The sequence below is a fragment of the Rattus norvegicus genome, chromosome 3, assembly GCF_036323735.1.
Source record: "Rattus norvegicus strain BN/NHsdMcwi chromosome 3, GRCr8, whole genome shotgun sequence".
NCBI classification, from domain to species: Eukaryota; Metazoa; Chordata; class Mammalia; order Rodentia; family Muridae; genus Rattus; species Rattus norvegicus.
In genome coordinates this window covers 107,203,840-107,273,975 of record NC_086021.1, presented here as the reverse complement: position 1 = coordinate 107,273,975, position 70,136 = coordinate 107,203,840, and the positions used below count along the sequence as shown (strand labels likewise).

The 70,136-nt window shown below is 37.3% G+C and overlaps 2 pseudogenes; one reads left to right on the top strand and one right to left on the bottom strand.

The window, feature by feature from the left end:
- Positions 1–14,159: 14,159 nt before the first annotated feature.
- On the bottom strand, positions 14,160–48,261 carry Aldoa-ps9 (aldolase, fructose-bisphosphate A, pseudogene 9; annotated as a pseudogene).
- Positions 48,262–50,829: 2,568 nt separating this feature from the next.
- Eno1-ps31 (enolase 1, pseudogene 31) lies at positions 50,830–51,423 on the top strand (annotated as a pseudogene).
- The last annotated feature ends 18,713 nt before the right edge of the window (positions 51,424–70,136 follow it).

The following is a 70,136-nucleotide window of genomic DNA, read 5'->3' as shown; positions in this document are numbered from 1 at the left end:
AAAGCAAAAAGCACACATTGTACCTCACACAATAATAGTAGAAGATTTCAACACCCCACTCTCATCAATGGACAGATATTGGAAACAGAAATTAAACAGAGACATAGACAGACTAAGAGAAGTCATGAACCAAATGGACTTAACAGATATTTATAGAACATTCTATCTTAAAGCAAAAGGATACATCTTCTTCTCACCACCTCATGGTACTTTCTCCAAAATTGACCTTATAATTGTTCATAACACAGGCTTCAACAGATACAGAAAGATAGAAATGATCCCATGCATCCTATCAGACGGCCACAGGCTATAGCTGGTCTTCAATAACAATAAGGGAAGAACACCCACATATACATGGAAGTTAAACAATGCTCTATTCAATGATAACCTGGTCAAGGATGAAATAAAGAAAGAAATTAAAGATTTCTTAGAATTTAATGAAAATGAAGGTACAACATACCCAAACTTATGGGACACAATGAAAGCTGTGCTAAGAGGAAAACTCATAGTTCTGAGTGCCTGCAGAAAGAAACAGGAGAGAGCATCAGCAGCTTGACAGCACACCTAAAAGCTCTAGAATAAAAAGAAGCAAATACACTAGGAGGAGTAGAAGGCAGGAAATAATCAAACTCAGAGCTGAAATCAACCAAGTAGAAACAAAAAGGACCATACAAAGAATCAACAAAACCAAAAGTTGATTCTTTGAGAAAATCAACAAGATAGATTAAACCCTTAGCCAGACTAACGAGAGGACATGGAGAGTGTGTCCAAATTAACAAAATCAGAAATGAAAAGGGAGACATAACTACAGAATCAGAGGAAATTAAAAAAATCATCAGATCTTATTATAAAAGCCTATATTCAACAAATCTTGAAAATCTGCATGAAAAGGACAATTTCCTAAACAGATACCAGGTACCAAAGTTAAATCAGGAACAGATAAACCATTTAAATAACCCCATAAATCCTAAACAAATAAAAGCAGTCATTAAATGTCTCCCAACCAAAAGGAGCCCAAGTTGAGATGGGTTCAGTAGAGAATTCTATCAGACCTTCATAGAAGACTTCATACCAATACTATCCAAAGTATTCCACATAATTGAAACAGGCAGAGTGTTAACGAATTCCTTCTATGATGCCCTCTTAGACCTAAACAACACAAAGACCCAACAAAGAAAGAGAACTTCAGACCAATTTCCCTTATCAATATCAACACAAAAATACTCAATAAAATTCTGGCAAACCGAATCCAAGAGCACATCAAAACAATCATCCACCATGATCAAGTAGGCTTTATCCCAGGCATGCAGGGATGGTTTAATATACAGAAAACCATCAGCATAATCCATTATATCAACAAACTGAAAGAACAAAACCACATGATCATTTCATTAGATGCTGAGAAAGCATTTGACAAAATTCAACACCCCTTCATGATAAAAGTCCTGGACAGAATAGGAATTCAAGGCCCATACCTAAACATAGTAAAAACTATATACAGCAAACAAGTACCTAACATTAAACTAAATGGAGAGAAACTTGAAGCAATCCCTGTAAAATCAGGGACTAGACAAGGCTGTCCACTCTCTCCCTACTTATTCAATATAGTTCTTAAAGTTCTTGCCAGAGCCATCAGACAACAAAAGGAGATCAAGGGGATACAGTTTGGAAAAGAAGAAGTCAGAATATCACTATTTGCAGATGATATGATAGTACATTTAAGTGACCCCAAAAGTTCCACTAGAGAACTACTAAACCTGATAAACACCTTCAGCAAAGTGACTGGGTATAAAATTAACTCAAATAAATAAGTAGCCTTCCTCTACACAAAAGAGAAACAAGCCGAGAAAGAAATTAGGGAAACGATACCCTTCATAATATAAAGGGTCCATCAAAACACACAACACAATTCTTTATAAACCTTACAATAACAATATTCAACTTGATAAGAAAAAAAAGTGAACCAAAACAAACATAAAAAACCCAGAATAGCTAAAATAATCTTATATAGGAAAACAACTGGAGGTATTCCTGAATTCAAGCGGTTCTAAAGAGCTTTAGCAATAAAAATACATAGTGCTTTCATGAAAATGAATTCATTGGCCATGGAATCAAATGGAAGGTTCAGATATAAATTGATACACCTATGGACACATGACTTTTGATAAGGTAGAAAAATACAATATATACTTATTTGCTATCTTGCAGAACACTCATGTCCAGGTGGATCAAAAACCTCAACAAAGAACAAGACACTGACTGAACCTGATGGAAGAGAGTAGGAAATAGCCCGATGCATGGGCATAGGAGACAACTTCCTGAACAAATACCAATAATTCAGGTAGTATGATCAAAAATTAATACAAGGGATCTCATAATACAACATTAGTAGGACAAAACATCACCACGGAGTGAAAAAAAGGATTTTTACCAACTCTATATTTTATCACCATATCTTTAAAATTCAACAAATATAAATAACTAAAAAAGAAACTAGTATTAAAAAACCAAATAATCTCTTTTAAAATGGGGTAGGAGCTAAACAAAATTATCAAAAAAGAAATCTCAAATGACCAGGAATTACAAAATTTTGAAATTCCATTTCTTTTTGTATAATGCATAAGAGTGAAATTCTGTTTAGTTTTATACCCCATTTTTTGATTACATTGTTTGGTTTCTTGGAGTTTAGCTGCTTCAGTTCTTTATGTATTTCAGATATTAGCCCTCTATCTAATGTGGGGTTGGTGAGGTTTTTCCCAATATGTAGGAAGCTGATTTGTTCTATTGATTGTCCTTGCATTACAGAAGCTTTTGAGGTTCAGGAAGTCCCATTTATCAATTCTTAATCTTAGAACATGAGCCATTGAGATTCTGTTTAGGAAATTTCCACCTATGCCAGTGAGTGGCTTTTTTTCCACATTCTTAGATTCAGTGTATCTGGTTTTATGTTGAGGTCCTTGTTCTCCTTTAACTTGAGCTTTGTGCATGTAACAATTATGGGTCCATTTTCATTTTTCTACATACTGACTGCCAGTTAGACCAGCACCATTTATTGTCCATTGCATATTTTTGGCTTCTTTGTCAAAGATCAAATGTATGTAAGTGTGTGGTTTTATTTCTAGGTCTTCAATTCTATTCCATTGCTCAATCTGCCTGTCTCTGTACCAATACAGTGCAATGTTTTTATTTACATTTCAAATGTTATCTCCTTTTCCAGTTCCCCCCTCTTCCATTACTCGCCCCCTGCTTGTATGAAGACTATCTCCCACCAACCTATCCACTCCCACCCCAACACCCTAGCATTCCCCTATACTTGGGAAAGGAGATTTCACAGGACCAAGGGCTTCCTTGGATAGGAGTATTGATGCCCACAATGCCATCCTCTGCTACATATGCAGATGGAGCCATGGGTCCTTCCATGTGTAATCTTTGGTCAGTGTTTTCATCCCTGGGAGCTCTGTGGGTGTCTGCTTGGTTTACATTCTACTTCTGCCTGTGGGGTTGCAAACCCCTTTAGCTCCTTCAGTTCTTTCACTAACTCCTCCATTGGGTTCCCTGTGCTCAGTCTAATGGTCAGTTGCAAGCATTCTCATCTGTATCTGTACAGAGCCTATAGGAGACACCCATATCAGGTTCTTGTCAGCAAGCACTTCTTATCACTATTTCTCTATATTATAGCTTGAGGTGATGGATGGTGATTCCCCCAGAAGTTATTTTCTTGTCAAGAATTGTTTCACAATTCTGTTTTTTTCCCATATGAAATTGAAAAGTGCTCTTTCCATGTCTTTGAAAAGTTGTGGTAGAATTTTGATGGAGATTGCTTCTAGACTGCTTTTGGTAAGATGGCCATTTTTACTATGTTAATCCTACTAATCCATTAGCATGGGACATCTTTCCATTTTTGGAGGTCTTCAATTTCTTTCTTGATAGACTTGAAGTTCTTGTCATACAGATTTTTTATGTGTTTGGTTAGAGTTTCTATGAAATATTTTATATTATTACTTGTTACTATTGTGGCTAACATGATGGCCATGGCCTCTAAAACCATCTGAATCAGTAAGTCCCAATAAACTTTCTGTAATTTGTGTTGGTGATGGAGTGTTATCATAGCAATAAAATATAACAAAGACAGAAGTAACTATAACAGCGTATATATGTGAATAAGCAAAAAGTGTGCTATATTACCTTCATGTTTAAAATATATATGAATATTGGAATAACTATAACATTAAGCAAAATTCACTTGATGGGTGTTTGCCGCACCCAACCTCGACCAGCAAGGAAGACACGACCACAGGAGATCTTCAAGCAGTTTTACTCAGGAACCTTGATACAACCTTCTGACCTCTCTCTCTTCTGACTCTCTCTTTTTCTCTTTTTCCCTCTCTCTCTCTCTTTCTCCTTCTCTCTTCTTACTGACTCACTCTCTCTCTCTCTTCTGACTCTCTCCCCGGGGAACGCCTTGCACCATACTTAAATAGCTAGCACTGGCCAGTCCTAGCAAGCCACGTGGGTCATGTAGATAGGCTGTCACTATTAGGAAGCAAGTGGGCCAGGCAGACATAGCCAAATAAGGACTTGTTTACTGCAAGGACCGCTCACTGTTGGGAGGGTGGAAGGCGGAAACCAGCGCCATCTTTGAGGCGCGGCACCTCGCAACTCTCTACAGGTGTTAGAATTATTTTAGAGGCTTATGCTACTGAGGCACTGCAACATCTTTTCTGTGAGCCTCACATTCTTCCTGTTGCTATTACATAGCTCAATTTCATAAATAATATACTAATACATTATGTAAACACACATTTAGTTACTTATATTTATCACAATTTTGAAAGCTAATTAATCTTTTGATAGTCATCATTGCACATATTCTATGTGAAATCAACACATAGAGAGATTCAAAATATATCAGTATTTATTCAGTTTGGTTATAATTATTTTGAGATTTTATTCATTATATCTCCCACAGTCTCTAGTTTGAGAAAATCTGCTATGAATATTTCAGAATTTACAAGGTATTCTTCATTTTTTCATTTATGAACATTAATTAAGTACCTTCAACATAACGGAAGTCTTTTACAATGTAGAAGACACATCCCTGAAGGATTTTTCTAATGCCTTGGAGTGCTCAGACGAGCACTGAATTTAGTAACTAGTGAAAACAGAAAGATTTGCTGTTCTGCCTTTTATCATTAGTACAGGTGGGGGCTGAATTTTAGGATGACCTGGACTTTGGCAGCTTTTTCAAAAGAAATTATGCAACCACATATTTCCTTTTGATTGTGTTAGCATGGATAATTATCACTTACTTTCAGCATTTCTGGAATTATAGTGTGTCACATTTTAAAACTTTTCTACTAGAATTTTGATTTTGTCACAATATATTCATTACAGATACTAGACATTTTTAATATATCCATTTTTTTCTTAGAAAGATAGACCTGAGAGCACAAAGCCAATTCTTGACAATCGTAATTAAATAGTAGAATTACCCACCTATTCTAAAGTCTAAATTCCCTGCATCAGAAATAGTAAAACTACTTACTTAGATATATTTAGAAATGATTACTCAGGTTATTTGTTTTACAGTAAGTTTTCATAGTGTGTTTACCCTGAAATACCCATGTTTAGTCTGTTTGCTCTCATGCTGCAGTTGATTTATGATGCTGTAGAGAATGAATGTGTTATTATCTTTATCGTCTCAGTATGTGACCACTTCATCTCCAGTTGATGACTTTAGGAAGGTTGTAGATGTTTAAGTGGTGCACATTCCCTGGACAATATTGATCACTCTAGGATAGCACTGAACATATAGCTCAACCTCACTTACTGGTCTCTCTCTGCCTGCTGACAATAGATGTTCTTTGACCAGTTGCCTCATGTACCAGATACAATGGCTTCCACGCCATATTAGGTTATATCCTTTTGAATAATAAGCCTAACTAACCATTCTTCTCCTAAGTTATTTATCAAGTGCTTCTTAACAGTATTGAGAAAAATAACTAATACACTGTATTCTTATATATTAATATGCATTGCTTATGTATTGAAGCAGTTAGTAATATTGTTATTTTAATATTTCTCTCTTTTATCCTTGGTCAGGCTAGCTAATGGTTGGTCATTCATTTATGTTTTAGAATATATTTTTTTAATATTCTATCAAGACATTTGTTGTTACCTTTTAATTTGGTGTTTTATTAGCATCTTTTTTTTCTAGATTTCTTTTCCATTACTTTGCCACTTTGTTCTTATAAAAGATTAGTCAAAGCAGTAATTTGTCCTCAGGATGCTTCTTTAGTCTCCTCTAAGAAGTATGCTACATTTTCATTTTATTGTAAAATAATGTTCAACTTTGATCACTTCTCAGACTTTTTGCTATAATTTAAGTTTGAAGCTTAGTTTTGTCATTGAGATGGTTATGCTTTATTAATTATATATGAATTATTCAATTTCCAAATAATAGTTTAATTCAAATAACCTGTAGATATTTTAGCCTGAATTTTACTATGTCATGCTTTATATGAATGAAAACCCTTTACATTCATCAAGGTTTCATTTTATAGATCTAAATATTGTATGATGGCCAACATACATGTACAGTTGAGCAAAAAATTAGTGTTCTACTGTACCTGGGTAGACAATAAATATCTGTCATTTAAGTTGGGTGACACAGTTGCTAAGCACATTTATAATCTTACCCGTTTTCTACCTACTCTTAATGTTACTATCAAAATACTTTGAAATTTGTTGATATCTTCATTGTATATTTGTGGTTCTCCTTATAGATCTGTAAGATATAATTAAATGAAATTTAAGCTACTGTTACTAAATACAAAATAGTTTACATGTTTAAGGTCCTCCTGGTGAATTATGTCATCCTTATGAAAAGGGGGTGTTTTGTTTCCTTTAAGAAGTCATTCTAGCATAAATTTACTCTAATATTAATATTGCTACTTTAGCTCCTAAGGGTAATGTCATAATACTATATTTTCCTATCATTTTACTATTAGACTTTTGATATTTTTCAAACATGTTTCTTCAGAAAATAGTAATATTTTCTGTATCTGAGAATTGTAATCTGTCTTTTTTTATTTGGGCTATTTAGACCAATTTCATTAAATTTTTTACTCAAACCATTAGGTTTGAATATAATACATATCTATCAATTTAGTATTTTCCCATCTCCTCAGCATTTCCTTTTCACAGGTTTTCTCCTTTTAACACTGTTTTTATTCAAATTCATACTCTGTGTTATCTTGCTAGTTGTCTTACTTACTAGTTTTTCTATAATAAACCAGTAGCCATTGACAAGAGTTTTAATTAATTTATTATTTCTCTAGGTCTTCTATGACAGTCTGGATAATAAAAATAGCAGAAATCTACTTTTTCAGAATTATGTTGTGAAGTCCAAGGATAAAGTGAATGGCAGGTTTGATTTCATACCAAACATTTTTCTGTAACTCGCAAGTAGCCATTTTGTATTGTCTTTTCCTGTTATCTCTAAGCTAGTTACTGGAAAATCTTCAGATTCTTGTAAGGTAATGCACCGCTTATTAAAACACCACCTTTACAATCTATTTTTAAAAAATTCATCTCCTTTAGGTATCCTACATCCTCACTAGTTACAATAAACTTACCCAGGTACATTTAAAATAAGAGTTGAGACTAAACTGGAATTTTGGTAGACTCAATTAAGCCCATAAGATCCCATAAGATTTTCTAGAGTATGCTAGTTTATAATTTTATCTTCTACTCTACCTTTTAAGGTTTTATAATATATAAATTTAAATTTCTGGCAGGGACATTATGCATGTACTGCTTGTAATCACTTGTGTGAATATGGTCACACATTGACTTCTATATTTACCATTATCTTAAAATATCTTCTTAATATCTTTATTTACATTAGCCACATTTTAGAGATATTTACATAATAATATCACTTATGGTCATTTATGTGATACAGTTCTATTTGCTATATTTGTTAAGGACATTAACTTGTTTTCTGTATGCTTGCTTTGGTATTTATAATTCTTTTAGAGGCCTATAGTGTTATCTACTGTACTTTCCCTCTAATGGGAGGCCTTTGCTGAATATCTGTAGATGAGCTATTTCTGGATTTGCAATTAATATATCTTATATTCATTTGATTTAAATATTTTTCTTAAAAATTCTAGGTTTACTGAACATAGAATTTACTGATTCCATTACAATGGCTGATTAGCAAGCCGTGGGATCATTTGCTTTCCACCTCCTCTGCACTAAAATTATGGTTAATTGATACCATTCCAGGATTTTATGGATCAGTATTGGGGATCAAAACACAGTAATCCAAAGTTGTATCATAGGCATTCTTGACGTATTCATCTTCCTGGCCTTTAGGTTTACATTTTATTAAATATACAGTTTTTGAGTTTCATAGATCTCTGATTTTATCCAAAACATCTTCCATGGCTTACAGGAGGGTATGTACATGTCTTTTTGTGTTTCTCTGAGCTCGTTCCTTGACCCTCTTCACATTCCTGTAAGGTAATGCAAAGCTTATTAGAACCTCATCCTTATCTAAATTTAGATTGCATTTTATACATTGACTTCCTGTTTACAAGTCTTTCCTTTGACACATTCGTTTAATCTTTGGCTAAGGTTTCTGAAAACCTTAATTATTGTATAGTATAGTAACTGTTGAATATTTACCTAATAATTCAACATTTACCATCATTTCTGCTCAAAGCCTAAGGTTTCTTCCTTATCACTACTGCTGTTGTCATCAATTTCAAGTAAACAACTCCTTGTTGAGTTCTAGACATCTTTTTGTTTATTCTTTTCTATAGTTCTTGTTTTCATGATGAAAGTTAAAGAGAATGGAAGGGGTATTTTTTTAATTCATTTGTTTCTCAAAGATTTATTTATTATATCTCTGTGTATGAATATCTATGCACACTTTTATGTGCTTATGCTCACACATCAAGACAAAAACTCTGTGCTGTGTGCACACTTTTCTATAATTCTTTGTACAGTTGTTTTGAGATAGGGTTGCTCCTGAGCCTAGACTTGAGCTTAATTCAGAAAGCTCAAGAGATCTTCCTATCTCTTTATCTCTGAAACCTTGGATCACAGTTTCTTGTGGAAAAGCCTAACTTGGTACCTAAGTGCTGAAATCCTAATGCAGCCACCTCTCCAGTTAGTGCTTTTACATTTCTTAGACACACATCAAAATAACTTTTATTTCAGTTCTTTTACTTTTGAAATTAACACACACACACACACACACACACACACACACACACACAGAGCACACAGTCCTTTCTAAAGGTCTATCCAATCAGTTCATATTTTGGCAAAATGAATTATTTTCTTTTATATTAAGTATCACAAAAACCAGTATTACACACACACACACACACACACACACACACACACACACACACACACTTCCTGTTTTGACTTAAAGGAAAGGGGCTCAGAAAAAGCCTGGTCTTATCACTCTAACTAAGCTTAGTATATTCAGGAACAAATCATTCTAAAACAGAAATTCTGATTATGGGAATGGAAAGTTGTACAGTTTTTCTAGATAGTTTAGGAATAGCTGTCCAGACCCCTTATGCTGCTGCTGTGTCAGTTAGGGAGCATTCACATTTTCATTTTTATCCAAAGGAATGAAAAAGTTTGGGCCAGATGAAAAGGATGCACCTTTTATCTTTTATTTTCCATGGACGTGTGTTTTGTTTGCCTATACGTAAGTGCATCACTTACTTTCAGTGACCAGAGAAAAGAAGAGGGAATCAGAACCCTGGGAACTGGAATTACATATGATTTCTCTTCCCAGGTGCATGGTGGGAAACAAATCTGGTCTTTCTGAAAGACCAACAGCTGTTTTTCGCCATTGACAAATCTTTTCAGTCCCAATAACAGCAAGCTAATGACTGCTACAACATAGGAATAATCTCTTTATCAGTATATAAATAAGTTGCCTCATATCCAAACAATAGGATAATATTCAGGGCTATAAAAGAAATGAAACAAAACATGAAACCACAAGAAAGAATTTCACATAAATTATTAACTTAAATCAGAATGTTCAAAGGATACAAACTATGATTAAAACTGCACAACATTCTGAAAAAGGCAGAATTATGAGAAGAGTGAAAAAGATCAGTGGTTGCCAGAGGGTAGAAGGAGGGGGTCGTGAGTGGATAGATGTTCCATTGAGGATTCTGGGGTATGGAAAACTTACTGAATGATACTTCAAAGATGGATACACACCATATATAGTCTCAGATCTACAAAAAATGCTATGCCAAGAGTAAAGTCTAATATAACTTATGTCATTTTCTTATAAAGGTTGGTGAAGAGGAAATTATGAAGCCCAGGTCTTTGAACTCTTGCTGTTTGAGTAGAATTTAAACATCTCAGATATTCCTCAGAGAGCCCTGTCTCATTAACTTCAGTATGGATTCTGTCAGCATGAAGACAGCATGATAAGACATTAAAATTAATTTCCTGGCAAGTTTAGATGAAATTAGATTCCACAGGATGGGGGAATATTTTTCATGGGACCTATGGGGCCATTTATTGGAGTTATATAAAATTTTAAGTAGATGTAACAAAGGTATAATATAAACTATTACCATCAAATACTGTGCATGTGCCCCTATAATGACAAATACCAGTGCACATTACTAATTCCATAGAGTAAAAGTTATTGTCATTTCTTAAAAAATTATCAGTTTTCCTCTATGTGCTACCATTTAATTTTTACCTTTATACTTTTATTTTGATCATAGGCATAAAAGTGTTAATCAATTTTTCTCTTCTTCAACATTTGTGTGTGCCTGTGTATGAAAACACACACACACACACACACACACACAGACATACACACACGTGTGTGTGTCTTCGCATGGGTGAGTGTCTTTGCATGGGTATGTGTACTCATTCGGTGGCCTGATGTTGATGTTTAGAAAAATCTTCCATTGTTCTTCCATCTCATTCACTGAAACAATATCTCTTTATTACACTAGAAGTTTGAAGATATGTTTAGTCTTACTGTCTCTGCATTCTTATGCTGCAATTAAAGTGGGATGCCAGATCCATTAGATATTTTTATGGATTCTTGTAATCTTAACACTGATCCATGTGAATAGTAAATAATTTGCATAATGAGCCATTACCCAGGACATCAATATTTAAACTTGGATTTAGACATTGATTTTTTGATGACTCCCAATCAGGGATAGTTTTGCCAATAATAATTATATTAATAATTTCCTTAGATTATCCTCCCAAGATTATATCATCAAATATAATACTATATATTTGGTAAGAATAACAAAAACTAGAAAGTACAAAAATTAAGCTATTTTTAATTAGTTGAATAATTAGTACACAATGTACTTTAGGTCTCTATTAATATTGTTTTGAATAAAATTTGTTCACTCTAAATTTTAAATGAATATAATCCCCCTGATATAATACTCCTGAAAATGTTGATGTAGAGGGCACAAAGTCTTTGTGTTCAGAGATAAGCTCTCGGGAAACCAGAAAGTTGGGAATGGATGTGATTAATAGCCTAATGACCTCTGCACTATGTGCATGAGAACATGAAACCCTCCTATAGGCCCTTACGATAATACAAGCAGTCAATCTATAGAACACAGTTTTTTCACTGTACTCAAATCTGTGTAAAATAAACATCCTGGTATCAAAGTCTAGGAGTGGGAAGCAAAGTCAGCTTCTAAGTCATGATGAACCCAACTTCTGTCCTGATGTTCGCAGAGAACCTCATGTGTAACATTGGTCTTTCAGAAGCTACTGTAGTAGTAGCTGCAATTCACCAGCAGCACAGGAAAAAACCACTATTGTACATAAAGACTTTGTCAGTGAGGAATTCAAAAAGGCCATAGAAGCTCAAATTTTGCATGTACAATAATATCTAGGCTCTAGGCTTGAGGGATTGAAGTAGCAGAGGAAATTGATCCTTTAAAAACAAACAAACCAATAAACAAAAACCACCTTGCATGGAAGTCTGGCCATAGCAGGCTCTGAAAGAGAATTTTAAAGCCTTTCTCTATCAGGCAAATATAAAGAAATCTAATATTGTGTGTTGTTGTCAGAAGGACTGTACATCCTGATTATGCTCAGAAGACACATATTCATACTTTTTCTATTTTCCCTTGATTAAAGCAGTCATAGCTTTGTTGTGCTAAAAAGATCTTGTATCCTACCAATTACATTCTTTCATACATGTTGTAACAATTTCAAATACTCCTACCTCCTTACCAATTAAAATTTAAAAATAACACAACTTCACAGAGAATACTTGAAGATAGAGTGAAACTTTAAAGCACAACCTTTAGAAAATTTCCAATTTTTTATTACAGAAATAATCACAATTTTCTCATTACACATATTTCTGATTTTACTACCTATATAACTTTATTGCTCTTTTTGCAAAATAACCAGTAAAGTTGGTTTCTTAGACTTTCTTTCTTGGCAGAAAAAAATTACTGAAGAACTTGAAGTCATGTTATAAAAATCACAAAATTGTGCATATAATTTTATATTTTTCTCTTTCCTGTAACATTACAGTTTAAGTATAAGATGTTTTTCTGTAAACATCATTTAAATATCTATTCAGCATGATCCAAGTCTTCTTGCCAAATTCTTGAATGTGGATGCAAATATCCCATTATATTGCCTAGATGATTTAAAGAGGAAAAAGTTAGCATCTGTTTATACAGGAGATATCTTCATAATAAGGAATCATGAGAGAATAAAACAACTTCATGGACATTTAGCTAGGTAAAATTATTCTGAAGCAGCATCTGCACATGAAAATACATCTTCTGCATTCCATGAAAATTACAGGGCATATTTAATTTCATAAATGAATAGTAGATGTTATGGGTGTATTTTAGCAAGGGCAATATAATATCTCAGAACCTACTAAACTGCAGGATTTCTGCTGCATCAGCCAATCTATGTTTATATCTACAACTTTTTCCAAAGCCAATAAAGCAGAGAAGCTTATTCATCTCGCTAAGGGATTGTAAGCTCTATTTATTTAAAATATGATCTGGAGATTGGCTTTTTCCATTTTGATATCAGTTGTGTACCATTTTCATTCAGTGGCATCAAATGTTAAGTGTCAGTAAAACTGCCTTGTAGAAGAAGAAAATATGATGTTTCTTTGGTAATTTTTACTCAATTCCTAGATGAAAGAGGATCCTGGGAAATGAATTAGTTACATAGAATTTGAAAATGGCTTTACAATTCTGGCATTATGCCTAGAACTTTTCAGTTATTTAAAACTATTCTATTTTAGAATATTAACTAGGATAATTTAGCATATCAATTAGAGAGATCACTGAATTATGTGTAAATGGTGAATTCTATGGATGTAAAACACCAAACATGGTTACTGATTTGGACCTACAAATCATGGTTCTATCTCAAAATGTATCACATTTCTGTAACCTTATTTAAGGATGTTACTGAGGTTTATTTTTGATTGGTTGGTTTTGTTTTAGTTAGGGTTACTATTGCTGTGATGAAACACCGTAACCCAAGGTAAGATGGGTTAAAATGATTTATTTGGCTTACAGTTCCACATCACAGTTCATCACTAAAGTCAAGAGAAGAACTCAAACAGTGCAGGAACCTGGTAGCAGTAACTGATGCTTAGACCATGAAAGAGTGCTACTCATTCTTATAAAACTATAGGGATGATGATGGCACTGCCCAAAATGAGGTGGTGCCTATCCCATCAATGACTAATTAAAAAAATATTCTACAGGTTTTCCTGCAGTCTTGTATTATGGAGCCATTTTCTTAATTGAAGTTGCTTCCTCTCAAATGCCTTTAGCTTATGTCAAGTTGACATAAAACTATCCTGACAGATAATAATTCATCTAATTCTTTGTATATAGTCATTATTCTGTTTATATTGCTTTCCCCTCTACGATATAGTTTGAAAATATTTTATTAATTTCCCCCCTTAAATAGTTGTTTATTTGCAGTGGGCTGGAAGGGATGGCAAATTTAACATTCACAGAAAACACCACACATACAATGGCAGCCAGAGTGATTAAAAAAGAGCCTCAAGGCCTGTCTTCAAGAGCAAGTGGGTAGGCAAGGGTCTGGAATGTTGATGGAACAGCTTAGTAGGCATGGTTAGAGATGAAGAGAGGTTCACTGACTGTGGCTCATTACGTGGGGGTACACTTTCCTTGATAAGTGATGCTGTTGGCCAGGGCTCGCTTGATGCACTCCTCCTCGTCTGCCTTCAGGCTCTCCTTCTTCCCACCCAGGCCTTTAGAGCAGAAGCTTACAGGCCTCAGTCATAGGCCTGAAAGCCAAGGCCCATGGCTTCATCAGGGGACATTAGTTGATAGAGTTGAGGTTGATGGATGACTCTTCCACACTCTGCTATCCAGAGAGGAAAGTGAGCCCAGGGAAACCAGAGGGCATTGTGCAATGAAGTGCTATTATAGTTGCTATGGCCCAACTCTTTACTAGAAAATTTCTGGGTGAAAGCACGGCAAGTGTAACCATGCTGGGCTTCAGCATTGTGCCTTCCAGATAGACATGGTGGTCACTCAGAGCCCTGTAGACATGTGCTAGTATCTTCTCAGGTACATACTGGCCAGGCTTCAAATCATGATCCCCATCAGGGATAATTTCAGGCTTCACAATAGGTATAATGCCATTCTACTGGGAGATGCTGACATAATGCCCAGAACATTGGCATTTTTCATTGTAACAAGAGGTAAAGGAGTATGTTCCCCAATCTTTAGCACACATTGCCACTTGGCACATTTTTAGAAAAAGTCAAATATGCATATACCCTACTACAACTCTTCTCCCATCTCAACTTAGTAATTTCTCTACATCTTTTTTTACAACCTGCATAGTCAAATTTGTGTTGCACATTTACACATGGGCATTAGTCCATCTACTAGCAGAGTAGAGTCAACAAGGGAGGTATTACTCCCTTAAAATTAGTGAACTTTTCTTCCTTGCAGCCAGAGATGGAAAGTTGTAGGACAGTCTAGATAGTTTAGCTGCTTGGTTTTGCATAGGTCTGTCTAGGAACTATAGCTGCTGTGAGCTCATCATTTCTGAGTTATTGGATGCCTTAACCAACCACTCAAAAGGAAGTTTCTCATTTATGATAGTGTTTGGTTATTCTATTGTTGTATGGAGGTCATTCACTTATTTTTAAAAAAATATTTATCACTTAAAATTGCTAGTAATTTTAATTTTTATTTCTTTTAGTTTTTAAAATTACAATGTAATATTTATTCCCTTCCTTTTTCCCTCAAAATCCTTCCATGCCCCAGTCCTTGCTTTTTAGAATCCATTACCTCTTTTAACATTAACTAGATATAGAAACAGAGAGAAAGAGAAAGAGAGAGAGAGAGAGAGAGAGAGAGAGAGAGAGAGAGAGAGAGAGGTTTCAGACAACCTTGGTATAATTTGATATCCTTTACCAAGGAAGAATCTAACATCTATCTAGAGAAGTGGAGACACAATGAAACTAATAGAGGTTATGAACCAGATGGATTTAGCAGGTATCTATAAAACACTTCAGAAAAGAATATACTTTCTTTTCAGCACTGCATGGTACCTTGTCTAAAATCAACCGTATAATTAGTGACGAAACAACCCTTTACTGATACAAGAAGATTGAAATAATCCCATGCACCCTATCAAACCACCATGGCCTAAAGCTGGTCTTCAATAACAGCAAAAGCAAAAGAAAGCACACATACATATGGAAACTGAACAACTCTCTACTCAATGATAATTTGGTCAAGAATGAAATAAAGAAAGAAATTAAAGAATTCATAGAATTTAATAAAATGGTGAGACATCATATGCAAACCTATGGGATACAATGAAAACAGTGCAAAGAGGAAAATTCATAGCACTAAGTGCACTGGTAAAGTAACCGGAGAAATCTTACAGTAGCAACTTAACAGCACACCTGAGAGCTCTAGAACAAAAAAAGAAGCAAACTCACCAAAGAGGAGTAGACAGCAGGAAATAGTTAAACTCAGGACTGAAATCAGCCAAGTAGAGACAAAAAGAACAATATGAAGAATCAGTGAAACCAATGCTGGTTCTTTAAGAGAATCAGCAAGATAGATAAACCCCTAGTCAAGCTAACTAAAGAGCCCAGAGGAAGTATCCAAATTAACAAAATCAGAAATGAAAAGGGGGACATAAAACAGAAGAAATTAAAAAAAATCATTAGATCCTACTACGAAAGCCTATACTCAATAAAACTGAAAAATCTAGATGAAATGGATAGTTTTCTAGACAGATACCATATACCAAAGCTAAATCAAGAGCAGATGAACTTCCTGAACAGGCCCATATCCCATAAGGAATTAGAAGTCATTAAAAACCTCGCAATCAAAAAAAGTCCAGGGCCAGAAGGGTTCAGTGCAGTATTTTACGAGACCTTCAAAGAAAACTTGATACCAATATTCCTCAAAGTATTCCATAAAATAGAAACAGAGAGAAGAGACTGCACTCTGCACACATCTCAGACGCCAGAGGAAAACACCAAATGCCACCTGGAACCCTGGTGCACTGAAGCTCCCGGAAATGGCAGCGCAGATCTTCCTGGTTGCTGCCGCCACAGAGAGCTCGTGGGCAGCACCCCGCGAGCAAACTTGAGCCTTGGGACCACAGGTAAAACCAACTTTTCTGCTGCAAGAGACCTGCCTGGTGAACTCGGGACACACAGAGGCAGAATTCCTCTAGGACCAGGCACTTCCTGTGTTTACCGGGAGTCCCACACCCACAGATCCTGGCCCGCAGCAGCTCTCTGCTCCCAGACCTCATGGGAGAGAGACCTCACCGCCTGGTCAGGTGGGCACTCCTGAGGCTGCAGAGCGGAAGAGACCATCAACACTGCCCACACCTGCCCACATCCCTGGCCCAAGAGGAAACTGTATAAGGCCTCTGGGTTCCCGTGGGGGAGGGCCCAGGAGCGGCAGGACCCCTGCACCTGAGATACCGCCGGAACCTGAAGGAACAGATCGGATAAACAGTTCTCTGCACCCAAATCCCATGGGAGGGAGAGCTAAACCTTCAGAGAGGCAGACACGCCTGGGAAACCAGAAGAGACTGTACTCTGCACACATCTCAGACGCCAGAGGAAAACACCAAATGCCATCTGGAACCCTGGTCCACTGAAGCTCCCAGAAACGGCAGTGCAGATCTTCCTGGTTGCTGCCGCCGCAGAGAGCTCGAGGGCAGCACCCTGCGAGCGAACTTGAGCCTCGGGACCATAGGTAAGACCAACTTTTCTGCTGCAAGTGACCTGCTTGGTGAACTCAAGACACAGGCCCACAGGAACAGCTGAAGACCTGTAGATAGGAAAAACTACACGCCCGAAAGCAGAACACTCTGTCCCCATAACTGGCTGAAAGAAAACAGGAAAACAGTTCTACAGCACTCCTGACACACAGGCTTATAGGACAGTCTAGCCGCTGTCAGAAATAGCAGAACAAAGTAATACTAGAGATAATCTGATGGCTACAGGCAAGGGGAGGAACCCAAGCAACAGAAACCAAGACTGCATGGCACCATCGGAGCCCAATTCTCCCATCAAAACAAACATGGAATATCCAAACAAACCAGAAAAGCAAGATCTAGTTTCAAAATCATATTTGATCATGATGCTGGAGGACTTCAAGAAAGACGTGAAGAAGTCCCTTAGAGAACAAGTAGAAGCCTACAGAGAGGAATCGCAAAAATGCCTGAAAGAATTCCAGGAAATCATAAATAAACAAGTAGAAGCCCATAGAGAGGAGTCACAAAACTCCCTGAAAGAATTCCAGGAAACCACAATCAAACAGTTGAAGGAATTAAAAATGGAAATAGAAGCAATCAAGAAAGAACACATGGAAACAACCCTGGATATAGAAAACCAAAAGAAGAGACAAGGAGCTGTAGATACGAGCTTCACCAACAGAATACAAGAGATGGAAGGGAGAATCTCAGGAGCAGAAGAGTCCATAGAAATCATTGACTCAACTGTCAAAGATAATGTAAAGCAGAAAAAGCTACTGGTCCAAAACATACAGGAAATCCACGACTCAATGAGAAGATCAAACCTAAGGATAATAGGTATAGAAGAGAGTGAAGACTCCCAGCTCAAAGGACCAGTAAATATCTTCAACAAAATCATAGAAGAAAACTTCCCTAACCTAAAAAAAGAGATACCCATAGGCATACAAGAAGCCTACAGAACTCCAAATAGATTGGACCAGAAAAGAAACACCTCCTGTCACATGATAGTCAAAACACCAAACGCACAAAATAAAGAAAGAATATTAAAAGCAGTAAGGGAAAAAGGTCAAGTGACATATAAAGGCAGACCTATCAGAATCACACCAGACTTTTCGCCAGAAACTATGAAGGCCAGAAGATCCTGGACTGATGTCATACAGACCCTAAGAGAACACAAATGCCAGCCCAGGTTACTGTATCCTGCAAAACTCTCAATTAACATAGATGGAGAAACCAAGATATTCCATGACAAAACCAAATTTACACAATACCTTTCTGCAAATCCAGCACTACAAAGGATAATAAATGGTAAAGCCCAACATAAGGAGGCAAGCTATACCCTAGAAGAAGCAAGAAACTAATTGTCTTGGCAACAAAACAAAGAGAAGAAAAGCAAAAACATAACCTCACATCCAAATATGAATATAACAGGAAGCAATAATCACTATTCCTTAATATCTCTCAACATCAATGGCCTCAATTCCCCAATAAAAAGACATAGTTTAACAAACTGGATATGCAATGAGGACCCTGCATTCTGCTGCCTACAGGAAACAAACCTCAGAGACAAAGACAGACACTACCTCAGAGGGAAAGGCTGGAAAACAACTTTCCAAGCAAATGGTCAGAAGAAGCAAGCTGGAGGTGCCATTCTTATATCAAATAAAATCAATTTTCAACTAAAAGTCATCAAAAAAAGATAAGGAAGGACACTTCATATTCATCAAAGGAAAAATCCATCAAGATGAACTCTCAATCCTAAAGATCTTTGCCCCAAATACAAGGGCACCTACATACGTAAAAGAAACCTTACTAAAGCTCAAAACACACATTGCACCTCACACAATAATAGTAGGAGATTTCAACACCCCACTCTCATCAATGGACAGATCATGGAAACAGAAATTAAACAGAGACATAGACAGACTAAGAGAAGTCATGAGTCAAATGGACTTAACAGATATTTATAGAAAATTCTATCCTAAAGCAAAAGGATATACCTTCTTCTCAGCTCCTCATGTTACTTTCTCCAAAATTGACCATATAATTGGTCAAAAAACGGGCCTCAACAGGTACAGAAAGAAAGAAATAATCCCATGTGTGCTATCAGACCACCACGGCCTAAAACTGGTCTTCAATAACAATAAGGGAAGAATGCCCACATACACGTGGAAATTGAACAATGCTCTACTCAATGATAACCTGGTCAAGGAAGAAATAAAGAAAGAAATTAAAGACTTTTGAGAATTTAATGAAAATGAAGGTACAACATACCCAAACTTATGGGACACAATGAAAGCTGTGCTAAGAGGAAAACTCATACAGCTGAGTGCCTGCAGAAAGAAATAGGAAAGAGTATATGTCAGCAGCTTGACAGCACACCTAAAAGCTCTAGAACAAAAAGAAGCAAATACACCCATGAGTAGTAGAAGGCAGGAAATAATCAAACTCAGAGCTGAAATCAACCAAGTAGAAACAAAAAGGACCATAGAAAGAATCAACAGAACCAAAAGTTGGTTCTTTGAGAAAATCAACAAGATAGATAAACACTTAGCCAGACTAACAAGAGGACACAGAGAGTGTGTCCAAATTAACAAAATCAGAAATGAAAAGGGAGACATAACTACAGATTCAGAGGAAATTAAAAAAATCATCAGATCTTACTATAAAAGCCTATATTCAACAAAACTTGAAAATCTGCAGGAAATGGACAATTTCATAGACAGATACCAGGTACCGAAGTTAAATCAGGAACAGATAAACCAGTTAAACAACCCCATAACTCCTAAGAAAATAGAAGCAGTCATTAAAAGTCTCCCAACCAAAAAGAGCCCAGGTCCAGACGGGTTTAGTGCAGAATTCTATCAGACCTTCATAGAAGACCTCATATCAATATTATCCAAACTATTCCACAAAATTGAAACAGATGGAGCACTACTGAATAACTTCTATGAAGCCACAATTACTCTTATACCTAAACCACACAAAGATCCAACAAAGAGAGAGAACTTCAGACCAATTTCCCTTATCAATATCGATGCAAAAATACTCAATAAAATTCTGGCAAACCGAATCCAAGAGCACATCAAAACAATCATCCACCATGATCAAGTAGGCTTCATCCCAGGCATGCAGGGATGGTTTAATATACAGAAAACCATCAGCATAATCCATTATATCAACAAACTGAAAGAACAAAACCACATTCATTAGATGCTGAGAAAGCATTTGACAAAATTCAACACCCCTGCATGATAAAAGTCATGGACAGAATAGGAATTCAAGGCCCATACCTAAACATAGTAAAAGCCATATACAGCAAACCAGTTGCTAACATTAAACGAAATGGAGAGAAACTTGAAGCAATCCCACTAAAATCAGGGACTAGACAAGGCTGCCCACTCTCTCCCTACTTATTCAGTATAGTTCTTGAAGTTCTAGCCAGATAAATCAGACAACAAAAGGAGGTCAAGTTGATAAGATCGGAAAAGAAGAAGTCAAAATATCACTATTTGCAGATGATATGATAGTATATTTAAGTGATCCCAAAAGTTCCACCGGAGAACTACTAAAGCTGATAAACAACTTCAGCAAAGTGGCTGGGTATAAAATTAACTCAAATAAATCAGTAGCCTTCCTCTACACAAAAGAGAAACAAGCAGAGAAAGAAATTAGGGAAATGACACCCTTCATAATAGACCCAAATAATATAAAGTACCTCATTGTGACTTTAACCAAGCAAGTAAAAGATTTGTACAATAAGAACTTCAAGACTCTGAAGAAAGAAATTGAATAAGACCTCAGAAGATGGAAAGCTCTCCCATGCTCATGGATTGGCAGGATTAATATAGTAAAAATGGCCATTTTACCAAAAGCAATCTGCAGATTCAATGCAATCCCCATCAAAATACCAATCTAATTCTTCAAAGAGTTAGACAGAACAATTTGCAAATTCATCTGGAATAACAAAAAACCCAGGATAGCTAAAACTATCCTCAACAATAAAAGGACTTCAGGGGGAATCACTATCCCTGAACTCAAGCAGTATTACAGAGCAATAGTGATAAAAACTGCATGGTATTGGTACAGAGACAGACAGATAGACCAATGGAATAGAATTGAAGACCCAGAAATGAACCCACACCTATGGTCACTTGATTTTTGACAAAGGAGCCAAAACCATCCAATGAAAAAAGGATAGCATTTTCAGCAAATGGTGCTGGTTCAACTGGAGGTCAACATGTAGAGGGATTCAGATCGATCCATGCTTATCACCCTGTACAAAGCTTAAGTCCAAGTGGATAAAGGACCTCCACATCAAACCAGACACACTCAAACTAATAGAAGAAAATCTAGGGAAGCTTCTGGAACACATGGGCACTGGAAAAATTTCCTGAACAAAACACCAATGGCTTATGCTCTAAGATCAAGAATCAACAGATAGAGGCCTTATATCCAAAATATACAAAGAACTCAAGAAGTTAGACCGCAGGGAAACAAATAACCCTATTAAAAATGGGGTTCAGAGCTAAACATACAATTCACAGCTGAGCAATGCCGAATGGCTGAGAAACACCTAAAGAAATGTTCGACATCTTTAGTCATAAGGGAAATGCAAATCAAAACAACCCTGAGATTTCTCCTCACACCAGTGAGAATGGCTAAGATCAAAAACTCAGGTGATAGCAGATGTTGGCGAGGATGTGGAGAAAGAGGAACACTCCTCCATTGTTGGTGAGATTGCAGACTGGTAAAACCATTCTGGAAATCAGTCTGGAGGTTCCTCAGAAAATTGGACATTGAACTGCCTGAGGATCCAGCTATACCTCTCTTGGGCATATACCCAAAAGATGCCCCAACATATAAAAAAGACACGTGTTCCACTATGTTTATCATAGCCTTATTTATAATAGCCAGAACCTGGAAAACACCCAGATGCCCTTCAACAGAGGAATGGATACAGAAAATGTGGTACATCTACATAATGGAATATTACTCAGCTATCAAAAACAATGACTTTATGAAATTCGTGGGCAAATGTTTGGAACTGGAAAATATCATCCTGAGTGAGCTAACCCAATCACAGAAAGACATACATGGTATGCACTCATTGATAAGTGGCTATTAGCCCAAATGCTTGAATTACCCTAGATGCCTTGAACAAATGAAACTCAAGACAGATGATCAAAATGTGAATGCTTCACTCCTTCTTTAAAAGAGGAACAAGAATACCCTTGGCAGGGAAGAGAGAGGCAAAGATTAAAACAGAGACTGAAGGAACACCCATTCAGAGTCTGCCCCACATGTGGCCCATACATATACAGCCACCCAAGTAGACAAGATGGATGAAGCAAAGAAGTGCAGACCAACAGGAGCCGGATGTAGATCGCTCCTGAGAGACACAGCCAGAATACAACAAATACAGAGGCGAATTCCAGCAGCAAACCACTGAATTGAGAATAGGACCCCCGTTGAAGGAATCAGTGAAAGAACTGGAAGAGCGTGAAGGGACTCGAGACCCCATATGTACAACAATGCCAAGCAACCAGAGCTTCCAGGGACTAAGCCACTACCTAAAGACTATACATGGACTGACCCTGGACTCTGACCTCATAGGTAGCAATGAATATCCTAGTAAGAGCACCAGTGGAAAGGGAAGCCCTGGGTCCTGCAAAGAATGAACCCCTAGTGAACTAGACTGTTGATGGGAGGGTGGCAATGGGGGGAGGTTTGGGAGGGGAACACCCATAAGGAAGGGGAGGGGGGAGGGGGATGTTTGCCTGGAAACCGGGAAAGGGAATAACACTCGAAATGTACATAAGAGATACTCAAGTTAATAAAAAAAAAATAGAAACAGAAGGAAGACTACCTAATTCATACTATGAATCCACAATTACTCTGATACCTAAAGCACACACGGACCCTACCTAAAGAGATAATTTCAGACCAATCTCGCTTATGAATATCGATGCAAAAATACTCAATAAAGATTCTTGCAAACGAAATCTAAGAACACATCAAAACCATCATTAACTATGATCAAGTAGGATTCCTCCCAGGGTTGCAAAGTTGGTTTAATATACAAAATCAATTAACATAGCTACCATTTAAAAAAACTCAAAGAAGAAAATCATGATTATCTCCTTTGATGCAGAACAAAAAATCTGACAAAATACAACATCCTTTTATGTTAAAAGGATTGGAGAGATCAGGAATTCAAGGCCCATATTAAAACATATTGCAAACCAACAGCCAGTATCAAATTAAATGGAGAGATACTTGCATCTATCCCACTAAAATCTGAAACAAGGCAAGGATGCCCACTCTCTCCCTACTTATTCACTATAGTATTCAAAGTGCTAGCTAGAACAATAAGAAAAACAAAAGGAGATCAATGAGATACAAATTCGCAACAAAAAATTAAAGGTATCACTATTTCCAGATGATTTGATAGTATACATTAGTGACCCCCAAAATTCTACCAGAGAACTTCTCCAACTGACAACTTCAGCAAAGTGGCCAGGTATAAAATTAACTGAAGTAAATTAGTAGCCTTCTTTATACAAATAATAAACAGGCTAAAAAATAAATTAGGAAACAATTCTCTTCACAAAAGCCATAGATAATATAAAATAAATTGGGATAACTCTAACCAAACAAGTAAAAGACTTTTTTTATTAACTTGAGTATTTCTTATTTACATTTCGAGTGTTATTCCCTTTCCCGGTTTACGGGCCAACATCCCCCAGCCCCTTCCCCTCCCCTTCTTGATGGGTGTTCCCCTCCCCATCCTCCCCCCATTGCTGCCCTCCCCCCAACAATCGCATTCATTGGGCGTTCAGTCTTAGCAGGACCCAGGGCTTCCCCTTACACTGGTGATCTTTAATAAGAACTTCAAGTCTCGAAAGAAAGAAATCTGAGATTTCATAAAATGGAGACATCTCCCATGCTCATGGATTGGCAGAATTAACATAGTAACAATGGCCATTTTACCAAAGACAATCTTCAGATTCAATGCAATCCCCATCAAAATCACAACACAATTCTTCAAAGACATAGAACAATTCTCAAATTCATCTGGATAGGCCAAAAAACAAAAAAACAAAAAACAAAAACAAAAACAAACAAACAAACAAACATAAACCAGAATAGCAAAAACAATTCTTAAGGATAAAAGAATGGCTGGGGAATCACCATCCCTGAATTCAAGCTCTACTACAGAGGAATAGTGGCAAAAACTGCATGGTATTGGTACAGAGACAGACAGGTTGAACAAAGGAATAGAATTGAAGACCCAGAAATAAAACTACACGCTTACACACACTTGAACTTTGACAAAGAAGCCAAAAATATACTATGGGAAAAAAGCATCTTCAATAAATGTCACTGGTCGAACTGGATCTCTGTATGTGGAAAAATGAAATTAGATCCATATTTGTCACCATGAAAAAAAGCTTAAATCCAAGTGGATCAAGGACCGCAACATAACACCAGATACACTGAATCTAGAAAAAGAGAAAGTGGGAAAGAGCCTTGAACTCATGGACACAGGCAGAAATTTTCTAAACGGAACTAGGATGACTCATGCGCTAAGATCAAGAATTGATAAATGGGACCTCATGAAACTGGAAAGCTTCTGTAAAGCAAAGGACATAGTCGATAAGACAAAACAGCATCCTATAGATTGGTGAAAACATCTTAACTAACCTCACATCAGATAGAGGGCTAATATCCAAAATATATAAAAAAAATCAAGAAGTTTATCACCAAAAAACCAAACAACCCAATCAAAAAATGGGGTATAGAACTAAACCGAGAATTCACAATAGAGAAATCTCGAATGGCTGAGAAGCACCTAAAGAAATGTTCAAATCCTTACTGATCAGAGAAATGCAAATCAAAATGACCCTGAGATTCTACCTTACACCAGTCAGAATGGCTAAGATCAAAACCTCAGGTGACAACATATGTTCCTGAGGATGTGAAGAAAGAGGAACACTCCTCCATTGCTGGTTCAATTACGAACTGGTACAACAACTCTGGAAATCAGAGGAGTTTGGAGGTTCCTTAGAAAATTGGAAATAGACCTAGCTAAAGATCCAGAAATACCACTCTTGGGAATATATTCCAAAGATGCCCCACCATGTCATAGGGGTACATGTTCTACTATTTCATAGCAAACTTATTTGTGATCGCCAGAGGATGGAAACAACCCAGATGCCCCGTGAAAGTAGAAGGAATACAGAAAACGTGGTTCATTTACACAATTGAATACTACTCAGCTATTAAGAACCAAGGACATCCTGAGTGATGCAGGAAAATGGATAGAATTAGATCATACCATTCTATGTGCTGTAACTGAGACTCAAAAGGGCATACATGGTTTGTTCTCTTTAATAAGTGAATATTAGCACACACACCTAAAAAAAAAGTACAGAATATACAAGATACAGTCTACAGAACTCAAAAAAGTCAGCTAGCTGAAGAGTTCAAGTGAGGATGTCTCAGTCCCACTTGGGAGGGTAAAGATAGCATCCACTAAAGTAGGGAGGGAGGGATAATGGAGGGAAGGGAATGGGGTTTGGGTGAGAGGGGGACATGATCTGGTATTGGTTGGTGAAAAAGGACTGAAGCCCTGAGGGCCAGCAGAAAGAATGAAAACAGAGGAAGATGGTTGGAAAGACTCTCTATAATGTATCAGATACCTGTGCTGTGAGAGACTCTCAGGACTCAAAGTGGAGGAAACCTAGTTGAAAGTCCTTACAGTGGGGAGAGGGGACTTAATGAAACCACTTCCAGTAGAAAAACAGGGCATCAAGTAAAGGATTGGTTTGCTATCCCACAGCCAAAACTCTACCCCATAATTCTTCATGTCTGAAAGAAATGCTGGGATGACACTGGAGAAGATCCTGAGGAAAAGAAGGACCAGTGATAGGTACAAAATGGGCTCCAGCTCAAGGGGAGGCACCAAGACCTGATACCATTACTGAAGCTATGTGGCGTCTGTTCCCAACCAAGGAATAGAAGCATCTGACCCCTCTGGTTGAATTAGAAAATAGCTGTAGGAAGTTAAGTTCGGGGGGGGACCAGTAGGAGGACCTTCAGTCTCAATTAACCTGGACCCCTGAGATGTCCTAGACACTGGACCACCAACCAGGCAACATATACCAGCTGAGATGAGGCCTCCAACACATATACAGCAGAGGACTCCCGGGTCTGAGTTCAGTCTGAGAAGATGCACCTAACCCTTAAGAGACTGGAGGCCCCAGGAAGTTTAGAGTCTGACATGGTGGGTGGGGTTGGTGACATCCTTATGGTGATGGGGGTGGGGAGTGCAGCGGGGAGGAGGTATGGGTTGTGAAACCCTGGAGGGGGGCAGGAGGGTAATAAACTCTGGAGTGTTAAAATAAATAAATATTTTTTTTAAAAAAAAGAAAACCACAACTGAACACAATGTAAAGAACCAGGTGTCATGGGAGCTCAGCTCTTGAGGTTACATACAAATAAAACTTTCTGCGTCTACAGCTCAATTAATGCTGATAGAAAGGAAGCAAAAAGATTTAATGGCCAGAATGCCAGGAAATTTTCTGTGAAACAGTCCTTTCTAGAAATGGCCACATAGACAAAACTTGAACTATGAAATGGCAGTATCAATAGATATATTAATATAAAGGGAAAAAATTTATTGGGGTCTCAATCTTCCAAAAACTAGGCAACTAATGACTTCTTGGAGAAAATGAATTAGCTCTGATCTTCTTATTAGTTATTTAATGCAAAATCATCATCTCTGAAATTATATACACACTAACAACAAAAATAGGCTCACAAGATCTTATTTGAATATTATACATCTACGTATGTATGTATACATAGATTGTTAGGTAAGTAAAAATGATAAAGAAAAAGAGGTTAGTAATTGAGAGTGGAGCCTGGGAACGGCTGGGGTAATGAATAGAAGGAAAGTGGAGGGAGAAAATGCTGTAATTCCATTAGAATTAAAAGTATAAGGTTGGGGATTTGGCTCAGTGGTAGAGCGTTTGCCTAGGAAGCGCAAGGCCCTGGGTTCGGTCCCCAGCTCCGAAAAAAAAAATAAAAGTATATATTTAATACTCAAAAACTGAAAAATTGCCACAGATGAATAAAAACTAAAAAGATACCACAATTAAATGTAGAATGCAGTACTAACATAGAGGGGAAAGAAAAAAAGTTTTTGATGAAAAAGGAGATGAGGTACTAGTGGAATTTTATTTAATTATTTTGTTTTTCTTGAATATCTTACATATTTACATTAAAAAATGTTATTCCCTTTCTCCCATCTCCCATATCCCCTCCCCCCTCCCCTGCTACTATGAGGAGGCTCCTATTCCCCTCACCAACTCCAACCTCAATGCCCTGGCATTACCCTACACTGGAGAAATGAGCCTTCACGGGACCAAGAGCTTTTCATCCCATTGATGCTGGACAATGGCATCCTCTGCTACATAAGTGGCTGGAGTCATGGGTTCCGCCGCATGTACTCATTGGCTGGGAGTTTAGTCCCTGGGAGCTGTGGTGGGGTTTGGTTGGTTGAAATTGTTGTTCTTCCTATGGTGTTGCAAACCCCTTCAACTCCTGAAGTCTTTTCTTTAACTCCCCATTGGCATCCCTTTGTTCTGCAACCATCTTTATCTATATCAGTAGGGCTCTGCCACAGCCTCTCAGGAGACACCCATATCTGTCTCTTGTCAGCAAGCACTTATTAACATCAACATTAGTGGCTGGGTTTGGTGACTGCATATGGGATGGATCCCCAGATGGAGTAGTCTCTGGATGACCTTTTCTTCAGTCCCTGCTTCACTCTTTGTCCCTGTATTTCCTCCCTTGAGTATTTTGTTCTCCCTTCTAGGAAGGAATGAAGCATCCACATTTGGTCTTCCTTCTTCTTGGGCTTCATATAATCTGTGATTTTTTTCTTAGATACTTCAAGCTTTCCTGAACAGAACACCAATGGCTTATGCTCTAAGATCAAGAATTGACAAATACAATCTCATAAAATGGCAAAGCTTCTGTAAGGCAAATGCACTGTCAATAGACCAAATAATAGCCAACAGATTGGGAAAAGTTCTTTATCAATCCTACATCCAATAGAGGACTAATATCCAATATATACAAAGAACTCAAGCAGTTAGACTCCAGAGATTCAAATAACCCTATTAAAAAAAATCAGGTATAGAGCTAAACAAAGAATTTTCAACCAAGAAATCTCAGATGGCCAAGAAAAACCTAAAGAAATGTTGAATATCCTTAGTCATCAGGGAAATGCAAATCAAAATAAACCTGAGACTCCACCTCACACCAGTCAGAATGGCTAATATCAAAAACTCAGGTGACAGTAGATGCTGGCAAAGATGTGGAGAAATAGGAACACTCTTTCATTGTTGGTGGGATCGCACCCACTCTGGAAATCAGTCTGTTGATTCCTCAGAAAATTAGATATAGTACAACCTGAGGATCCAGTGATACCACTCCTGGGCATACACCCAAAAGATACTCTAACATTTAACAAGATGACAAGCTTTCCTATGTTCACAGCAGTCTTATTTATAGTAACGAGAAGGTGGAAAAAACCCAAGATGTCCTTCAACATAGGAATGGATACAAAAATGTGGTACATTTACACAATGGAGTACTACTCAGCTATTAAAAGCAATGACTACATGAAATTCTTAGGCAAATGGATAAAACTAGAAAATATCATCCTAAGTGAGGTAAACCAGTCACAAAAGAACACAAATGGTATGCACTCACTGATAAATAGATATTAGCCCAAAAATTATGGATCTTTTAATTAACTGTAATAGTTTACTAATGTTAGTGTCCTAATTTTGACAAAATAAGCACATGAATAGAAGGTAATCAAAACAAAGAATCTCTGTAGAAGTCATGTTAATATTCACAAAGCTTTCCCATGAATGTGAAAACAGTGCAAAATAAAATCTTTACACAGACACACACACACACACACAAATGAACATACACACAAAAACAATAACAAATGTTTAATAAAATTAAGTGCCACCATTCTTATGCCATCTTTCTTTTTGTCTTTTTGTGACTTTAATATTTTTGAATTAAATATGTTTTACTTATCTGATACTATTTAACTTTGGCAGGATCATCTGTATCTAACTCATCATGGCTATAGCACTGACATAAAGTCTGTTGAATAGATGCTTAATATCTGCTTTAATTCTCAACTTTACAGTTGAGTAGGTTGAAATACGCTCACTAACTTGGTATAGTTTTCTAAGTAAACACATCGGTCATAAATGTGGGAAGTTATTGATGACCATGAAATGCATCCTTGTAGTATTAACTATCAGATTAAATGTTGGATTGGTACTACAGTAGCAGCAGTAGGTTACAGTTATTAAGGAATATAGCATGTTAGCTTCTAATGTAAAGTCTTATTCACAGACTATATTATTTAGTCATTATTGAAATCCTTGGGGTATATATCCATACCTTCCTTTTACATATATAAAAATTGAATATAGAAGGAATATTTAATAGAAATTGCCCATAAGACAACAAAAGTGATAGAGTTGTGATGCTGGTTTATATTATCCAGGTATCTTCATTCACGATGCTTTATAACTAATAAGGAAACTTAAAAAAATCAATAAAAAGATAAAGTATACAAGTATAAAACTATGTAGAATCCATGTTAGCTATTTATACCCTTTCTGTAAGAAAATGGCTGACAAAAGCAACTTAAAGAAGAAAGCATTTATTTTTCTCCATGTTTGGACGGTTACCATATTTTATGAAAGTCAGGGCGGTGGGGCGAGCTCTCCATTATTGTAGAAGTACAGCAACTCGTCATAGTGCATATGCAATCAGCAACTGGAGGAAAAGGCCCCTTCCTTTCTCCCCTTTGATTCTTTCTCAGACCCCAGGCACTGAAACTCTGTTCTGCTTCTCTGGAAATGTCCTCACAGATATATGCAAAGCCATCTCTCATATGTCAAGAAATACAGTCAAGTTTACAATGAAAAGTAGCTATTATACATCTACCAGTTGTCAACTTGACAACAAAGCATATAACTCAAATTCATTTTTAGATTTATTTATTTATTTTATGTCATATTTATGAACATTTCGTTTGCTGCACACTCACAAACACACACACACACACATATAAACATATAGGTGTTCATGAGTGAATGTGCATGTGCATGCACATCTACTTCTCTGTGTATATGTGTGCATGTGCCAGTATGTGTGTGTAATTATGTGCATATCTCATGCTAGTGGAAATAGGAAGTGGTCAGATTCCCGCCAACTCTCAGTACAGAGGGTTGTGAATTACCATGTGAGTTCTAGGAACCAAAATTATTCTGCAAGAAGAGCGGGTGCTTTGAACTACTGATTTTTCTTTCAGTCCCTAAACATATTCCTTTTAATTATAATTTTTTTACCATTGGTACTCAGAGACGTATAGCCATTTTAAAATGAAAAATAAAATCAAGTCATTTGTAAGATTCTTCTCAAATCTCAAGAGTTGAAATTTCTCAAATACTGAGGTCTAAGGTATCTTTTAATACTCAAGGCAATCTTGAGTATTAAAAGATACCTTGAGAAAGAAAGAGAGAGAGGGGGAGGGAGGGAGAGGAAGGGAGGAAGGGAGGTAGGAAGGGAGAGAGAGAGAGAGAGAGAGAGAGAGAGAGAGAGAGAGAGAGAGAGAGAAGGAATACTTCCACTTTATAATGAAACATAAATATTTTCATTTCAAAAGGTAAGATTGGATCATAAAAAGATCTATCAGAAAAATATAAGACAGAGACCCAACAGGGAAAGCACAATGTACAACAGGCAATTTGTCCATCATATAGGGCTCGTAGTGGCATCATCTGATGATAATACCCTTAGTGAGTTCTACTTGTCTGGAGATCTTCTTTCTGCATCATATTGTAACTTCTCTGTTTGGCCAGTTATACTCTATGTTTGCACATTCTCTTGGTAAACATCATGTTTTAGAGTCCTACAAGCTCTGTTGTAACTTAAGCTTAGCTTCTCAGCTTCACACAATGATATTTGAGGGCCTTTTGGAGGGTGAGCTGCTCCTATCTCACATTTCTTATTTTAGCAGTTTTCTGGAACCTTGTTTTAAGCCCCTGTTACCCTACTACCTTGTCACTTGAAAGGCAGTGCCAAAAACTGCTTTCAGCTCAAGATAGCCTCATTTACTCCTACTCTACTCTGCTCTAGGCATATTGGCAGCTAACACGGGAAACCAGTTGTACCTTTTCTTGCAGGTTTCCCTACTGTAGCATTACCATTTCAGATGCTCCTCTTTTAGGTGAATTTGCACTATCACAGGTTGGATTCTCTGTTAGTTAAGTGTTCTACAGCTGTGGCAAAAACAGTTTGAGAATGAAGGGGTATATTTCATATTACAGCTTGTATTTCATCTTCCAGTGGTGTTGTGTAAAGAAACCTAGAAGGAGGAACAGATACAGAAGCCATGAAGAAATATGGTGGTCTGGCTTGTTCTCAAGGGCTTGCTCACCTTGCCTGGGGATGGCTCACTGACAATAAACTGGGTCGTTCTACAGTAAACACTAAAGATGTCCTACAGACTTGTCTATAGGCAAATCATATGGAGGTATTTTATCAGTTGTGAGTTCTTCCCGAATGTCTCTATCTTGGACCAAATCTATATAAAATTGCCAAATAATCTGTGATGGGTAGACAGATTTTGCTCCAGTGGAACATTGTTCTATTGTTTCATTGCTGAGAACCACTTGTCTCTTTAATGGTACTAATCTATTTAATGATTTGTCAGCATTCATTTCTCTACACCTTCAAATCTGTGCATAGTGTTTTCCTCACCACATTACACAAAATAATAACTTTTTCTCCTATCATTGACAACCTGAAAACAGTGAGCACTAATCATGATACTGCCTGTATGTTATTGCATCTTCCTCTGCCAAAAATTTTACTGTATTATTTATTATATTACTCAAAATTTCACAACACAGTAGAATACAGTTTGACTCTTTTCCAAAATGTATTGTGAATGGCCGCTAGCCCAGATCTCAATGGACTTTCTCCTATTCTTTGAAAACTCAGACTTTCTATTATGCTTTGAAACCTTCACTATTCATATTTCTATTTGCTTTCTAGTTTTCAAAGTTCTCACCAGAATGGCCTATTTCTCTTTGCTTACTTTGGATGCCTCATCTAGATTACAATTCTAACTTGTTCTGTTTTGCTAACCAGTTTTAAAGGCCCACCAAGTACCTATCACATAATAGCGATAAATCCTGCTTTCAGTTCCAATTTTCTATGTAAGGTTCTTTTTTTTTCTTTATTAACTTGAGTATTTCTTATTTACATTTCGATTGTTATTCCCTTTCCCGGTTTCCGGGCCAACATCCCCCTAGCCCCTCCCCTCTCCTTCTATATCAGTGTTCCCCTCCCCATCCTCCCCTCATTACCACCCTCCCCCCAACAATCACGTTCACTGGGGGTTCAGTCTTAGCAGGACCCAGGGCTTCCCCTTCCACTGGTGCTCTTACTAGGATATTCATTGCTACCTATGAGGTCAGAGTCCAGGGTCAGTCCATGTATAGTCTTTGGGTAGTGGCTTAGTCCCTGGAAGCTCTGGCTGCTTGGCATTGTTGTACATATGGGGTCTCGAGCCCCTTCAAGCTCTTCCAGTCTTTTCTCTGATTCCTTCAACGGGGGTCCTGTTCTCAATTCAGTGGTTTGCTGCTGGCATTCGCTTATGTATTTGCCGTATTCTGGCTGTGTCTCTTAGGAGAGATCTACATCCGGTTCCTGTTGGCCTGCCCTTCTTTGCTTCATCCATCTCGTCTAATTGGGTGGGCCACATGTGGGGCAGGCTCTGAATGGGTGTTCCTTCTGCCTCTGTTCTAAACTTTGCCTCCCTATTATTCCCTGCCAACGGTATTCTTATTCCACTTTTAAAGAAGGAGTGAAGCATTCGCATTTTTCTCATCCGTCTTGGGTTTCATGTGTTCTGTGCATCTTTACTTGTTGTGTTAAAATTAAATCAACTGAAGGAAAGGGGGTGTTATTTTGACGAGTGGCTTGAGTGTATATAGTCCATCACTGTGGGAAAGTCTTAACAGCCAAAAGAGCTAACACGCTTAGCTGTAGCAAAAATGTAAAGCAGCTACATGCCTTCCATCTAGTCAGGAAGAAAAGAATGCTACTGCTCCTCTCATCTCCTTTTGACATATTTCTCCTGTGTAAAACCCCAGTCTTGGTACACAACCATGTACTGTCAGTTTGAGGGTTTTCTTCTCAGAAAAAAATATTTCTTGAAGTACCTGCTTGTTATCACAAGTGATTCTAAATCCAGTTGTCACTGAACATTTACCATCGTGGATGGCTAACAGTAAAATGAGTTTTAGTTCATTCCTGCTGTATATTTGAGTGTTTGTGTGTACCAACTAAAACTGATGGGCAGCAGATATATGACCCTTTACAGTTTAATACAGGGAAAAGGAACAGAGAACCTAAGCAGGATAGTACATAGCTACTCTTTACACTAACAGGACAAGCTTTAAAATTATGGACACATTGTTGGGTGGGTAGTTATACCTTGCTTAAATGAAGAAGGACATTTTGTGAAATGTTCTGTAACTCTCAAATACTTGAATAAAATTTGAAGTGGCTTTCTAGGTTTCATTTTAGAAGACTCTAACAGGCAGGAATTTACATCAAGCAGAATTTCTTAAGGACAAACAGTGCTAGTCTGCTTTTCAAAATATTTTTACCTTTTTCTTATATACTTTGTACTCAATAAATAGCCAGAAAATAAGTTAGACAATGCCTGTTTTACAACTATCAGCTAAATACTTTGTGAGGTTTTATTTGCTATTTTCAGCTGTAATTAGTAATATCTGGTTTCTTTAATTTGTGACATGACTTTTCTGAAGATGGTCAGATATTTGTAGAGATGCAGGCTCATGTTTTTCATTTAAAAACACTCCTCCCTCCCTCCTTTGCTCCCTCCCTCCCCTCTCTCTTTCCTCATTGGAACCCAATGAATCCAATGACTGTTGGTCCTATGTGAATGGGTGTGTGTGTTTGTATACTGCAACCCAAGGAACTATCAGAGGTAACACACCGAAGGGAAAGTGACTCTGTAAGTAGCTACAAATTGCCAGTCACTACAAAACTATAAATAGGATCTCAGGGGCCCTTATTAAATGCATGTTTGAAATTTTAGTTGTCTTGCTAAAAAAATGTTGAAAATCCTGTGTCACTAACCTCAGGTCCTCTGACTTCATTTGTGCAACATTAATGTTCTGTCTGGAGGTCAGCATTTCACAGAATTCCTCTACATTCTCCTTCTAGTTTAGTCTTTCTATCTCCTCTTGCACACGGTTCCCTGAACCATGTGGATAGGGTTTTGGCATAGATATTCCATCTATGGCTGAACATTCAAAGTCATTTATCAACATTTTGGACATTAATGTATATGATATATATGCATTAATCACCACCCACTGAAATAAGCTTTGCATATTAGGTTTAGGACACACAATCTGTGGATGTAGCTATAAATTAGGAGGCTATTTAACAGGCTGACTATTCCACAAAACAATAATGTTTTCTGTCCTGTGACTTCCCTGGCCATTGTTTTTTTATAGTACTATGCATGAATCTCCTTCTACCCAATCAAGGGGACAGTTTCACCTTTCTTCCTCTTCCTTTCCAAATTTGATTTTTCTTTTACTCCTTTTACTTCTCCTCTTCTTCCTCCTCCTCTTTCTTCTCCTCTTCCTCTTTCTTCTCCTCTTCTTCCCTTTCCTCTTCTTCATTCTTCTTTGTCCACTTTAAGTCCAGTTTGTTTTCCATAACTGGACCCCAGAATTAGCCCTACCCTGCCAAAGGTGCTGTGCCAAACAGAGTTCATATGATAGAAAGTTCACTGTCTTCCAGAAAGTTTCAAATTTCAATAGTTTCTCAGGCATTGATGAGATTTTGTGCCCTCCTTCCTTTCTTTTTTTTTCTTTTTTCTTTTTTTTTTCTTTTTTCTTTTTTTTTTCGGAGCTGGGGACCGAACCCAGGGTCTTGCACTTGCTAGGCAAGCGCTCTACTGCTGAGCTAAATCCCCAACCCCTGTGCCCTCCTTCCTTACTTTATGACTTATTTTGTTTGGCTTAATCTTGAACTTATACAAGTCAGGTTCATGTGTCTACAATCACTGAGAGTATATGTATGACTGCTAATGTGTTTGGAACCTTTTCCATAAAGTGACCCACTACTTCTACCTTTTACAGTCTTTTTTTCCCCCTTTACAGTCGTTTTGATCCATTTTCCATGAAGATCCCAAAGCATAGAAAGAAGAATGTGTAACCATTTAGGACTGAGCACTACATAGTTTCCTTTGTTTGTAGGTACTGTACTTTTTTATTTTTTTAGATTATAACATAATTACATCAGTTCCTCCTTCCATTCATTCCCTCCCTCCAAATACTACATATAGTCCTACTTTTTTCTCTTTAAAATCTCTGATTTTGTTTTTATTAAATGTTATATACATTTATTCATAAAAGTAATTTGCCTAGTCATATAATATTATTTGTGTGAACATATCCTGGGCTGATAATTTAGTATTAGATAACCAGAATTATTTTGGCTACCCAGGGTAATTTATAGTCCCATATACATTTTTAGAAATTTCTTTAATTTTCTATGAAGAATGGATATAGATTTTTATTTAGAGTATATTGAATCTGAAAATAATTTTGATAAAATGGTAGAATCACAATATTAATTCTACCAATACGTAAGCATGCTATGTCTTTCTATTTTCTCATGTCTTTCTCTATTTTTATCTTTATATCTTTATAAAGATATAAAAAATTCATTGTAGAGGTTCTTAATGTCCTTGGTTAGCTGTATCCTAGGATAGTTTATCTCCTCTGAAGTGATTTTGAAAAAGACAGTTGTCAATGACCTCTCTATATTTTCTGTTGGTGTATAGATAAGCTATTTATTTTTGCAAGTTGATCCTGCATATTGCGGCACTGTGGAGTATGTTTATACTTCTTAAAGTTTTCTGGTAGAATTTTGTGATCTGTCATGTACATCATGATATTATCTGCAAAGAAGGACAGTTTTTCCCCTTTTCTCTGTATCCTTTAATATTCATGATTTTCATTATTGCCTCATGTTTATTTAGAGCACAGAATTGAAAAAGAGTGGAGACACTGCATACTTTGTCTCATTCCTTACTTTGCCAATGATGTATGTATATATACATATATACACATATATAAGTATATATACATATACATACATACACACATTTTATATATATATATATATATGTATGTATATGTATATATATATAATACTGGCTGTGGGTTTCTCACATGTAGTTATTATTGTACTAATGTGTGTTCCCTGTGGTTCTACATTCTCTGGAAACTTTATCAGGAAGGTATGATAGATTTTTGTCAAACACATTTTTTCTAAATCTACAATGTTGATGTCCTATCTACACTTAAGTACATTAATATGGTATATTATATTCAGTAAGTTGATATTGAACCTCTCCACATTTGAGGGATAAAGCCAAATTGGTCTCTTTAGATATCCTTGTTGATATATGTTTATATCATATTTGGAAGTATTTTATTGAGTATTCTTTAGTGTGTGTTCATCATGGTTACTGTCCTGCAGTTTTAATTTTTGTTGTTGTTTTCATCTGATTTTTAATGATTTCTGGTAAAGATTTTATTATTTTAGGATATCAGTTGTGTTTATCTTTTAACTAAAGGTATTTGGGAGCTTTATATTTGCCTTGAAGTAATCCTTTCAAAGTCCCTAGACGGTTCCAAAGGTCTCTCTCTCTCTCTCTCTCTCTCTCTCTCTCTCTCTCTCTCTCACACACACACACACACACACACACACACACACACACACACACACACACACACACACACACAAAGAGGCAGAGACAGACAAAGATAGACAGAGTTTATGTTTATTTAAATCCAGGAAGTTTTTATTTTATTTTGGTTTGATTTTGATTTTGCTGGAGGTGGTGATGTTTTTTATTTGTTTGTTTGTTTTGCTTTGTTTTGTTTTGGTTTTGTCTCTGAGTCATTCATCATTTAGTAATGAGTTGGTAAGCTCCATGATTAGGCAAGGAATGACAAAGCAGACCAGGACACTGAATGTGGGGCTCAGGCTAAATCTGGAGGCTTGAGGAGTGGGAGTGAAAAGGGACAGCCAAAAAGACTAACTAGACCAGAATCTGTAGAGAATGTGGGGCATTTGGCAGTGTAAAGAATTTGGATATAGAACTGGACGTACCTGTCAGTATTGTCATGCCATCATTTCTTATTTTCTTCACATTGACCACCAGTTAAAAGTATCTGTGTTATGTGCCATCTGCTGCAAGGAAAATGAAGTCTGATAAACATCAAGATTCTTTTCTACAGGCTTATCAATCAGTCATTAGGAATTATCTTAATCTATGTCATTTTGCAGAATGTAATTGGGTTCATTTCTCAGGATCTATAATATATCTGCTCTTTTATTAAACTATAATATTTGCTAAGAACATTTGGCTAATCAGAAAGAAATGTTAGTGAATATTGCTACATATTATATGAGGTATAAAATGGCCTTATATACAGGCCAATCAAAACATAATTTATAAAACCAAGCAAATAACACCAGAAAAAATATTTCTTTTGGTGAGAAATTTAAAAACCATAAATATAAAATTCAAAATTTTCACAAAGAAAGGTTATGCATTTGGAACCAAATTTTCTCTTAGAGGAAATATGAAGATATGGCCTTCTGTTATATATCTGCAACATGCCCAAATGGTATTTGCTGATTTTGAAAACTATTTAATTTCTTAAATATGAGAAGTGTTTGAAAAGAAAATGTCTCTAATACAAATCATTACATCATTGATGTAAAAAGGACACTATGGTTACCTATGAAGAATGTATTCTAAAGTACCTTAACCGATATTAATGGCAAATCAGTCTACAAAGATGGTCTGTCCTAGAGATTCTGCTCTTGATATCACAGTTTTATTGTCCCCATAAAAGCCATAAGTGAGTTCTCCATAATCTTCTTTAGCTAATTCATGCACATGTAAATTACCATAAAGGGTATTCAGTTATTATTTGAACTGTAGAAATAAAGGAGATATAGGGAAAATGTGTTCACCATGTCAGGAACTGCTGTAAAGATTGTCAAAAATCAAATTTCCTTAGTGGTGCTGATTTACTTCTGGACTTTCAGTCTGATTTCATTGATCAACCTGTCTGTATTTATGACAAAACCATGCACTTTTTATTAGTATTGCTCTGTAAATTAGCTTGAAGTTGGGCATGAGGATACCTCAAGACATTTTTTTATTGTTCAGAATTGTTCGAACTAACATGGTTTTTGTTGTGGTGGTGGTACTTTGCTTTTGTTTGTTTGTTTGTTTGTTCATTTGTTTTCCAAATGAAGTTATGCATTGTCCTTTGAAGGTCTATAATGAATTGTGTTGGTATTTTGATGAGAAATCATTGGATCTGTAGATTGCTTTTGGAAGGATAGTTCAATTATGTTAATCTCACCAATCGATGAATATAGGATATCTTATCATCTTCAAATGTCTTCTTCAATTTCTAAAAAAAATTGAAATAATAATCATGCAGGTTTTTCACTTGTTTGGTTAGAGTTACACAAATATATTTTATATTATTAGTGGCTAATGTGAAGGGTGTTGTTTCTTTAATTTCTTTCTTGGCCTATTTTTATTTGTCTAAATGCAGGCTGCTAGTTTTTTTCTGTGAATTTTTTAACCAGCTACATTCTTTTTTAACTAATTTTATTTTTCTTGGATATTTTATGTTTACATTTCAAATGTTGTCTCGTTTTCTCCCCTTCCCATGCCCCCTTCCCTCCCCCTACTTTTGTGAGTATGTCCTATTCCCACCCTAAACTCAAGGCCATGGCATTACCTTACACTGGGGAAACAAGCCTTCACAGGATCAAGGACTTTTCCTTTTATTGATGCAAGACAATGCCATTGTCTGCCACATATGTGGCTGAAGTCATGGGTCCCTCTAAGTGTACTCATTGTTTGGTTGTTTAGTCCCTGGGAGCTCTAGTGTGGTTTGGTTGGTTGATAATGCTGTTCTTCCTATGGTGTTGCAAATCCCTTCAGTTCCTTCAGTCTTTTTTCTAACTACTCCATTGGGGTCCATTTGTTCAGTCTAATGATTAGCTGCAGCCATCCTCATCTGTATCAGTAGGGTTCTGGCAAAGAGTCTCAGACACCCATATCTGGCTCCTGTCAGCAAGCAGTTCTTGGCATCAGCAATAGTGACTGGGTTTGGTGGCAGCACATGGCATGGATCCCCAGATGAGGCAGTATCTGGATGACCTTTTCTCCTTCAGTCTCTACTCTACTCCTTGTCCCTGTATTTCTTCCTGTGAGTATTTTGTTTTCCATTCTAAGAAGGAATGAAGCATCCACATTTTGGTCTACCTTCTTCTTGGGTTTCATATAATCTGTGAATTTTTTCTTAGGTATTCCAAGTTTTGGGGCTAAATCCACTTATTAGTGAGTGCATACCATGTAGGTTCTTTTGTGACTGGCTTACCACACTCAGGATGATATTTTCTAGTTCCGTCTATTTGCCTAAGAATTTCATCTAGTTATTGTTTTTAATAATTGAATACAACTCCATTGTGTAAATATACCACATTTTCTATATCCATTCTTCTGTTTAGGGACATCTGGATTCTTTCTACCTTCTAGCTATTATAAATAAGACTGCTATGAATATAGTGGAGCATATGTACTTGTTATATTTTGGAGCATCTTCTGGGTCTTTGACAAGGAGTGGTATAGCTGGGTCCTCAAGTAGAACTATGTCCAGTTTTTTGAGGAACTGCCAGACTGATTTTTAGAACTACCAGCTGGCCATCTCTCCAATAGTGGAGGAGTGTTACTATTCTCCACATTCTCACCTGCATCTATTGTCACCTGCGTTTTTGAACTTAGCCATTCTGACTGGTGTGAGGTGGAATCTCAGATTTGTTTTGATTTGCATTTCCCTTATGACTAAGGATGTTGAACATTCCTTTAGGTGCTTCTTAGCCATTTGGTATTCCTCAGTTGAGAATTCTTTATTTTGCTCTGTACTCAATATTTTAATAGGGTTATTTGAATCTCTGGAGTCTAACTTTTTGAGTTCTTTGTATATTTTGGATATTATCTCTTTATCAGATGTAGGATTGGTAAAGATCTTTTCATAATCTGTTAGTTGCTGTTTTGTCCTTTTGAGATTATCCTTTGCCTTACAGAAGCTTTATGATTTTATGAGGTCCAATTTGTTGATTCTTGATCTTAGAGCATAAGACATTGGTGCTCTGTTCATGAAATTTTTCCCCATTCCTATGTCTTTGAGACTCTTCCCCACTTTATTTTCTACTAGTTTCAGTATCTAGTTTTATGTGGATGTCTTTGATCCACTTGGAATTGAGATTTGTACAAGGAGATAAGAATGGGTCAATTTTCTCTCTTCTGCATGCTGATCTCCTGTTTAACCAGCACCATTTTGTTGCAAATGCTGGTTTTTTTTTTCATTGCATAATTTTAGCTCCCTTGTCAAAAATCAAGTGACCACAGGTGTGTGGTTCATTTCTGGGTCTTCAATTCTATTCCATTGATCAACCTTCCTGTCTCTATATCAATACCATGCAGTTTTTATCACTATTGTCTGCAATACAGTTTGAGGTCAGGGTTGGTGATTTCCCCAGAAGTTCTATTTTCTTGATGAGAATAGTTTTTGTTATCCTAAGCTTTTTGCTTTTCCAAATTTTTCTTCAAATTGCTCTTTCTAATTCTATGAAGAATTGAGTTGGAATTTTGATGATGATTGCATTGTATCTGTAGATTACTTTCAGCAAGATGGTCATTTTTACTATATTAATCTTGACAGTCCATGAGCATGGGATGTCTTTCCATCTTATGAAATCTTCTTTAATTTCTTTCTTCAGAGATGTAAAGTTTTTGTCATACAGATCTTTCACTTGCTTGCTTAGAGTCACACCAAGTTATTGCATTCTTTGTGGCTATTGTGAAGGGGGTCATTTCCCTAACTTTTTCTTGACCTGTTTGTCCTTTGAGTAGAGGAAGACTACTGATTTGTTTGAGTTTATTTTATATACAGCCACTTTGCTGAAGTTGTTTATTGAGTTTAAGTGTTCTCTGGTAGAAATTTTGGGGTCACATAAGGATACTATCATATCATCTGCAAATAGTGATATTCTGATTTCCTCCTTTCCAATTTGTGTCCCCATACCTCTTTTTGTTATCTAATTGCTCTGGCTAGGACTTCAAGTATTACACAGAATAGGTAAGGAAGGAGTGGGCAGCCTTGTCTTGTCCCTAAATTTAGTGATATTGCTGCAAGTCCTGCTACTTTCTTGAAGCTGTTTATCACCTGTTGAAGTTCTGCAGTGGAATTTCTGGGGTCACTTATGCGTATTATTATATCATCTGTAGTGATCCTTTTAGTTCTTCCTTTCAAACCTGTGTTCTCGTGATCTCTTTTGTCTTACTGCTCTAACTAAAATTTCAAGTACTAAATTTGATTGATTCATAAGGAGTGGACATCTTTGCTTTCTACCAGATTTTAGTGGAATTGTTTTAAATTTTTCCTCATTTAATTTGATATTTGTTTTAGACTTATATATTGCCTTTATTGTGTTTAGGTATGTACCTTGTATCCCTGTTATCCCTAAGAGTTTATTATGAATGGTGATGGATTTTGTCAAAGTTTTTTTTTCAAAGTGTAATAAGATGATCTTATAAGATGATCAACCAAAGAACTTAGAGTGCCTGAACTTAGGCCTCTTTATACATATGTAGCAGTTGTGCAACTTGGTCTCCATGTGGATCCTGAAGAATTTTAATGGAGGCTATCCCAAAAGTTGTTGCCCGTCTGTGGGATATGTTCTTCTAACTGGGCTATATTGTCTGGCCTTAGTGGAAAAGTGCCTAGCCTACCAGAGATTTGAAGCACCAGTGTGTGTGGATTCCTAGTGAGCCCCTACCTGCCCAGATGAGAAGGGCAGGAACCTGGGGGAAGGAATGTGGGAGGGCTGACTGAGAGGGGCCAATGAGAGGGATGTATACTGAATAAGTAAAAATTAAATTAAAATAAAACATAAACAAAAAAGATGATCACGTGTTTTGTTTGGTTGGTTTAGTTTGTTTTTATGGTGGATTATATTGATTCATTCTTGTACGTTGAGCCATCTCTTTATCTCTGGGATTAAGCCTGCTTCTATAAGATTATGTTTTTGATGTATTCTTGGATTCAACTTGCAAGAATTTTATTGTGTATTTTTGCATCAATGTTCATAAGGAAGATTTGTCTAAAATTTTCTTTCTTGGTTAAGTTTATGTTAAGTTTAATTATCAGGGTAACTGTGTCCTCATAAAAATGAATTTTGCCATGTTTTAAGAGTATTGGAATTTTCTCTTTTTTGTAGATTTGATAGAATTCTGCAATAAAGCCTTCTGGCCATGGGCTTTATTCTGTTGGGAGACCTTTAATGACTGATTCCATTTCTTTAGGTTTGTAGTTGTATTTGTATTTTTTATTTTATCTTGATTTAGATTTGTTAACTAGTATCTATTTAATAAAAATTTTGATTCAAAATTATAAAGAAACCGAGAAACTAGACAGCAACAAACCAAATAACACAAATAAAACTGAAGTAGAAACCTAAACAGAGAATTCTCATCTCTAATTGCTAAAAAGCTCTTAAAGAAATGTTCAACATTATTATTCATTAGGGAAATGCAAATCAAAACTACTCTGGTATTCCATATTATACACATCAGAATGGTTAAGATCAAAAACTCAAGTGACAACGCATGCTTTGAGGACATGGAGCAAAGAAAACACTCCTCAATTGCTAGTGGGAGTCCAAACTAGTTTAACACTTTAGAAATTAATTGGTACTTTCTCAGAAAATATGCAACAACTCTATCTCTAGTACCACTTATAACCCACATAGGCATATACCCAGATGAATATCTACCCTACCACAAAGACTCTTGCTCTGCCTAGTCTTCCACTTTTTTATGGGAAGAATGGGAGGGCGATGCAGTTGGGGTGGGAGGGAGAGAATAGGAGGAGGAAGAAGGGAAATTGTGATTGGGTTGTAAAATGTATAAATAATTTTGTCAATAAAAATTATTTTCATTGATTTTTATTTTTTATTTTCCATAATGAATTCTTTATAAAGTTATAAAATTTATATGATTCAGTCCTCAATCCTAAGAATATTATGTTTATTTGCAGATTTGCCTAGCTTCTTTTCAGAGATCATTATTTCAGAATGTACAATGTAGTAACCTTTGCATGAATATCTCTTTAAACCTTCCAGGATATATAATAACCTCAAGACAAGCAGACAGACAGATAGACAGACAGATAGATACATAGATACTTAGATGCATAGATATATACAGAGATACATACATAGAGATTGACTAATCTCTCATCTTATTTTTGTATGACTTTATTTTATAAAAGCTCTACTATAGGAAGCCCAAGTCTATTTTCAAAATTAATGTTATTTTAAAGATAAGCATGGAATTTTGTGAAGTGATAACATTTACACTTTTTGCATTTTGCACTTGTGTAGTAGATGGAAAGATTTTTTAGTGCATGTGTATATTTTTGAGTGTGTGTGTGTGTGTGTGTTTGTGTGTGTATGTGAAGTTGTCTGAGTGTGTGTGTTTTGCTGGAAACACAGATAGCAATGTATGGTTTGTGTGTGTTTGTATGCAAGTGTGTATGTATGTGTCTTTTGGTGGAAGCACAGAGAGTACTGTTGTATTTTGTGAGTATGTATGCATGTGAGTGTGAATGTGTGTGTATGCATGTGTTTGGATTAAAGAACAATACTTTTGTATTATTTGTATGTGTGTGTGTGTGTGTGTGTGTGTGTGTGTGTGGCTTTGCTTAAAACATGATAGTACTGTTGAATTGTGTGTATTTGTATGTAAGTGTGTATGTGTCTGTGTATATGAACATGTGTGTTTTTTTTGGAATCACAGAGAGTACTTTTGTATTTTGTGTGTGTGTGTGTGTGTGTGTTAGAGTGTATGTATATGTTTTGCTGAAAGCTCAGAAAATACTGTGATATTGTGTGAGCTTGTGTGTGCATTTACATTCATAAAAGCTTTGTCTGTATGCCAGTGCCACAGATAGGATCTGCGAAGTAGTCAAAAAACAGTCCATGTGAATCATCCTTAAAATGTCATTCACACAAATCTTGTTACCAGAGTGTCAGCTAGCTGTCACCTTTTTATTTCTATGTAACTCTGAATTAACTGGAATACATATTTTGAGACTGTTCATAGACGTCGTTTTTTTCTATGAATGTCATTTCTTTCCCAAAGCAATCATTTTCTTCAAATTTAAGTGAAAGTAATGCATATTTTAATTAAAATTGTATAATTCTTTTACTTTCATATTTGTAAACTTTATAATAAACTTTTGCAGTTATGACCTTAACAAACCAGTTTTATATTTTGACTGTACAAATGACATACATCAGAGGGACAGTCTAGTACAAAATGTAAAACTATCGAAAAGCAAATATATCAGAGCAACTAGTAAAGATCCTACTTCCTTTTCATTGATAAACAAATGTCTACAACTTATCTTGAATGCTACAAAATCTAATGATATAATTAATTAATAAATATGCAGTATTAACAGAGACAAAGGGAAGCAGTTTGCTCCCTATTCACTCATTGAGAGAGCAACACCAACTACTTAGGTAGCCTTTTGTGTGGGCCTTGACCAAATCTATTCCCCTTGGATCACAAATGCTTCATCAGTTTCTGGCGCTGTCTTCTTGGTGAAAGTGTCAGATCCCACTTGAATCTCAGTCCCATGAGATTATCACTCTTCAGATATCAGTGGCAAGTAGTTTCTCACCTAAATTTCTGACTATCAGCCTACAAATAGAGGCTTGTAATTCTTTTTCTTAGGTTATATTAACATAGTTTAAGACTCACAGAAGTCAGAGAAACTCTTACGCTTAATATTATGTTATAAATGGTTTTAGATTGTATACAGAAGAACAGACAGATAGAGATATAAGAATTCTAAATTTTATATATATACATATATATGTATATATATATATATATATATATATATATATATATATATATATATATAGTGCTCATCTCTGTTACAGTCTGTGCAAGTACAAATGAGTGTACCAGGGATTCCAGAAGCAGGAATCTAATCCTTTGGTGCTAAAGTTACAGATAGTTGTGCAATACCCAGAATAAGGTGCTGGAAAATTGACTGAGGGCCTCTGGAAGAGAAGTATGAATTCTTAGCATCTGAGCCGTCTTGCCAGCCTTGGTGAGTACTTTTTTCATGCTGTCTTCTACAAATACTTCCTTACAAATACTTCCTAAAAAGTGCATTGTTAGATTATATTGATGATGCCTGTAATTGTTGGTGGTAAACTGTGATTCATATAACATCGACGATTGCATTTAATTGGGTCTCAATATTTTGGGAGACCAGTCCCATTCTGAAGTGAGCTACTTGTCCTCATTTACCAGTTATTTTATTAGCAAACACCACTGGAAGGGATTTTGATTATGCATAATAGTAAACAATAATTCACAAGAAGCAAAGAAAGAGTATATGATTTTTATTATATCAAAAATACATCTAGATATATGCATATATTTTAAAAGATTTAAAATCCCAAACTATACACTTTAATGGACGGAATATCATTAGGTAATAATAAAGCATGTGCATAATAGAGGAGCAATTGATATTTCAAGAAAATATTTTTCTAAGCCTTAATTTTTGAAAATTTTTTCATAAAACATCTCATATTTTAATATAGAACTTTCTTCCATTAGATACATGTATTTTTGTAAACATTTACACATATTGTTTCCTAGCAAAAACTTGTTTGCCATCTTAAAATGTCCAGGGTTATATACTTTGCAGAAACTGTGTGAGAAACCTTGAACATTTTATAGACAAGATGCACCAGGCTGCATTTCTGCAGTGCTGCTGATTGTATGACCCATTGGAATTTGCCGAGCCTTACTGTCATTAAAATGAAATACAGATCTGCATGAGAAGTCGTAAGGCCCTGAGGAGAGTAATATTCAGGACAACTCCAGGAGTTATCCAGTAAGCTCCCAAAATAAACCAGCTGGGAGCAGTGAATCTTGCCAGATTTCCAACAATCATACAAAATAAGTTGCCTTCTTCACTATTCTGAAAGAGAAATATTATTTATTAAAACAAAAAAACAGGCATAGCTTCCACGAACAAGTGTATTTTCTACATTACATTTTTATATATTCTTAGAGAATTTCATACATGTTTATGATATATTTTGATCATATCCACCTTTCTCTTTATTCAAACTCCTGCCTGATCCAATACATCCCCTTACCAAGTTAATGCTGCCTTTTGATTTTTAATCCACTGAATCTAATTCGGGCTGATAGTACAAGACCTGAACAAGATCAACCCAGGGAAAATCCTAGCATTCATGAAAGAACAGTTCATAAAGCTAACAAGCTATTGGTAGAGTACGGCTATGGCTGCTGGGAGACAGAAATAGGTTTTTTTTTAATTTGTTTGTTTTGATTTGTCTTGTTTTGTTTTTTGAAGTGTGGTGTCTGTAGGTCATTCATGCTCCAGCAGATAGCTGTGGGGCATTGAGCTGTGAAAGATACCCTGATTCTTGTTTGAGACAGGTCGAATCCCTGTAAACTCAAACGGGGATGGCCAGCGATTTCCCAGCGTTCCAAAACAAGGCCTCACTAGCTGCAGCCCCCCCGCAAAGCCCTGTAGAGAAGTTTGAGACAGATAAGTCATGTAGGGCAGTGCCCCAAACCTATCCTGTACAGGTGAGGACATGCCCATAGGTCAAACAGGCTCAAGACAGATCAGATAGAGAAGCCGGACCATGACCCCAAATACTACATGCGGTCTTCCCAAGCTCTCAGGCCAAACCAATAAAAAGTACCTGCTGTCAGACACTGACCAATCCAAAAACTGTAAAGTATCGTGTTCAGAATTGAAGGTGTGCAGGAACTATTCCATCGTCTGAGAGCTTCTGTCATAAGAGCTGTAACACGGCCACTTGGGGAAGAGATCTGCTCTCCCCAAATCATTGCTGCCAGAAGTTCCTCTGTGCCCCTTGCTGGCTAGTCAGTCTCCTACTGGCTCAGCCAGGCCTGAGTAACCTAAGCAGCAGTGGTTGAAAGGAGCAGAACCAGCACCTGAGGTGGAAACGGTCCCCACTCCCTGCCTGAGTTCTCTCCTCCTTACCAGAACCCACACACATAGCTGGGTGAGAGACCACTGTGGAGAGCCCCAGGTGCACAGAGCCCCACAGATAGCTAGATATATATTCTTGCACACATGGGCAGTGCTAATTAAGATAGGTAAGCTACAATTAAGGAGAATATTAGTTTTCTAAGTCCATTTATGAAAAATCAAATAATAAATAAAATGACTATGGTTACTATGTGAAAAATGAACACTCAAGTGGATTTAAGTTTCATATTCTGGTTAACACATTGAGATTGTATTATATTTGTTTAGTCTCTGTCTTTCTGTCTTTCTGTCTCTTTGTACCTGTCTCTATCTGTTTTGTCTGTTTCTCTCTCTCTCTCTCTCTCTCTCTCTCTCTCTCTCTCTCTCTCTCTCTGTGTGTGTGTGTGTGTGTGTGTGTGTGTGTGTGTGTGTGTGTGTGTGTGTGTAGGACAAAGGGCAACTTATAAATGCCAGCTCTCATCTTCTGCCATGTGGTGTCTGGGACTTTACTCACGTTGTCAGGCTTAGTTACAAGTGCCTTTGCCTGTTGAGCCATCTTCCCATCCCACACTGAGGCTTTTGATAGTATAAAACGATAGGTCTTGAGATGGCATTCTTGAGCAAGGACTCTTAACGCTGAGTATATGGAAAAAGGAGGATGAGTGGATCTAGGGGAGAGGGGAAAGAAGGATCAGAAGACGTGGAGTGAAGAGTAACTGGTTTGAATGTATTGACAACAATAAATAAATGGAAATATCCTAATAAAATAAAAAATAAAATCAAAATAGAATAAATTCCTCTTTCACTTTTCTAGACATAATATATCCTGATTATAGTTTCTCTTTCATTAATCCCTTCTAGCTCCTCCTCTCTCGTCTTGATGTGAAATCTTTCTGTCCTTCATCAGAAAAGGAAGACTTCTATGAGATAATTATGAAATAAAATAAAAACCTAACATAAAAAATCTAAACTGGAAGTGAGAATATATTTTAAAGTTAGTTCAATATAATTTCAAAACAATGGTGAGACAGAACTCAAATTGGGTACTTCTTGTTACCCAATGAAGCTTCTACTACAGGGATTTGGTTACATAATTGAGTTGTTTACCAAAGGGGTCTCACAGGAACACCCAACGACTCAAGCTGTTGCCAATAACATAGGTTTCTCTCTGCAAACTGACAAGAAGGCATCATTGCTAAAGACAACTGAACAACTCATTAAACAGATAGACGTTGAGCTGGTGCCTACATAGAACCTTCACACTACAGAACAGTCTAGTGTATTTGCTACAGGAATGTATGCTGCAAGCTACAAGAAAGGAAACAGAAACACCAAGCCAGCCACAAACAATGTAAGCTACAATTATGTCCTGTCTGCAAATTATTCCACAGCAGTGATGGCCCAAAGCTTGTGGGAATAACCAACCAATAACCGATTTGATTAATGTACTCCACAAAATGGAACATATATCTGACACTGCTTAGTAAACCAAGAACCAAGAACCTGAGACCTGTAGTCAGGCTAAACCAAATGCTGTATTCTCTCTCTCTCTCTCTCTCTCTTTCTCTCTCTCTCTCTCTCTCTCTCTCTCTCTCTCTCTCTCTCTCTCTCTCTCTGGTTAATTTATTTATTCACCTTATGTTAGAATTTTAGATGCCTGCTTTCACACCTCCCAGTCCACTCTCAACCACTGTTTCGATTTCTGCCATTTCCTATTCAGAGAAAAGGAGTTCCCCACACCATGGATACTAATGTTGAAGCAGAACTAAGTGCATCCTCTCTTGCTAAGAGTGAACAAATGAATTGGTGTCTGATTCTTGTGCCTTCCCTTGGTATATTTTCCTTTTGCTTGTTTCTGGTGTTTAATTACCATGTGTTAATTTCAGTTTTGTTTTGATATATCTTGTTCAGAAAATACGCCAAAGTTACTTAATAAAAAAAAAAGAGACAAAAAAAAAAAAACCAAAAATCTAATCAACCAACAAACAAAAGCAAAGATAAAGGAAATAGATCAGTGGTAAAACACTTGCCTCCATGCATGAAACTCTGAATTCAAGCCCTGCTAAAAATTAAAAATAAATTTAGAAATGACTGAAAATGGAAAGAATTTAGGAATGAAAAAGATAATTTAAATCAAGTCACTAATAACTCTGGGAATGTTTACAGTTCATGTATGAATTTTGCTAAGCAAACAAGAGGACATATTTATTATACTGTGATAAACCCACAAACTATAATTGGTTTAAGTATTCACAATAATAATGCTACGTGGTCACAAAAATATCACAGAAAAATCTATTGATCCCCTGGTTTCTGGTGAAACTATAACAAAATCACTCTCACACAAACACACTCACACACATCTGCAGAGTGTGTGTGTTGGGGGCCGGCAGCATGAGAAGTCTTAGAAGATGTCCCGGACAGAATTAAACTATGGTAATTTAAAATGACAGTGATTTAGTCCATGCATTTGTGCTGTAAATGAGATGATATTTACACCATTAAATATCTCTGGTGATATTTCTGAAAAATTGCCAGAAGACACGTACAAAGACAGTAGGGCCTCAAACAGTCTTTAACTATACTGGACACAACTCAATTTCAGCATTCTATAGTCACAGAACTTATGGAATTTCTCTATACAGTAAGACAAGTTATTGGAATAACATACAATCTAGAGTCCAATTGACCCAACAACAGGCAGCTGTAAGTCAAAGAATCTAGTAGTTGCTCAGTCCCACGAGGATCAGTGTTCCAACTGGTCAATGTATAAGCTAGAATCCTGAAGAAGTAGGTTCCAACAGATATGCTGGCAAGTGAGTGCAACCAGGCAAAGAAGAATGGACCCTTCCTTTTCCCATTGTCCTTATGTAGGTCTCCAGCAGTAGGTATAATCCAGATTAAAAAGGTAGGCACTAGCTCTCTTTAGATGTAAACCATAATTCTCTTATCCTCCTGAATATGAAGTGGAACTTATCACTCTGTGGACCACATAGCTGTTTACAAGCTGAGTGTACACACAACTCTGCTCTTTTGAGACCAAAATTATTTTATGATGACAGAAAGTGTTTTAGGCTGTCTATTAATTACTTTCTCCTGTGACAAAATAGAAAAAAAAACATAAAATGACCAGGTTGCCATCAGGATGGACATGGTTGCCTCTGGGTTTTACAAGTTTGGCAAGTATGACCTGAACTTCAAGTCTCTGGATAACATCAGCAGGTACATCACACCTGAGCATCTGGCTGACCTGTACAAGTCTTTCATGGAGGATTATCCAGTGGTTTCTATTGAAGACTCATTTAACTAAGATGACTGAGAAGCTTGGTAGAAGTTTACAGCTAGTGCAGGCATCTGGGGGGTGGAGGATGATCTCACCATAACCAACCCTAAGCAGATTGTCAAGGTTGTAGACAAGTTCTCCAACTCCCTTCTGCTCAAAGTGAACCAGATAGGTTCTATGACTGAATCTATGCAGGTATATAATTTGGCCCAGTCCAGTGGCTGGGGCATCATGATTTCCCATCAGTCTGGGAACACTGAGAATACTTTCATTGGTGATCTGGTAGTAGGACTCTGCACTAGGAAGATCAAGAATGGTACCCCTTGAGGATCTGAGCGCCTAGCAAAGTACAATCAGATCCTTAGAATTGAGGAAGAGCAGAGCAGCAAAGCCAAGTTTGCTGGCAGGTCCTTCAGAAAGTCCCTGGCCAAGTAAGGCATGGACTGGAGATCCTTGGATCCACCAGCTGCTTGGTCCTTCCTTGTCCCCGATGTCATTAAAGTAGTTCAAGTCCAGCCCAGTGCTTGCAATTCCCATGTCACTTCTTCCTTAGAAGACCAAAGAAATGCCTGAGCACCTGGAGTTCAGCTGGAGAACCAAACTTTGTAATCATGTGATTGATTTAAATCATTGTTTCTTTCACCTGACTTCCCAGGTATTGTCTGGAGCCCTCAGAACTCTAGTGTATTCTCTAGGATGACCACAGGCAAGACTTCCCCTCGTTCACAGTGGTTATATGCAAAGTAAAAGCTGCAGAAAGGAACAAAAAATTGTGTATATACATCTACAAGTAGATGTAAGAGCAAGTATTTAAAAAAGAGACCTTAAATTTGAAAAAGCAGGAAGGAATATATGGAAGATTTTGGAGAGAGAAATGAAGCAAAGGAAAGATGTAATTGTATTATAGTCTCAAAAAGTAAAATAAATAAAAATTATTTATTCTTCTCTTATGTATGACTTCCTGTGGGCAGTTTCCCCTCTGTCTTTTCCCCCACGTCCATCTCCCAACATTCCCTCCAACCTACTTCATTCCTCTGTTTTTCTTTAGAAAAAGACAGGCTTCCCATAGATATCAACAAAATATGGGATTTCAGTTGTTATTACACTAGACACCTCCCATGGTACTAATGCTGGACAGGCCACCCTCTATGAAAAAAAATGGTGGTAAAAGAATCAGAGACAGCTCCAAAGTAATTTATTACTCTCCTTAATATAATACATCCCTTTCACAGGTTCCCTTTCCTCTGCTATTCCCAGTTTTCCCAAATTCCTCTTTCCTTGATCAACCCTTTCTCTCCCAGAAAAGAGCAGTCCTCATAAGAACATTAGCTGAACACTGAATAACAGAACACAATAAGGCCAGGCACAAAATTTCATATTAATGCTTTGCAAGGGAAACCAGTAGGAGGAAAGGAGCTCAAAGGAGTCAAAAGGACATAAAAGGTCAGAGATGCCCTCACTTTCACTATCATGAATTCCAGAAAAACACCAAGCCAAAGCTATACCACATATACAGAGGACCTAGAGAAGACACATGCAGGTGCCACAATTGTGCTTTATTTTTTTGTGAGCCCCAATGAGACTGCATAGCTGATTGCTCCAGCTGTGGTCTACTGATGTCCTAGACCTCTCTTTTTCCCACAATTCTTCCTGTGCACAGCCTAAAGTGGTTCTAAATTAATGTCTCTGTTAGTTGATTAACTGTATTTGCTTTTTAGAAAATGAAAATGAAATACTTAGTATGCCCAGAAGGTATAGAAAGTAATTCTGTATGATGCATCAGACAAAGTAATGCTGGCAGACCTAGAAACATAAATTGTGTGTGTGTGTGTGTGTGTGTGTGTGTATGTGTGTGTACATCTTGTTCAACAACTACTCTATGTAATAAAATGTGAACTATGTAACTTCGTGGCTTATATAAAAGCATATAGAGAAAATATATAGGTTAAATAGTGTTAAAATCTGTCCATGATAAGTGAATTAAGACAAAGTTTAACATTTGCCTGTGAAGGACAATTCTAAAGAAACATAGCATTGAAGTGACTATGGAGAAGAAAATAATGAGAACATAGAGCAAAAAATCAGATTTACACTTATTTTCTTGTAGTTATCATCTTATTTATTACAAATACATCCTGAGGTTGTATAGTATGTAATGTGATGCCTTCTGGACCAAGACAATGCCCCAGACATTTGAAATTCCAGGGTAAGATTTTCTCAATAGACAATTTAATTATTTTTTAGACACGAGCTCAAATGTACAATTATGGAGAAGGACAACGATGCGGGAGTCAGGGTTCACTTTGCAGGATCCTGTTCTCTTTCACTGAGGCAAACACAATGATCATTTAGCTTCTTTATGAACTGAGCCATCTCAAGCCACTCTCTGACTTCTATGTACTTTATTACCCTGCAGCAGTTTTCTTTATAATAATATAGTTCTGCTTAAATGACGAGGTCTAACAATCTCCTACTCGATTTTGGAGTCTGTGGGCAAGATTGCGGTCAGCCTTAGCAGTCTGTGTTTGCACATGGAACACGAGATAATCAACACAGGCTGATCGGTGCTGGCTAACTAGACGTGTAAATCTCCCAATGATGAAATTCATATAAAAGCCCAAAGCTGATGCATTTGGTCTCTGAGATATAAGTCAAACCTTAGATGAAGAAAAAAGCCAAATTGACTGCACTGCATGAGAGTTTGCTTTCATTTTATTAAATATCATTAAATTGGTGGGAGATAGGTAGACAAAATTAACATACAGTTCAGTTTTTGTAATTCCCCACCCGTTTTGAAAGGCAAGACTAAGTTTTACTTTTAAATGATCACAAACATACCTATAACATGTAACAAATGTAGTCCTAGCATATAGTAATTTGGGTTATGATACACTAAGGGCAGCCTGGACAAACATATTTTGTGTCCTAAAATAGAAAGGGTTGACTACTATAAGGCTGGCTGCTGCTTCATGAGAGTTACAAATATCTACTTACTACTTTTTCATTGACAATGTTGCTGACCTTTAAGAAATTGTGAAGGAACAATTTACCCCCTTTCTTCAATGAATTGTATTTTTTCATAGTAGACTAATAAAAGAAAAGTCAATATTGACACATGTTATCTGCATGAACACATAAAAATAAACAGGTAACATATACTCCATAAAGACATACAAGGTAAGAGATAAAATTTCAGGTACAGAATAAGTCTGTACAAGAAAGTTAGATTAGATAATCTCAAAAAGTATAGACACATACAGCAGCATAGAGAAATAATTTAATGTATTCTAGAATAGAACTCTAGCTTTGTGGAAGTCCTACTCTGTGGGAGGCATCTCCCTTGATAATTCACAGAACAGGCACTTCCACCTCCTGTCCAATTATCTGGAGGTTTTCTTGGATTCCATTACATGTTATAGATGCTTAGATGTTTTAGCAATAAGCCCACCTTCTAACCATGGGCAGAATCCGTGGGCTATCTGAAACTGACCCTTCCATCAAGAACAGCTCCTCCTTCTGCACTTTGCCTTTCATTATTTCTGAAAACACAACTCACTTTCTCTTCATCCCTCATCACACATTACCACATTTACAAAGTAGTCCATGTTCTTAACATAAAGATATCTGATTCCTTAACAAACAAACAAACAAACAAACAAACAAAAACCAATTTGTTCTTTTACAACTTTCGTGACTTAGTAAAGATGACCGCATTGTTGGCTCTTTGCTCTTTACTGCTGCTGGAATTACTGGAAGAAGTGAACAATTATGGATAAACAAATTGAGTATTCAAATTTGACAAATGTTAATTTCACTCTATAACAACCTGTCTTGTACCCTGGTTTGTTAAAATTTAAACTCTTGTCTTGGATCTAAAAATATATTTCCACTCACCTCAAAATAGAACAGCACTGAGTTGATTAATCATAAATTTTCTTCTGCTTCTGAGCAGTATCTCTTATTTATTTTGGTACTTTCTTGATAAGGAATCTTAGAACATAATAGTTTGTAAAAAGGTTGGTCATATAAATTTCATCAGAATAATATTCTCTGTGTGTGTGTGTGTGCGTGTGTGGTGTGTGTGTGTGTGTGTGTGTGTGTGTGTGTATGCGTGTGTACTGTAGTGTACAGGATTTTATGAATGAACTTGGGTGAAGATGGAAACCAGAGATCAGTCTCAGCTGTTGTTCTTCAAGAGACACATTTTTTTAGAGGACATGTCTGAGATATTTCACTAATCTAGAATTCAACAGCTCTGCTGGTTCACTAACCTAGAATTCAACAGCTCTGCTAGACTGGATGATCAGCAAGCACCAGAGATCTTGTCTCTGACTTCTCATTACTCTGATTACCATTATACCTGCCTTCTTCTTTTCTTTTCTCTTCTTTTCTTTTTTCTTTTCATTTCTTTTTTCTTTTGTTTTCTTTATTTCGTTCATTTTTTCTGTCTATCTGTTTTCTTTTCTTCCTTACTTTCTTTTACTTTTTGTTTCTTTTATTGCAATTATTTCAGAAGATTTAACACATACCAGGCAACTCATAATCATCTGTACCTCATGTTCTAGGAAATTCAACACTCACTTCTAGTCTCCATGGGCACCTTTACACATGTGACAAACATTAAACAGAGGCACACATTTATACATTTAAATTAAAGTGAAACATTTTATATAAAAAGAAGGTTCAGATTGCACAGAGATTGCTCTGGGACCAGCATCCATCTACTAGCATTTCATCCTCTTGATGATGTGCAGCATGGCATCTTGACTTTATGTCCCTGTATGGTCTGAGAAGTGGAAAATCATTTTTCACAACCAAAACTAGAGACTCTTTAAGAAAACCAAGATGGAATATGGATTAAAAACCGAATGCCATATGTCACATCTCTTTGATTTGCTAAATGGTTCTCCAAAGAAACAAAGCTCTAACAAAAATAAGAAAATAAAATTCTTTTGTGAAAATGAGTTTTTAAATAACAATGAAGACAGTTATGATACAATTGTTAATGTTTTTTCATTTGATTTATGATTCATAGTTTGTTATGTGACCTAACTAATTATATCACTTAAGTCAACATTTCTTATGTTAAAGACTTGTGTTCTAGGGGGAATTTTAATATTCTCCTCATGTGTTTTAACTCACATATAGTCAAAAATCATTAAATATATGAGTGACTATATAAATTTTAATGTGAATCCAGGCATGGTGGAAATCCCAGAAGTGAGATGTCTAAATCATGAAGATTATGTCTTCAAGGTCAGGCAAAGATACATAGAAAATTTGAAGCCAGACTGTTATGTAATATGTCTGTAACTTAAAATAGTCATTTTCCTTATTATGTATAAGAAACAAAATTCAAAGAAATTAAAAAAATTCTCTCTGCTGTGATCCAAGACCACTGATTTTTTAGAACAGTAGTCATTACATTTATAGCAACATGTAAAAAAACAGATTGACCATACCAGCATCACTGTACACAATTTGCACAAGCCATATTTGAGACCATTTTATACCTGTTGAATTTTGAGAGTTGAGTAGTCTTAAACTATTAAAAGATTGCTTCAATATCATATGATTCTCAAAAGTATCATGGACATGTACATCTATGGTTGCAGAGACATATATAATACAAAACAAAGATGACCCATATTTGTATCTATTAACTATTACTACAAATCTATTATACAACATTTCTGGAGATTAAAATAGGTCTCAGTGGAACAAAGTAAAGGTATCAGAATGAGTGGATTTCTTTTTGAAAGCTCTACAGTAGAGTCTAAATTCTTACTTGCTTTTTTCTTAGAAAATCTACTTAGAAAATCAGCAAAAACCAGTGGATTATTCCCAGAGATATCAGGCTAAATGTGGTTCTTTTCCCTTTTCACTTTAGTTGATATTGGTATGCATTATTCTATACACTTGAAATGTTGATTGCCACATTACTCTAGTAACAGAATACAGAAAAAAAATAGTATGAATTCAATGTGGACATTTAACTAATTCCATAGAGTTCAATAACGCAGGCTGGGTTTGCATATAACCGCACTTAGCATAATAGCAGTGACCGTTCCATAAAGGACTTCAGATGGATTCTGAGTAACACAATTCATTCAATCTGGAGAGGAACCCAAAGAAGTTATACATAAGAATGCCGATGTTATATGGTCCAGAGTTTTATAGAAAAATTCTCTTGTTGTAACACAATCATGGAGGGTACAAGAAGCTTGTTGTAATGACCTAGGCAAAAGATGATACCAAGTGAGATTTGGCTATAACCACTGGGATAATTCAGAATTATGAAAGATGAATGAGTCAAAGCTGCTTTGGTTATTTATCAGATAGAAAGGATATGGGTCTTTTCAACAGACTAATGAGTAGATATGTTGTTCAGTGGAAGAAACAGGCTGCTGAAAACAGAGGAAATAAACATTAGATTGGGCGCAATAATAACTGACAAGAGAAAGGACTGGGAAAGATGCCTTGTTGCTTCAGAGCTTTGGTAGAACTGCTTTAAGAGAAACAGCAATTTCTAACTAGGGTTCTTGTGAACCCTAGCAGTGGTCTTGTTGGGCACCAATGGAAAGAGAAGTCCTTGGTCTTGCCAAGGTTGTACCCTCCCCCCTCAGTTTAGGAGAATAACAAGGAGGGGAAACGGGGTGGATGGGGAGGGGAACACCCTTATAGAAGATGGGGAGGGGGATGGGATAGGGGACTTACGTCCAGGAAACTGGGAAAGGCAATAACATTTGAAATGTAAATAAAAAATATCCAATGGAAAAAAAAGCAACTGAGAGCTTATCACCAACCAGAGAGGGCGTATGTGAACCACAGAAAACAACAGGTGCCACAAACTGCTTTCTCTTCTACAGTGACAAGCTGCCTGTGTCACCTGCATGTGCTGAAGTCATGCAAGGGCTCACCTGGAGATAGGACTTCAGTGGTCACCACTGTGCCACAAAGTCACAGTAAGGGATTCAACAACTTTGAACCTATGAGTACATAATAAGAAAGGATGGTGAAGAATGATATAAAGGAGATACCCTGCACCCCCTCCCAAAGGCAACTTGCAAAAGAACCAGAGAAAAATTAACACACATAAAAAACTGCCAGGAGCTTTGCAGACTCAAACCCAAAAGAAAATAGCATCTAAGGTAGAACAGTAGAAGTGAAATTTTGACTCTTTTGGAACAAAAGTTTTCCAGAGGTTTCCGGAGATAACCACACAAAGCTGTAGGTAGAAACTCACACACACACACACACACACACACACACACACACACCCCACTGGGTTGCAGAGAGATATTTGTATGACTAGACATAATCACAAATCTTTTCATCCTAACATAGCATGCAGAAATCGCTTGTGTTAACTTGCTAGTTAAGTGTCAGTACTTTACTCTGTCAGAATCACTCCGTTCTTTCTCGACTGATTGTGTGAGTTGAGAATACAAAGGAAAAGCAGTGAGTTACTCTTTTTGGTAACTCAGAAAGGAGGAATAGGCTCATGCTAGCTCAAGTGTATGTGTGCTTAACATAAGTCCTTCAACTTCACTTGATATAAATCATCCTATTGAATATTTTATTTATTTACACTTCAAATGTTATTCCCCCTTCCTAGTTTCCCCTCTGGAAACTCCCTATCCCAACTTCCCTCCCACTGATTCTATGAGGGGTTTCCCCCTCCCACCCACCCACACATTCCCACCATCCTGCCTTGGCATTACCTACACAGGAGCATCAAGCCTTCCCAGGACCACGGGACTTTCCTGCCATTGCTGTCTGACAATGTTACATATGCTGCTGGAGCCATGGGTCCCTCCATGTGTACTCTTTGCTTGGTGGTTTAGTGCCTGGGAGCTCTGGAGGATCTGGTTGGTTGATACTGTTGTTCTTCCTATGGGGTTGCAAACCCTGTCAGCTCCTTCAGTCGTTTCTCTAAATCCCCTACTGGGACCCCATGTTCAGTCCAGTGGTTGGCTGTAAGCATTTGCCTCTGTATTAGTCAGACTGGCAGAGCCTCTCAGGAGACAGGTATATCAGTCTCCTGTCAGCAAGAACTTCTTGGCATCTGCAATAGTGTATGGATTTGGTGTTTGTATATGGGATGAATTCTCATGTGAGGCAACTCTAGATGGCCTTTCATTCATTCTCTGCTCCACACTTTGTCTCTGTATTTGCTACCTTGAGTATTTTGTTTCCTCTTCTAAGAAGACTGAAGCATCCACACTTTGGTTTTCCTACTTCTTGAGATTCATGTGGTCTGTGAATTGTATCTAGGGTATTCTGAGTTTTTGGGCTAATATCCACTAACCAGTGAGTGTATGTCATGTATGTTCTTTTGTGATTGAGTTGCCTCACTCAGGATGATATTTTGTAGTTCTATCCATTTGCCTAAGATTTTATGACATGATTGTTTTTAGTAGCTAAATAGTACTCCATTGTGTAAATGCATGATATTTTCTCTATCCATTCCTCCATTGAAAGTCATTTGGGTTCTTTCCAGTTTCTGGATATTATAAATAAGATTGCTTTGAACATAATGGAGCATGTACCCTTGTTATATATTGGAGCATATTTCGGGTATATGCCCAGGAGTGGTATAGCTGGGTCCTCAGGGAGTAGTACTATGTCCAATTTGATGAGGAACCACTAGACTGATTTGTACCAGTTTGCAATCCCACTAGCTGGAGAAATGTTCCTCTTTCTCCACATCCTCACCAGCATCTGCTGACACCTGAGTTTTTTATCTTAGTCATTCTGACTGCTGTGAGGAGGCATCTCAGGGTTGTTTTGATTTGCTTTTCCCTGATGACTAAGGATGTTGAACATTTCTTTAGGTGCGTCTCAACTATTTGTTATTCTTCAGTAGAGAATTCTTTCTTTAGATTTGTACCTCATGTTAAATAGGGTTATGTGGCTTGATTGAGTCTAAATTCTTGAGTTCTCTGTATACATTTGATATTACGCCTCAATCAGATGTAGGCATTTCCTAAACAGAACTCCAATGGCTCACGTTATAAGATCAGGAATTGGTAAATGGGACCTCATGAAACTGGAAAGCTTCTGTAAGGCAAAGGACACAGTCAATAAGACAAATCAGCATCCTACAGATTGGGAAAAATCTTCACTAACCCCACAACTGATAGAGAGCTAATTTCTAAAATATATCATGAGCTCAAGAAGCTTACCAGCACAAAAATTGAACAACACAATCAAAAAAATGGGATATAGAATTAAGCCGAGAATTCACAATAGAGAAATCTCCAATGGCTGAGAAGCACCTAAAGAAATGTTCGAAGTCCTTAGTGATCTGAGAAACGCAAATCAAAATGACCCTGAGATTCCACCTTACACCAGTCAGAATTTGGCAAGGATGTGGAGAAACACTTCTCCATTACTGGTGGGATTGCAAATTGTTACAGCAACTCTGGAAGTCAGAAGACTTTGGAGGTTCCTCAGAAAATTGGAAATAGACCTACCTAAAGATTCAGAAATACCACTCTTGGGAATATACTCTAAAGATGCCCCACAATGTCATAGGGGTATATGTTCTACAATGTTCATAGCAGATAGCCAGAAGCTGGAAACTACCCAGATGTCCCACAACAGAAGAGTGAACATTGAAAATGTGGTTCATTTACACTGGAATACCACTCAGCTATTAAGAACCCTCGAGGACATCCTAATTTGGCAGGCAAATGGATGGAACTAGAAAAATGTCATCCTGAGTGAGGTAACTCAGACCCAAAATTACATGTATGGTATATTCTCACTAATAAGTGGAGATTAACCCCCCACCCCCACACACACATTACAGAATACCCAAGGTACAGTCCACAGAACTCAAAAAGGTCAGCAAGCTGAAAAGCCCAAGTGAGGATACCTCAGTTCAACTTAGGAGGGAGAAGAAAGCAACCACAAGAGGGGAGGGAGGGAGCGACAGGGTATGGAAAGGGAATAGAGGTGGAGGGAAAGTGGAACATAATCTGGTATTGGGTTGGAGAAAAGGACTGAAGCTGAAGCAAGCAGAAAGAATGGAAACAGGTAACCTCAGAAGGAAGGAGGTTGGGAAGACCCTCTAGAATATACCAGAGACCTGGGGAGTGAGAGCCTCTCAGGACTCAAAGTGAAGGATCCTAGGTGAAAGAGCCTTCAGTGGGGAGAGGGAACTTATTGAATCCATCTCCAGCAGAAAGATAGGGCATCAAGTGAGGGATAGGTTTGCTATGCCACAGCCAAATCTGTGATCCATAATTCTTCCATTCTGAAGAAAATTCAGGGATTGAAAAGAAGAGCCTGAGGAAAAGAAATTCCAATGACAGGCCCAAAGTGCTTTCCAGTTCAAGGGGAGGACCCTGATACCATTACTGAAGCTATGGGGTATTAACAAAAATGGACTTACCAAGACTTCTCTAAAAGATCCAACAAGCAGCTGATAGAATCAGATGCAGATATGTGCACCCAACCAATGAACAGAAGCTGCTTACCCCTCTGGTTGAATTAGGAAAAAACTGGAGGAAACTAAGGAGGAGACAAACCCTGTAGGAGGACCAGGAATCTCAATTAATCTGGACCCCTAAGATCTCTTAGACACTGGATCACCAACCAGGCATACACCAGCTGAGATGAGGCCTCCAACACATATACAGCAGAGCATTCCGTAGTCTGGGTTCAGTCAGAGAAGATGCACCTAACCCTCAAGAGAGAGAAGGCCCCAGAAAGTTTAGAGGTCTGGTGGGGTTGGTCTGTGGGCACATACTTGTAGAGACAGAGGGGAGTGCTCTTGGCGGGGGGTATGGGATGTGGAACCCGGGGGGAGTGGAACAGGAGGGGAATAAAAATCTGTAGAGTAAATAAATAAATAAATAAATAAATAAATAAATAAATAAAATCTTAAAAGGCCTGAAAGCAAGACTCCTGAATTGTTGAAAATTTAGAGAACTTATCACCAAATTAAAGACTCTGCTATCCAACTAAGAACTGTCTAATTTATAGGTATACTTTGATTAGAAATAACACATAAATTTGCATTTATCTGAAAATATTTTCCTCTGAAGAAACATGAAGAAGATGCTGGTGTCTGTTCTGACTCTGTGTGTCTTCTAACATATTGCAAAAGGGCTGCTACTGTGTGTGTGTGTCTCAGATTCCTCACAAGGAAAAGGAGTAACAGAGGGGCAACCACATCATTTTTCTGAGCGTGCTGATGAGACATTAGTACATCATTTAGCCACTCATGTCTACAAGAGAAATTTTTCAGTACTCAGATTGTATTTAGACAAAGTGAGTCTTTGCATTGTATGAGACAACCTGTAACATCTGTCTCAACGTTACTTATTCAGAAGCAAAAACAGTATGTGCTGCACATCAAAATTTTTAACAGAGAAATGAATATAAAGGCAGTCAGTTACTGGTAAAGCCAATATCACTGGGAGCTTTCAGCGAAGTTAGGCAGCAATTACCTTCAGATATTTATTTGCTGCATATTACAGAGCAAGAACGAACTAGCAGGATATCAGGGTACTTATTATTTTTTTTTGAAATGCACTGATAACTATTTTAAGGTAATCAGTTTGCAAAACCCCGGGTCTACTTCTGTTTAAATTCACTTCTCCTAAGCACTGTTTCAAATAGAGAGCAGTAGGAAGTTTTAGAAAAAGTCTGGGAGCAAGGTACAATGAGAACCACAAGGGATTTTTGAGGAACAAAAGCTGGTCCTTCTGTAATGTAAATCACTTGGCTCCATTCAAGTAGTGTCTCCCTCTCAGTGGCCACCACAAAAAAAAAAAAAAAAAAAAAAAAAGAAGCAAAGGATAGTGTTAGATCAAGTAACTGACAACATCTGCTACCTACCAGAAGTACTGACATTTGTTATTTGTTTGGCTAAATAAATGTGTGACCACAGGGAAATCACTGGCAAATTTACTGATATCGCCATGGTGTTTCAGTAGCAAACTTGGGAGTCATCTTATGCTACAAATGTCTGCAGCAAGGCTATGCCACAGTTGGCTGTTGGAAATGAATTATCACACCAACAGATTTGAATTCTAAAGTGATTCTGACTTGCCCATGGTAATTGACTATATCTTAGTGAAAGCATTATGCTGTTATATTTACCAAAGAAGGACCTGTAAATATTCCCCAAAGAGTTGAAATGTCAGCCTTAATTGCAGCACTTGCTTTTCTACTGGGGACTATTGCAAGACAGCAGCCATAATGATATTCAAACATGCTCAAATCAGTTCCCTTTGAACTCATCTATAATAAAAGTGCTTATATTTTCTGTTTTTTTCCTCTATCAAAATGGTTTGCCACTACCATAGTTTCTTTGAATTTTATTAACTCCCTTAATCCTCCTATGAGACAATGCCACATAAAATAAATAAACTCAAATGGCATACTTGATAGAAAATAAAAAAAGTCTTCTATTTGATTCTGACTAATAGAGAGAAACGTCTTTGTCCTATGGTTTAGAAACATGCTCAAATTATTAATATATGATATCTCTGTCTGTGAGATTGAATATATGAGTAATTCTTTATTTATTGGTTGCTGGCATATTTCACTGATGACATAATTTTGTATTGTCTTGATTTGTTATGCTTTATTGGCTTGTTTTGTTTTCTTGAAACTGCCTACTATAACCAATCACATTGTAGATTGGTATAAGTATGTGCGGATAGGTAGATATAGAGATACAAAGATTTGACTAATCCTTTATTTTTTTTTTATTTTTTTTTAATTTTTTTTTAATTTTTTTAATTATTTTTTTTATTAACTTGAGTATTTCTTATATACATTTCAAGTGTTATTCCCTTTCCCGGTTTCCGGGCAAACATCCCCATCCCCCCTCCCCTTCCTTATGGGTGTCCCCCTCCCAACCCTCCCCCCATTGCCGCCCTCCCCCCATAGTCTAGTTCACTGGGGGTTCAGTCTTAGCAGGACCCAGGGCTTCCCCTTCCACTGGTGCTCTTACTAGGATATTCATTGCTACCTATGGGGTCAGAGTCCAGGGTCAGTCCATGTATAATATTTAGGTAGTGGCTTAGTCCCTGGAAGCTCTGGTTGCTTGACATTGTTGTACTTTTGGGGTCTCGAGCCCCTTCAAGCTCTTCCAGTTCTTTCTCTGATTCTTTCAACGGGGGACCTATTCTCAGTTCAGTGGTTTGCTGCTGGCATTCGCCTCTGTATTTGCTGTATTCTGGCTGTGTCTCTCAGGAGCGATCTACATCCGGCTCCTGTCAGTCTGCACTTCTTTGCTTCATCCATCTTGTCCAATTGGGTGGCTGTATATGTATGGGCCACCTGTGGGGCAGGCTCTGATGGGTGTTCCTTCAGTCTCTGTTTTAATCTTTGCCTCTCCCTTTCCAGCCAAGGGTATTCTTTTTCCTCATTTAAAGAAGGAGTGAAGCATTCACATTTTGATCATCCGTCTTGAGTTTCGTTTGTTCTAGGGATCTAGGGTAATTCAAGCATTTGGGCTAATAGCCACTTATCAATGAGTGCATACCATGTATGTCTTTCTGTGATTGGGTTAGCTCACTCATGATGATATTTTCCAGTTCCAACCATTTGCCTACGAATTTCATAAACTCGTTGTTTTTGATAGCTGAGTAGTATTCCATTGTGTAGATGTACCACATTTTCTGTATCCATTCCTCTGTTGAAGGGCATCTGGGTTCTTTCCATTTTCTGGCTATTATAAATAAGGCTGCGATGAACATAGTGGAGCACGTGTCTCTTTTATATGTTGAGGCATCTTTTGGGTATATGCCCAAGAGAGGTATAGCTGGATCCTCAGGCAGTTCAATGTCCAATTTTCTGAGGAACCTCCAGACTGATTTCCAGAATGGTTTTACCAGTCTGCAATCCCACCAAAAATGGAGGAGTGTTCCTCTTTCTCCACATCCTCGCCAGCATCTGCTGTCACCTGAGTTTTTGATCTTAGCCATTCTCACTGGTGTGAGGTGAAATCTCAGGGTTGTTTTGATTTGCATTTCCCTTATGACTAAAGATGTTGAACATTTCTTTAGGTGTTTCTCAGCCATTCGGCATTCCTCAGCTGTGAATTCTTTGTTTAGCTCTGAACCCCATTTTGTAATAGGGTTATTTGTTTCCCTGCGGTCTAACTTCTTGAGTTCTTTGTATATTTTGGATATAAGGCCTCTATCTGTTGTAGGAATGGTAAAGATCTTTTCCCAATCTGTTGGTTGCCGTTTTGTCCTAACCACTGTGTCCTTTGCCTTACAGAAGCTTTGCAGTTTTATGAGATCCCATTTGTCGATTCTTGATCTTAGAGCATAAGCCATTGGTGTTTTGTTCAGGAAATTTTTTCCAGTGCCCATGTGTTCCAGATGCTTCCCTAGTTTTTCTTCTATTAGTTTGAGTGTGTCTGGTTTGATGTGGAGGTCCTTGATCCACTTGGACTTAAGCTTTGCACAGGGTGATAAGCATGGATCGATCTGCATTCTTCTACCTGTTTCCCTCCAGTTGAACCAGCACCATTTGCTGAAAATGCTATCTTTTTTCCATTGGATGGTTTTGGCTCCTTTGTCAAAAATCAAGTGACCATAGGTGTGTGGGTTCATTTCTGGGTCTTCAATTCTATTCCGTTGTTCTATCTGTCTGTCTCTGTACCAATACCATGCAGTTTTTATCACTATTGCTCTGTAATACTGTTTGAGTTCAGGGATAGTGATTCCCCCTGAAGTCCTTTTATTGTTGAGGATAGCTTTAGCTATCCTGGGTTTTTTGTTATTCCAGATGAATTTGCAAATTGTTCTGTCTAACTCTTTGAAGAATTGGATTCTTATTTTGATGGGGATTGCATTGAATCTGTAGATTGCTTTTGGTAAAATGGCCATTTTTACTAAATTAATCCTGCCAATCCATGAGCATGGGAGATCTTTCCATCTTCTGAGGTCTTCTTCAATTTCTTTCCTCAGTGTCTTGAAGTTCTTATTGTACAGATCTTTTACTTGCTTGGTTAAAGTCACACCGAGGTACTTTATATTATTTGGGTCTATTATGAAGGGTGTCATTTCCCTAATTTCTTTCTCGGCTTGTTTCTCTTTTGTATAGAGGAAGGCAACTGATTTATTTGAGTTAATTTTATACCCAGCCACTTTGCTGAAGTTGTTTATCAGCTTTAGTAGTTCTCTGGTGGAACTTTTGGGATCACTTAAATATACTATCATGTCATCTGCAAATAGTGATATTTTGACCTCTTCTTTTCCGATCTGTATCCCCTTGATCTTCTTTTGTTGTCTGATTGCTCTGGCTAGAACTTCAAGAACTATATTGAATAAGTAGGGAGAGAGTGGGCAGCCTTGTCTAGTCCCTGATTTTAGTGGGATTGCTTCAAGTTTCTCTCCATTTAGTTTAATGTTAGCAACTGGTTTGCTGTATATGGCTTTTACTATGTTTAGGTATGGGCTTGAATTCCTATTCTTTCCAGGACTTTAATCATGAAGGCGTGTTGAATTTTGTCAAATGCTTTCTCAGCATCTAATGAAATAATCATGTGGTTCTGTTCTTTCAGTTTGTTTATATAATGGATCACGTTGATGGTTTTCCGTATATTAAACCATCCCTGCATGCCTGGGATGAAGCCTACTTGATCATGGTGGATGATTGTTTTGATGTGCTCTTGAATTCGGTTTGCTAGAATTTTATTGAGTATTTTTGCATCGATATTCATAAGGGTAATTGGTCTGAAGTTCTCTTTCTTTGTTGTGTCTTTGTGTGGTTTAGGTATAAGAGTAATTGTGGCTTCGTAGAAGGAATTCGGTAGTGCTCCATCTGTTTCAATTTTTTGGAATAGTTTGGATAATATTGGTATGAGGTCTTCTATGAAGGTTTGATAGAATTCTGCACTAAACCCATCTGGACCTGGGCTCTTTTTGGTTGGGAGACCTTTAATGACTGCTTCTATTTCCTTAGGAGTTATGGGGTTGTTTAACTGGTTTATCTGTTCCTGATTTAACTTCGATACCTGGTATCTGTCTAGGAAATTGTCCATGTCCTGAAGATTTTCAAGTTTTGTTGAATATAGGTTTTTATAGTAAGATCTGATGATTTTTTGAATTTCCTCTGAATCTGTAGTTATGTCTCCCTTTTCATTTCTGATTTTGTTAATTTGGACGCACTCTCTGTGTCCTCTCGTTAGTCTGGCTAAGGGTTTATCTATCTTGTTGATTTTCTCAAAGAACCAACTTTTGGTTCTGTTGATTCTTTCTATGGTCCTTTTTGTTTCTACTTGGTTGATTTCAGCTCTGAGTTTGATTATTTCCTGCCTTCTACTCCTCCTGGGTGTATGTGCTTCTTTTTGTTCTAGAGCTTTTAGGTGTGCTGTCAAGCTGCTGACATATGCTCTTTCCTGTTCTTTCTGCAGGCACTCAGCGCTATGAGTTTTCATCTTAGCACAGCTTTCATTGTGTCCCATAAGTTTGGGTATGTTGTATCTTCATTTTCATTAAATTCTAAAAAGTTTTTAATTTCTTTCTTTATTTCTTCCTTACCAGGTTATCATTGAGTAGAGCATTGTTCAATTTCCACGTATATGTGGGCATTCTTCCCTTATTGTTATTGAAGACCAGTTTTAGGCCGTGGTGGTCCGATAGCACGCATGGGATTATTTCTATCTTTCTGTACCTGTTGAGGCCCGTTTTTTGACCAATTATATGGTCAATTTTGGAGAATGTACCATGAGGAGCTGAGAAGAAGGTATATCCTTTTGCTTTAGGATAGAATGTTCTATAAATATTCGTTAAGTCCATTTGGCTCATGACTTCTCTTAGTCTGTCGACATCACTGTTTAATTTCTGTTTCCATGATCTGTCCATTGATGAGAGTGGTGTGTTGAAATCTCCCACTATTATTGTGTGAGGTGCAATGTGTGCTTTGAGCTTTAGTAAGGTTTCTTTTACGTATGTAGGTGCCCTTGTATTTGGGGCATAGATATTTAGGATTGAGAGTTCATCTTGGTGGATTTTTCCTTTGATGAATATGAAGTGTCCTTCCTTATCTTTTTTGATGACTTTTAGTTGGAAATTGATTTTATTTGATATTAGAATGGCTACTCCAGCTTGCTTCTTCTGACCATTTGCTTGGAAAGTTGTTTTCCAGCCTTTCACTCTGAGGTAGTGTCTGTCTTTGTCTCTGAGGTGTGTTTCCTGTAGGCAGCAGAATGCAGGGTCCTCGTTGTGTATTCAGTTTGTTAATCTTTGTCTTTTTATTGGGGAGTTGAGGCCATTGATATTGAGAGATATTAAGGAATAGTGATTATTGCTTCCTGTTATATTCATATTTGGATGTGAGGTTATGTTTGTGTGCTTTCATTCTCTTTGTTTTGTGGCTAAGACGATTAGTTTCTTGCTTCTTCTAGGGTATAGCTTGTCTCCTTATGTTGGGCTTTACCATTTATTATCCTTTGTAGTGCTGGATTTGTGGAAAGATATTGTGTAAATTTGGTTTTGTCATGGAATATCTTGGTTTCTCCATCAATGTTAATTGAGAGTTTTGCTGGATACAGTAACCTGGGCAGGCATTTGTTTTCTCTTAGGGTCTGTATAACATCAGTCCAGGATCTTCTGGCCTTCATAGTTTCTGGCGAGAAGTCTGGTGTGATTCTGATAGGTCTCCCTTTATATGTTACTTGACCTTTTTCCCTTACTGGTTTTAATATTCTTTCTTTATTTTGTGCGTTTGGTGTTTTGACAATTATGTGACGGGAGGTGTTTCTTTTCTGGTCCAATCTATTTGGAGTTCTGTAGGCTTCTTGTATGTCTATGGGTATCTCTTTTTTTAGGTTAGGGAAATTTTCTTCTATGATTTTGTTGAAGATATTTACTGGTCCTTTGAGCTGGGAGTCTTCACTCTCTTCTATACCTATTATCCTTAGGTTTGATCTTCTCATTGAGTCGTGGATTTTCTGTATGTTTTGGACCAGTAGCTTTTTCCGCTTTACATTATCTTTGACAGTTGAGTCAATGATTTCTATGGAATCTTCTGCTCCTGAGATTCTCTCTTCCATCTCTTGTATTCTGTTGGTGAAGCTTGTATCTACAGCTCCTTGTCTCTTCTTTTGGTTTTCTATATCCAGGGTTGTTTCCATGTGTTCTTTCTTGATTGCTTCTATTTCCATTTTTAATTCCTTCAACTGTTTGATTGTGTTTTCCTGGAATTCTTTCAGGGATTTTTGTGTCTCCTCTCTATGGGCTTCTACTTGTTTATTTATGTTTTTCTGGAATTCTTTCAGGGATTTTTGTGTCTCCTCTCTATGGGCTTCTACTTGTTTATTTATGTTTTCCTGGAATTCTTTCAGGGATTTTTGCGATTCTTTCAGGCATTTTTGCGATTCCTCTCTGTAGGCTTCTACTTGTTCTCTAAGGGAGTTCTTCACGTCTTTCTTGAAACCTCCAGCATCATGATCAAAAATGATTTTGGAACTAGATCTTGCTTTTCTGGTGTGTTTGGATATTCCATGTTTGTTTTGATGGTAGAATTGGGCTCCAATGGTGCCATGTAGTCTTGGTTTCTGTTGCTTGGGTTCCTGCGCTTGCCTCTCGCCATCAGATTATCTCTAGTGTTACTTTGTTCTGCTATTTCTGACAGTGGCTAGACTGTCCTATAAGCCTGTGTGTCAGGAGTGCTGTAGACCTGTTTTCCTCTCTTTTAGTCAGTTATGGGGACAGAGTGTTCTGCTTTCCGGCGTGTGGTTTTTCCTCTCTACAGGTCTTCAGCTGTTCCTGTGGGCCTGTGTCTTGAGTTCACTAGGCAGCTTTCTTGCAGCAGAAAAGTTGGTCTTACCTGTGGTCCCAAGGCTCAAGTTCGCTCGTGGGGTGCTACCCACGGGCTCTCTGCAGCAGCAGCAACCAGGAAGACCTGTGCCGTCGTTTCCGGGAGCCTCAGTGCACCATGGTTCCAGATGGTCTTTGGCTTTTTCCTCTGGCGTCCGAGATGTGTTTGCAGAGAGCAGTCTCTTCTGGTTTCCCAGGCTTGTCTGCCTCTCTGAAGGTTCAGCTCTCCCTCCCATGGGATTTGGGTGCAGAGAACTGTTTATCCGGTCTGTTTCCTTCTGGTTCTGGTGGTGTCTCAGGCACAGGGGTCCTGCCGCTCCTGGGCCCTCCCCCACGGGAGCCCAGAGG